The sequence below is a fragment of the Balaenoptera ricei genome, chromosome X, assembly GCF_028023285.1.
Source record: "Balaenoptera ricei isolate mBalRic1 chromosome X, mBalRic1.hap2, whole genome shotgun sequence".
Classification (NCBI taxonomy): Eukaryota; Metazoa; Chordata; class Mammalia; order Artiodactyla; family Balaenopteridae; genus Balaenoptera; species Balaenoptera ricei.
Genome location: NC_082660.1, coordinates 103,295,948 through 103,368,036, shown reverse-complemented (window position 1 = coordinate 103,368,036; position 72,089 = coordinate 103,295,948). Strand labels below are relative to the sequence as shown.

Genomic DNA, 72,089 nt, shown 5'->3' with positions numbered 1-72,089 from the left:
CAAATTTATAAGTGCCCCATATTTTTCCTCCATACTGAATATGAATTTTTAACGAAAAATCATGATTACGACTTGGAAGAGAAAGTCTGATTCCCAAAGTTCTCAGGAAATATATGAGCAGACTTCTATGAAGTCACTGTATTGATTACTTATTTTTATTTTTATATTTATTTATTTATTTATGTATTTTTGGCTGCATTGGGTCTTCGTTGCTGTGCACGGGCTTTCTCTAGTTGCGGCGAGCGGGGGCTACGTTTTGTTGTGGTGCGTGCGCTTCTCATTGAGTGGCTTCTCTTGTTGCGGAGCACGGGCTCTAGGCACGTGGGCTTCAGTAGTTGTAGCACGTGGGCTCAGTAGTTGTGGCGCATGGGCTTTGTCGCTCCGGGGCATGTGGGATCTTACCGGACCAGGGATCGAACCCATGTCCCCTGCATTGACAGGCGGATTCTTAACCACTGTGCCACCAGGGAAGTCCTTGATTACTTATTTTTAATCTACCGTATTGATTTAAGAATGAGGAGTCCAAATATGAATAAAAAATTAGTTTGGGAAGCTGCATTTTTCTTATCTGGAATTATTGATTATCTTACTAGTACAAATCACCCTGATAAATCACCTTAAATTAACTGGTGACATTAAGTAATCTGAAGCACATGTGCAAGTATTTTGACTGCATCCTTATTCAAATACATAATTTAACAAAAAATATGTTTGGTGAAGAATACTGACATTGAACTGTAATGCCAGCTTTAGGTAGACTAGAGAAACTATTTAAGCTTGTTCTAACATTACTTTACTAGATATATAAAATAATACTCTCAAAAGCACACAGATAACAATGTCTGATACTTTCTGCTCATCTTTTCCAGGAACACTTTTCAAAGGCTTGTTTTCAAAAATCATAATGTTATGAGGGGAAGTTTAAAAGGCTACTTAGAGAATACCATGTTAGCATTCAACACAATGAAGCACTGGCTGACAACAGATGATCTTATCATTCCTCATTGTATCCTCTGTCAAGTGCCTTGATTTGCCCAATATATGAAACATAGATAATACCTATTTTGTCCAAAGATTAAAAGCTGGAAAAACAATTTCAAGAAGCCATTTTTAACATTACAAATACCAATTCTTAATATTGCAGAAAATAATTAATATAATTTTGTAAAGGAAACAAATTATTCACAAAAATGTTCATACCAACAAGGTCACTCAATTCATTGTTTGCTATGTGCCAGGCACATGATGGCAGACTTCTGGGGACCAACAAATAAACAAAACACGGTCCTTATCAACAAAGGGTTCATAATCTTGTATGAAATATTCATAGCAAAGATCGCTTATCTTTGCTGATACTGCTCAGCTGAATTATTTTCTCCACAAATTTAAGACCTTTTGAGTGTCCTCAGAAAACACAGAGCTTAGAAAAGTGAATGTTGAATATACTCAGGGCAAATAACCTGAGGGGAGGAAGTCACTGGATTGCTGCCTAGAAGATGCGCTGAGTTCAGAATATGTTATTCATCATGGCTAAGCAAGTTAGAATGGGGATGAGAAAGTAAAGAAATGAAGTAATAGACAAAGCACCTGGCAGAGTCCATAGCAGAGATATGATTCTCAAAATATTCAGCATAAAGTGACAATTGTAGAAGACTACATTGTTAGTTAAACCAGGGGGTCAAGAACAACCTAAGATTATTCCTCAACTAGAACTTTGCGACTCATTAAGGCTTTGCAAATAATCTAAGGACTCAACATTCAGAGATATAAAACTATTTCTTACAAACGAAACAGTTAAAATGGTAACTGTATTTTTTTTCATTTGTTCCTACAAAAAGTCGTCCATAAAGAAAATTCTCTTAATAGCTTAAAATTAAGCCTGCAGTCGACTGAATGCACCAATTTTCAGAAAATATGTAATGATATACATAAATCACAGATGCTATCATTTTGAATGCATTACTTCCCAGGAAGCTGCTCAAGGAAAAGTAATAAATGTGACTATTACTGAATATTAGTCTCATAAAAACACATAAAATTATAAAAAATAATTTTTTGTATTAAGAAAGAAATGTTCTGCTCTGATAATGTTCATTTATTTGTATGCTTACAAAAAAAATCTCCCATTAGTTAATGCTGACATCAGAGCTTATATGATACATGTGTTTGAATTATTCTGCAAAGCACACACATTTTTCTCCTTCAAATGAGAGTCTACTATCTTTGTTTTGGAAACATGTTAGAGGTCAGCACTATCTTAATAGGGGGAGAGTTCCTTAACTACATCCTGGAGGAAAATCCAAAATCTAGATCCTGAGTTGAAACATTGACCATTTTATTAATATCAAATATGCTCCTGATTTCATCATAAAACTGCACAGCATTCCTTCCAGGATCAATCAGAAGTCCACTTATACAAGGAAAGACATTATCATTTGTACAAGGGACATTTTGGAAATGATTACGATTTCATAAGTATTGAGATAATGCAAAAATCTGAGCATATACATTAGATACATATATCTAAAGATATATTTGGATAATTGAAATAAATTTTGTTTATTCAGTGTGCCAAATAAATACTCCACCTACATAGAAAGCAACTCATAATAAGAAGAAAAATCTCCCAAAGTAGCATGAATAATCCAAATAATTGTGATTTTATTTCATGATGGAAAAATTTAGATCCTTGGTAAACATAGCAAGAGAGATATGTTGAATTGGATCAAAAGTGACAGAGAAAGAAAACTACATTTGTTGAGAAAATGAATTATTTCAAGAAGTAGCAAATTATTACATCCAAAAATTAATCACCTTGCCAACTACACGATTCCCTATCTGTGTATTTCTCATAAATCATCTTGAGTTGGCTATGATTTCTAAAGTGACTAATTTGGAAGATGGCCTAAAAAGAATGAAAAAGGGATGGAAGTAAATTAAAAATGACTGGGCTAGACTAGGTTTATGAAAAAACAGAATAGATGGGGTAGTTAAGCATGCAAAATTGTGTTCAGTAGGCAATAATATGTTCCTCTGATCTGTCCATATATTTTTTGTTGGACATTTCTACCCTAAAACTGTCCAGTGAATATTTAGTCATGGAACAAAATGAACAGAGCTTGGAACACATGTAATCCATGGTTTTATAAAACCCAAGCAGATGGAATTTATTTTTGGTGTCCACAATAATAAAGAAATTCTATGTAAAACACCTGGATTTCACCATGTGGAAATTGCTAACAAATGGAAGCCAAGAAAAAATTATAGAATAAAATAAATTCTTCCTCAAGCTTTCAAGAGTGAAGGAAAATAAATAATTTCATGAATTATCTTATTATTTTTTTCTTTAGATGAGCAACATGAGGTTGCCAAGGAAAATGTAGGTGGAGTAATTCCAAAATCTGAGACAGAGAGAACCAAAGATATTCCTTGTTAAAACTTTCAGAAAAAAAAATGCAGTAAATTTTGATTGCTAATTACAACCATGTTTTGACACAAAATAACATTTTCTTTTTTTTCTAGCATTTTGCTTGGTCATACTATTATTTGCCTACTTTTTCATAGGTAGAAAACAATGACTAAGCTTCAGACATAAGGCATTTCAAACTGTACCAAAGAATAATATGTTCTCATTATGAGTCTCTTTTCTCCCTGTTTTTATTTTTAATAAAGGGTAACACTGTCTACCCTTATTGCCAACCTCAAACATTCATCTTAATATCTCATGGTGGGGGAAAAATGGCTAATTGATAACAGTGAATAACTAAAGCATGAAAAATGTTTACATTTGTCAAATTATAACTAAATATTTTGATGAATTCATCCCAATTTCTTCTGGCACTTTCATCCGCATTAGTCAGGATGGCACTAACAAAAGACTTCACTTGGGGCTAGAATGAATGGAAAGTTGCTGGCCTTGATGGCTTCTGTTTTTATTACTCATAGACACAAAAAGTAGCTCTTTTCTTCAAAAAGAAGGAGGCCCAAGCAAGTCCATCAGAGATGCTTTTAAATAATCCATGGATGTCATTTTAAATAAGGGAGAGTTGCATATCTCTAGATTAGGTAATAATTTCTGTTCTTCCATAATATTTATTTTGTGGCTATCTTTGGGGTAGTGGTTATTCTTCCTTTTCTAAACTTCTCCTTCACTCCAGTGGAAATAGTTAGGGTCTAAGTCAGTAGTTTTTGACTGAGAGTGATTTTGCACCTCAGGAGACTTCTGGCAATGTCTAGTCATTTTTGATTGTCATAATTGGAAGAATGTTGCCACTGGCATCTAGTGGAGAAAGGCTGGGGATACTGCAAAACTACCTGCAATGCATAGGACAGCTCCCACAACAAAGAATTATTTGGTCCAAAATGTCAATAATGCCGAGGTTGGGGAACTCTGGTCTAGCTGTACCTTGCCAGGGATTTAGTCCTTTTTTAGTTATAGTAATTCTTTAGCAAGAGACTTCAGGCTTCTGTATTCAGTGATATATATTTCACATATATCAGCTCTTTATAATCTATTTGCCATTATCATCTTTTAAGAAGCAGGAAGTCCTGAGACATTGTACATAGAAGTCTCATACTAGCCATCTAAAGCTAATTTATATTTCTCAATATGGATGTGCTTCTCTTTCGTGACTCATATATGCCTCTAATTATTCTTCAAATGATGCCATTTTATTCCCAACATTCATCATGAACACTAGATTAAATACAACGTTCTGTTAGCCCACTAGCATTTCAAAATATGGTGGCCAATGCACTCATCTCTTGATTATCTTTAACAACATAGAGCAATCTAGCAGACAATCATCTACCGAAGCCTCCTCACCCAGGCAAAATCATTTATTTTTTAAAAAATCCATTATCACATTTTTTAATTCAATTTTTATTCTTCATTTTATTTAAGACATAGAACAAAATATAGCCTTTAAAGCACGTTGTTTCTTCAAATGAATTTTTCGAATTATAACGTCAGTGCTGCATTAAACAATTTAAAAGCAAATTACAGTGGATAGTAACTAAAGTTTCAATTAAGGTACTATTCTCCAAATTAAACACTATTAGGTATATTTTAATCTGAATTCTAATATGCTAAGTTGAGCAATTATGACAGTGATATGAGTGAGGTAGGACCCCATCCCTTGTTAATCTTATCTTGGATAGCAGTGCCTTAGCTGCCATTAGGACAGATTCTGTCTTTAATACAGATGCAAAAGCTGAAAGGGGTTGATACTTTGCTATCGTGATAGTACATTCAGTAAATCTTTCTTTACCATTTAGTCTTTAGTGGAGAGAATAAAGTCCCCTTAGGTATAATGGGCTCCAGGGATCTTAAACCACAGTTTAGCTTTAGCAATTGTGATTCATGATTCAACCATATTTTAAAAAATGACTATTTTCTTCATGTGTTTTTTTCTTGTAGTCAGGTTAATTCACTGATCTTAAGTGAACCTTAAGTGGATTATATCAAATTAGGTTTTTCACAGCCAGTAGCATTGGAAAACTTCAACTTCAATATTCTGTATACAATTATAGAAACTGAGAATTTTGAAACGTAAGAGAGTTCCTTGGATATAGAGGCAGTCTCAAGAAATATTTGTTGAATAAGTTTTCTGTAAACCACTGGCTTTCAAAAAAAGCAAGTTATGTATTTTAAGATTGAAATGGACTAACATTGGTGTGCTAATTAAGTTTTCAAGTTTATCTTCTAGGCAGCATTTCTGCTGATGATCTTCTTTTGTCGCAACACTTGTAATACCTATATTATTTAGCACTTCGAAAGCTATTTTAAATTTGAAAGAAAAGTTTCACTGAAGGTTTATAGCATATGCAAAACATGCCATATAGTAGTTGGGTGACAAAAGCGGAGGCAGGAAGTTTAAAGAATATACCAACTCAGTTTATGATGCCCAAGCCACACACCTCTAGTTAATAAATGCATACAGACAAAAGATCTTGCACTAAATTCTTAAATCTTTTAACCATATGTGATAACAAAAACTACTTAATTTTTGAAGAGAAAAAGTTAAGCATGCTTATCCCCTCTGGAAAAGTCCATAAGAACTGACATTTTCTGTCTAGCTGGCTATAAGAACGCACTAATTGTTTTATAACGGACAGTGACTTGCTTGAAGTCTTGCTATGAAATAAGTACATAGAAATAAATACTTCTAAAATGTTCTACTTTCTTTTTGGCTGAAAAATGATAGTCTTCAGGAATGGTGCCTGATGAATATTAACATTATATTCTTTTTTTTTTAAAATTAATTAATTAATTTATTTTTGGGTATGTTGGGTCTTCGTTTCTGTGCGAGGGCTTTCTCTAGTTGCGGCAAGTGGGGGCCACTCTTCATCGCGGTGCACGGGCCTCTCACCATCGCGGCCTCTCTTGTTGCGGAGCACAGGCTCCAGAGGCGCAGGCTCAGTAGTTGTGGCTCACGGGCCTAGTTGCTCCGCGGCATGTGGGATCTTCCCAGACCAGGGCTCGAACCTGTGTCCCCTGAATTAGCAGGCAGATTCTCAACCACTGCGCCACCAGGGAAGCCCAACATTATATTCTTGAAATAAAATGTATAACCTATAATTTACCAAACTTTTAGATCTGAGTGAAATGCTTTTCCTGGGATTACCTAATATTGGAAGCAAAAACTATATTATTGGAAACAATTATTGCCAATCAATTCTTCCTCCAAGAACAAATGTTTCAGTACAGTAATATGGAAATATAGGTCAATATTTTCTTTGGCTTTATGCTGTAATAAAGGAGACGCTAAAGTGAGGCAAAACACCTAGCCAAACTATAAATTAAAAAAAAAAATCACAGTTCAGTTACCTGAGTTCATTCTTCTGTTTTAAAATGAGAATTATTCAATTCTTTAACACTTTCTGGTTAACCTAAACATCCTGAACTCAAAGAACTTTTTTCACCAAAAGAGACCTAAACATTTTTAACTCATTGTTGCAATCATGCCCATGAGATAATTAAACAGACAGGCTTGGGAATTCAATGAAGAGATTTGAAAAATGACAGTACGAAGATCCTCCATACATGAGTGGATCCTTCCTGTACCATATCCCCAAACTCCTAGCACCCCTAGAGTCGCATTAGTGTACACCTGCAGTCCTCCAGTTCCTTCTCTCTAGCTAATTCCTTCCTACTTCATCTGTGTACCTGCAGCACTAGGGATCCCTACGCTAAGCAGGAAAAGGAATCAGAAAGCAAACTATCAGGCTCAGAATCCTGTTTTCTTTTCTAAACTGACATTCTGGGATTCTGGACCCTTACTTCCGCTGAATACTGTGGTCAGGTTTCTCCCATCCAATTCTACTTCTATTATCAAATGGCCCCAAACCTGATTTGCTCCTGACAATGGATGCCTCCGATTCTTTAACTCCACCTGCATTTCCCAGTTTTAAGACTTTTGTACAGATTGGGACTACAGATGCATTAGCTCCCTAGGCACAACTTTGATTTCTTGGCTCTCAAGTGCTTGATAAGCTTTTGATCTTTGGCATTATATGGGAAAGAAAGTTCTTATTTGCCGCTTGTGTCCAACTCTTTCCCTTCCTACTTGTCTAACTAGAACATATTACTGCCTGTAGAGCCAACAGTAGGAACCCCAATTTCTTAACTCCTGTTTCATTTCTTCTTACGTGAAAGGCACAAATACTGAAAAATTGATAGTCACTTCTCCTGAACGAGTTCTTTCTGTAAAAGATAGTAATTTACGAAAAATGTAGTGCTTCTCTTTTAGTGAAGATTGAGTCTTCCCTTAGCAGATAAAGCCTCAACATTTTTCTGTTGTTGCATTTTTTTTACTCCTAATGTTTCAAGAATTCCAAGCTAGCAGTGATGATATCAACAAGATATATAGATGCTATTTTTTGCTAACAAGTAGTAGCCATCTGGGACAAACACATTTTATGAAACAACCTATTTATTTGTACCAATACATTTGGAAGTAATTTGGTTTTTTTTTTTTTTTTAAATTAATTAATTAATTAATTTATTTATGGCTGTGTTGGGTCTTCGTTTCTGTGCTAGGGCTTTCTCCAGTTGTGGCAAGCGGGGGCCCCTCTTCATCGCGGTGCACGGGCCTCTCACTATCGCGGCCTCTCTTGTTGCGGAGCACAGGCTCCAGACGCGCAGGCTCAGTAATTGTGGCTCACGGGCCTAGTTGCTCCGCGGCATGTGGGATCTTCCCAGGCCAGGGCTCGAACCCGTGTGCCCTGCATTGGCAGGCAGACTCTCAACCACTGCGCCGCCAGGGAAGCCCAAGTAATTTGTTTTTAACGCACAAAACTGCCAAAGTGAATCCAAACCATGTCTCAGATTATCAATGTAGATATTTGACATTTGACATTAAATTCCTTAAGACAGAACCTGGCATAGAGTAGGAGTTTAGTAAATATCTGTTCAATGAAGAAACTATTGAAATTTCTCAGACTAGTTGAGATTTTCTCAAGAATGTATACAGAATTAAGGAGGCATGCAAGATAGAGAAAATACTTTAAAAAGAAAGAAATTTCAAATAATTGCTCAAAAATATGCCTTGTCAAAGATACAGAGCTAACAAAAAAGCAAAGGGTTATATGATATATGTGTAAGTTTTGGTTTTATACAGAAATGCTTTCTAACTCACATTTCTCATCAGTCTGTGTTGAAGCAAAATAAACTTAGTTTCAATGTTAAGTAGGCTATGTCACCACTATTGTTTTGTCACTTCTAACGTTCAGCATGGGGCATTTGCTGGTGTGATTTCTATGTTACCACAGTCCTGTGTATAAGACTGAAGAGCATATGCCTATTTCTAGTTCACACACACTGGTTTGCCATTGATTTCCATGTAATTATAATTGATTTTCATATAATAATTACCAAGGAGAACAAAGAAGGAAGTGTTCTAATATTTCTTTTAAAGAAAATTCCTTTCTTTCTCACTGTGTGGCCTTGTTCTACAAGGTACTTAATCACTTGTAGCCTCAATTTCCTCTTCTATAATATGGAGGTAATAATAGCATCAATCTCATTGGGTTGTTATGAGGATTGAGAATGATAGAAATTAAGATGATTATTGTTGTTAATATGATTGTGATGATAAAACATAAATAGTGATACCCATTCAAGGGATACCTGTTTAATGAGACAACTCATGTCTATAAATAGGATGCAGTGTAGTGTCAAAAGGGGTCTCAGTCTAGGGTTCAGGCTATATGTTTTTCATAACACGGTAAACTTGCTAAATAATTTTAGACATTTTTTTCCAGTATTGTATTAAAGTATTAATGTTTTCATCACAGAGGATAAGTAAAACATTGCATGCTTATTGTTTTTAATCTCTATTAACTGAGTTTTATTTTTATAATGCTCATCTCAAGCTAACCATCAAATAATATACAAAAGAGCACTTGCTCTATTATCCCAGAATCAATGACTGCCTTTTTAGTTACTAATTTACTCAGTATGGCATAAAGGAATCCTCTATGGTTCATCTATTTTTGTTTGTGAGTTGTTTCCTATAATGTAGTCTTTTAATTAAAGTTCTTTCATTGTATTCCATTTTTTATATAGAATTCTTTTGTTAGATCAGAAGAAAATGATACAGAAAAAAAGAAAAACATCTTACAGATATTGAAGCAGATGGAAAAAAGTCAAGCAATCAAAATCATGTAGTGCTAGTTTTCATTTCTTTTAGGTATATTCTGGAGGGGAAAAGAAAAATGGAAAGGAAAACTGTCATGTACTACTGAATACCAGGCACTATGCTAGGAATGTCCACATGTCAAGATATTTAATTCTTGCCTTCAATTTGTAGAGGAAGAAATGGCTGAGTTGCAAATTGGAAATTCTTAACCAGATCTACATCTGTATCTCATAGAGTCAAGAAGTGTCATGATCATCTTTAGTGCTCTGAGGAAAAAAGGCTGCCTTTCTAGGGTGCTGCTAAGATATGCTGACCAAAATAATTCTTCACCCAGGAAACAGACTTTTCAAAATAGTGATAGACACAACAGATGCTTTAGTTGGAAATTACGCAGAGAGTTGCAGCATTGCTGTTCTTATTATTTGAATAAAAAAATATGAAGTGCTGTCAAATTGATAACTTTTATAAATAGTGATTTTTTAAAAAAATGAGAGCTGAGTTATCTTACAAGTGACAGGAAATGTTCCCAGTAATAACTGTAAACTTAATTTCACTTTAAAATGTTACTGCATCACAAACCAAACCATATTGTACTTCACTTGAACTATTAAGTTACTAGTATCAGGACTAGTGTTGTACTGAAATTCCAGTGAAATCTAGTTTATAGTCTAATGTCTTTGCATTGTTTTGGTTATAATGAATCATCTGATGTGTTACAAATCCTGAGGTCTCTTCCATTTTGGAGAAAATGTCTTTGCAGTCACATTTTTTGGAGAAAATGTCTTTGCAGTTGGGAACACCACAGTTACACAAGTGTTTCCAGTTTTCCATTTATTAATAAGCCTCTGGCCAGCGAAATTGTACTGACAAATGCAACTGAGTCAGAATTGTCCAACAAAAAGCCTATTTTACTAAATTAAAGTAAGGAAATATACTCATATCTCCTTATTTCAAGGAACTGAGACATTTTGGAAGCCAAGTTGATGTGACATTAACGAAAATAGAACCAGAATGACACTGCGTTAGCCTCAAAATGAACTTTCTATCCAGATTAAGTCGACCTTCTTGGATCACAGTCACACCCTAGAGGATAAATTTGTATGGCAAGGTACTATTGGGGAATATGAGACATTTGCTACCAAAAATCTTGCTTTTTAAAAATTGAACTCTCTCTCTTTCTCAGTGGCCAGACGTTTTTAAAAGTGCAGTTGTCTGAATTTTCCAAGCTTTTTAGAAAGGAAGCATTTGTAGAGATTTTCTCCTTTTAAATCCATTATTAAAAAATAATTGTCAGAAATACCATTTGCCTCTGGTCTAGACTGAACCATTCTAATGCAAAGTAGACCTGGTTCAAACAAAATGCTACTAGGTTTGCTCTGATTCTACAAGGCTGTGGTCCTTTCCCTCTTCAGTATCTAGCTTTCTTGTGAATTTTTATCAGGACAGAAAACAAAGGTATCATTTTTTTTCTATTTTCAATCACTTGAATAAAAAAATCCATTGCTTCAGAAGAAGAGCTGATTAACGCTCTAATGACTGATGTAATCTTTATCCAAGCTGTAGTTTCCTCAAAGACTCCGCATTACCTTATGAAGAAGCACCATCCCCTTAAGATACTAATAGAAACTGGGCAAGTTCAGCAAACGTGGTTTGTGAGGACAGTATGGTGCCCACAACACATTAATAAAAGCTATCATTTAAGCCCTTTATGGCTGTTTTATAGATTTTGTACAATAAAATCTGGTTATTGGAAATTAATAGTTATGTACCATTTTTTATAAGTGCTTACTTTAACTTCTGAAGATACAAGATTAAATCATCCTGTTTGAGAGAAATGTCTAGTAGGAGAAACAGAAAAATAAGTGGGCCATTGCAGGTCAGTGACTTACATACTATGATGGAGGTACCTACAAGGTGTTATGAGAGCCAAGAAGAAACACATCTCATCAAGACAGGAATTTTTAAAACTTCCTTATAGTAAGTGAGTTTTGAAACATAAACAAGAGTTGGCTAGAAAAAGGGACTTAGGATATGGGTGAAGAGTGTTATCTGAAAATTTGGTTCTTCCCTTTTTCTCTTCTGCTCTTTCAGTATTGTATCTTCCCACATAATAAGTACGTAGATCTGAAGATGAAATTCTCATCTGCGCTTCTATGACCAGGAATAAAAATCTGCTCAAATTAGAATTCTCCTCATCTGTCTATTATTCAATTTCCTTATTTCAGTGAGGCTTTCATCAAAGAATGAATGATAAAATAGCTTTCTATTCCCAGGTAGCAACAGCTAAATTAAGTGTACTACTTATTAAACTTGACTGTTAAATTATAAGACAGCTTTTTTTACTATGTCACAGTACATTATGTATATTTATCATTAATTGGTAATCATAATTCATTTTCTAGCCAGCTGTGTGCACTGTAAGCCAATTACTATGGTGTTGATATAGTACTTTCCCCAAATGCTAATGTGAATTTCATTTCCAGATTTTTAAAACAGATCTGTGCTTCATAAAACAATTGGAACTGAGCTTAGTATTTATGACTAGTTTAACATTTATTACAATCTAACAGATGACTTTAGTGAAGATCAGAAGCATAGTACAAAAGGAAGGGCCTGAGACATTAAAAACTGACAAAGAATGGAATTGTAATTTATAAAGGAAATCTAATAAAATAAATTTTGCATTAAAAGACCATAAGGTTAAGAATCTCCAATGCACTTTACATTTATAAATATGAATCATCTATACCAGTATTTTGTTGACTAAAAAATAATACTTTTCAAAACTTAAAATAAATTACTCTGAAATTATGCTACTAAACTTCATAGATCATACCAGGTTTGTCTTGAGGTTAGATAAACCTAATCTTAATTGTTAGCTATACAAAATTCATAATAAAGTAAAAACAGATTTTAAGCATTTGTTTACTCTCTGCTAAAGGAATTATAAATGCTTTTATAGAAAATATACAACACACATGACATTTTATAAGCAATGCACTGCTAATTGCTAGGGTTTAGGATACCTTGAGATGATGTTGAAAGACACTCAAATTCCCAAATCAGTGCAAGTACACAAAACATATAAAACATGGATACATTATTAAATGATGAAAAGTGCACAAAATAATGTATTGTGAAAGTACAAATATAATTGTGTCTATCAGCTAGCAGAAACCTAATTACTTTCTGAACAATGTAAGTTTTCAGAATATTGTTTTTCATATGTATTTTCCACTTTATCTCATAATATATACCAAGTAACTGTTCTGCATACCATTTTCCAAAACAAGTTTTAAATGCTTATTGGAAGAAAATATAACTGGTGTAAATGATAGAAATAATCTTTTTAATTCACAAAAATCTCTTCTGAACCTCAGCATAATTAAGTCAGTGCCATGAATTCCACTGTGGCTGTATTTTCAAAATGATATTTCAGGCACTGACTTTACATATAAATTTTATTTCTCCTAAGAAAAACTTCAGCTATATAAGATATATCAAATATTAAAATAAAGTAATTTTAAAAATTTCTCACTCTTCTTTCAAAAAGAAAATAAAATGCAATTCATAAGGTTTTAAATTTATTTTGTTCTTATCTGAAATATTATATTATGAAGGTATTGTTATTTTTATTTATGGTAAGTTTGTATCTATAACGTATTCGCACAATGGCTATTTAATATATTTATTTTAGTTATGTTCCTTTATATGTATCATAAATCTGCTTTTATAATCTTCTTTAAATGTTATTTTGTTTTAATAAAAATATAATTATTCTGGATAGAAGTAATGCAGGTAAATTTTTCCTTCCTTTCTACCTTTGCCTACTTTCCAAATTAAACATTTTAAATTGTGAACACTTTAACAAACTTATATTTTAAAATAATTCACAAGATGTTAAATTAGAAATAACAACCTCGCTCTTCCCCCAATAGACCTATTGCCCTCTCAGAAATAAGTTCTTAACACATTCTTACATTGAAACTTCAGCCTCAACTGAAGAGGAATATTCTAGCAATAAATCATCAAGAGTTACCACTGGAAATGCCTTTTCAAAGTACTTTTCAAAGTTAGTACTTTCTGACTGGAGAAAAATAGTTCCAAAATTTGTACGCGCTCAGTAGCATCTAAGTGCTGACATTCCTTGTTTCTCTTTTTATTTGCCCATGGAGGAAGGGCTCTGAGGAATGTGGAACCACTGGAGAATTGTTTCTGAAACATGCTGTAAAGTAGAGTAGCTAAAAATTCTTCCTTCTGCTAGAGGATTCTCATATCCTAATCTGGTCAAAAGTTTTAGATAACAAAGTTATTTTTTTAAATGAAAGATGCATTTTAATCATGTCCGAGGACAGTAAAATATTTAGAGTAAATGGTAAATACTAACAGGGAAAGGCTGTCAGAGAATTACCAAAATGACCTTAATTTATATTGTTGATTTTAAAAGGATTTGCTTTATATCAACTGTCCCTTATTGAAGGCTAAATATTGTTACACTTCATTGACTTGCATAGCAACATTTTTAATGGGGAAAAGGTAGGGGCTAGGTAGAAACACTTAACTGAATCCTCATTTGTAAAATAAAACAATTGGGCTACATTCCTTCTTATTATAAAGTCCTAGGAATCTATGCTAATCTACTGTTATAACCTGTCTCAGATAAATGTGTGGCTCTGACAGACCATCCAGGGACTGACAACTCCCTGGTAATGGGTTCCTCTAATTTCAGTTTTGTTTTAGGCAAAGAAATCAACTCCTGAAAGCTGTATCAGCACATATAATCACACATAGTACTAATAAAAATTATGTCAGTTCCAGTAATAGATTACTACTTCATTGATGAATTCAGAATTCATGAGATCGGTTCAATGAAGTGGCACCAATGCAAAGTGATAGTTTTATTGACAGGGTCTCCATGATTAAAGGATATAAAGAACTATGCTGCATTCATCTTATGGCTTTTGAAGGTACTAAAGTGCCAAAGTACCACTGAATATGTGAAACAAGAATACTCTATTAATATCTTGCTGATAAGCTGTATAGTCAGGATAATTAAACATTGTTCTGGTGGGATGTGAAGATTTAATTAGTCCAGGGCATTTAGAAACCATTAATAAAAGTTTAAGTATTCATCAGTCTTACAGCTATTGTTAACTGGTTCACTAATACATTATCATGCTGTTTATTAATGACACAACTTAATGGCATTTATAATATAAATGGTGGAATTAATAAAACAATAATTACAAAAAACATGAATATCGCCTTTAGAAAAAAAATACCCACCAAATTTTAGTTTACTAAAGTGTTTTGACTGCGGTACACAGTCTATTATTGCTCTTCTAGTTTTCTTTCCAGTGCATCAAATTACACCTCATTATTGTTGAAAGATTTTACTCTTTTGACCTATTGTGTCTAAAATATTTGTATAAACCTATCACCTGCCTGGACTTAGAGATAAAAGTTTTACAGTAGAGGTTTTTGATTTTTTTTTTTTTTTTTTTTTTTTTAAGGAATCATTTATTTATTTATTTATTTTTGGCTGTGTTGGGTCTTCGTTTCTGTGCAAGGGCTTTCTCTAGTTGTGGCAAGCGGGGGCCACTCTTCATCGCGGTGCGCGGGCCTCTCACTATCGCGGCCTCTCTTGTTGCGGAGCACAGGCTCCAGACGCGCAGGCTCAGTAGTTGTGGTTCATGGGCGTAGTTGCTCCGCGGCATGTGGGATCTTCCCAGACCAGGGCTCGAACCCGTGTCCCCTGCATTGGCAGGCAGATTCTCAACCACTGCGCCACCAGGGAAGCCCCGAGGTTTTTGATTTTAAAAGGAGCTATTTTTGATTAAACTTTTAAAATAGCAAATTCATTTATATCATGGTGATTTTTTAAAAGGTATCTTGTGTTAGTCCTTTTCTATAAAAGTATATTTTTAAAGTATATGAGGAGAAATAAAATCCTCCCACTTTCATTCCCATTTTCATAAATTTGATATTTTGCAAAAAAACTGCAATACTTTATATGCCAAAAAAGCTTTTGTACTTAGTGTGTTTTTAAATAGTATCAGGAAAGTGGAAATTGTCTGTCTTTCTTTAGAAAAATATCTCCCCCTTCCACGAAATAAGCAAGGGAACCAGGGTAACTACTAAACAAAACTAGATTTTACAAATTTCAAGACTGTGAAATAAGAGAGGTATTTTCTGTTATTAAACACCTGGCTTGGAAGAAGAAAATGAAAACACTTTCCAAAGCATAATTTTTCTTGATAAAGAATATTTAATTTTAGTATAATCAATGCTTCTAAGTGTAATCTTTGGATTCTTGTCCAGCTACATTTATGCTTGGCCACAAGTTCTTAGAGCAATATCTTTACTTAAGGTCAGTGAATAATGTCCTCTTATTGCATTCTTCAGTCTTGGTAAGCAAATCATTTTGCAAAATGTGAGAAGCAGTCATGATACAAAGTATGTTAGAATACTTCAGTGGAATTCTAAGGTAAAACTGATGCAAAAATATAAAAATACTAAATTGGTAAGTAGTTAATAATAACCAAGTGGGTTATCAATATAACTTGGTATCTTAAAGGGTTCTCAATATAAAGCTGCTTTCTTATGTCATAAAAATATATTTATATTAATTAAATATATTCACTGCTGCCAAGGGTTATTATTTTTTTCAGGGAAAGAGATGTACCTTAGCAGTTGGATGAACTTGTAAAGAGAATATTGTTATTTTAAAAGGTAATTCTCATAACAAAAATTTTGAGTGCAAAAAATACAGTTCTCAGAAGTCAAGCATTTTGAATATAGAGTATCTGGGATTCCTAAAGGCTTATTCTTCTTTGCCAGTGTACAAATTTTATGAATGATGAATGCCCCCCCCAACCCATACTTCAGTGAAACTTCAGCTTACATTTACTAGGAATGCAAAATTTGGAAGTGCAAATATGACATTCAGGGACATTTTGTGTATGAAAGTGTTTTGTATGGCTAAGTGATATACTAGCGTAGATGAACAGCAGTATAAAGATAAGTTATCTCTTTCTTCAGCTCGATGCTTTGTGACGACCTAGAGGGGTGGAATAAGGAGGGTGGGAGGGAGGCTCAAGAGGGAGGGGATATGGGTATATATGTATACATATAGCTGATTCACTTTGATGTACAGCAGAAACTAACAACATTGTAAAGCAATTATACTCCAATAAAGATGTAAAAAAAAAAAAGTTATCTCTTTCTATCCTCAATCTATTATATTCATTATTTGTATTTCAACGTGTGTTACAAAGAAAATCACCAAGAGAACATTTATCTTTGTATATGTAGCAACCGCTGGTGAGTTAAAAATAGGTAAAAAGTCAACCTGTGTTTCAAATACTGAAGTGTTTCATCAAACTTCCAAGACTGACACAAAGTTGTAACATCTCTGGCACGTTTGGTCTATTTATCTTATGGCCATAATTACAGCCTCATATTATGCTTCCATCAGTAAGACAGGGAACCAGCTCTGCTTACCTAGTGGCATCAGTATGAGTACGTGTTTTCCAATTTGGCAGAAAGAGGAGCTTCTATTTACATACGAATAATGTTAAATTAATGGAAACCTTTGAATGAAGTGACTAAGGGCATACTGCTCCTTTTCAAATAGTTACATGCAATAGACTGTTCCGCTTCTTAAAAAAAAAAACAAAAAAGCTTACGGAGAAGTCTGGCTGAAGCCTATTATACGCGGGTAGGGTTTCAGAGCCATTGGGTGGGTACGAAGGAGGGGGGAGGGAGACAGGGAGACAGATCTTATCTCTAAATGAATTGTAGATTTCTATTTTTTTTCTGGGTAGGCAAAAAAAGAAAACGTTTATTTCAATGAAGATGTTAGTCTAAAACTTAATAAGCAGCAGAAAGCTAATGAAATATTCTTTTAAGAGAATGACAAATCTCATTTCTAAGGCAACCTCATTCCCTGAACTTTGAAATTCTGAAAAGAGCAGCATATTAAATGATATAAAAAGCACATTTACATATGAAAATGTCATCTAGAAATTTCAATATAAATGTGTTACCACCCACTAATTATGGATACTAAGTAGTCCAGTTTTATAAAAGATTCAGTTTCTATTTAAAATAGTATTACTCACTTAAAAAATATATCTAAAAGGTTATTGTTGAGAGAAAAATGACAAACTTTAATCTACACCAATTAAATCTCAATCATAGCATTTTAAAGGTATTCATTTTATCTTTCTTCCATTAATGCTTTTAACATATGCTTCTTTATGGTTCTAGGTATTCATTACTTGTTTTATTGAAAAAATAAGTGTGACCTTGTGGAATGAGTTTCCTAATCTTTAAATTCTTTCTCTGAATGCAAGGTAATTATATATCAATGGCATGTATACATTGTAAACAATTGATTTTTGTTGTTGTTGTAGTATAGTTGATTTACAATGTTGTGTTAGTTTCTGGTGTACAGCAAAGTGATTCAGTTCTACATATATATGTATATGTATATATTCTTTTTCAGATTTTTTCTATTATAGTTTATTACAATATATGGAATATAGTTCCCTGTGCTATACAGTAGGACCTTATTGTTTATCTATTTTATATACAGTGGTTTGTATATGCTAAACCCAAACTTTTAATTTATCCCCCCCCGCCATTTGGTAACCATAAGTTTGTTTTCTATGTCTGTGGATCTATTTCTGTTTTGTAAAATAATTTCATTTGTATCTTTTTTTTTTTAGATTCCCAATATGTGATGTCATATGATATTCATCTTTCTCTGTCTGACTTACTTCACTTAAAATGATAATCTCTAGGTCTATCCACGTTGCTGCAAATGGCCTTATTTCATTCTCTTTTACAGCTGAGTAATATTCTGTTGTATATATACATATATATATATATATATATATATATATGTATATATACACCACATCTTCTTTATCCATTCCTCTATTGATGGACACTTAGGTTGCTTCTAGGTCTTGGCTATTGTGAATAGTGCTGCTATGAACAGTGGGGTGTATGTATCTTTTCAAATTATAGTTTTTTCCGGATATATGCCCAGGAGTGGGATTGCTGGATCATATGGTAACTCTAACAATTGAATTTTTAGAGGTGGCAAAACTTGACTAAAAATAAGTCTTAATTTAAATTGTTCAGATAGTAAAGATAGAAAAATTCCTTCTAAAAATTAAAATAAGGAATCCATGTGTCCCGTATCCCACTTTATTGATTGCATTTTCCTCATGTCTTTTGTGACATTGCTAGCCATACAAATGTGTATTTGAAGGGAAGGGGAATGTGGTTAATAGAAAGCAGACTGGCAGAGAGGAGCAAGTTTTGACAGTAGAGAGCTCTACTATCTTCTAACAGGTTACAGAAACATTAGGGGTAGTCCCTTCAGCACAGGTTTCCACTATAGAAAGAAGAGAGCTGACAATCATGATTATCTCCTGGGATTAGATCACTAAAATACCTGAGACTTTTCATTAATCTGAGAGGTAAAAGACAAACCAGGAAAAGTATGATCAAAGGTGAGCACTTCATTCAAAAGTTTGAATGAAACTTACTGATGACACCATTGCCTTTTTTTTTTTAAATTAATTTTTATTGGAGTACAGTTGCTTTACAATGGTGTGCCAGCTTCTGCTGTACAGCAAAGTGAATCAGCCATACGTACACACATATCCCCTCTTCTTTTTGGATTTCCTTCCCATTTAGGTCACCACGGAGCACTGAGTAGAGTTCCCTGAGCTATACAGCAGGTCCTCATCAGTCATCTATTTTATACATAGTATCAGTAGTGTATATATGTCAATCCCAATCTCCCAATTCATCCCACTGCCCCAACACCACCGCCTCTTCTTATTTCCTTTTCCTCACTTTGGAGGTAGAGGTTAGAAAACCCAACTGCAAATCATAACTTGAGCCCCCTTTATCCTTTTGTTTCTTGCAGTGTTACCCAATGTTAAGGCTTGATCAACCACTCGTTGATTTAGGACAAGTCATTTTCTCAAAGCATCAGTTTCCTCCATTTTAAAATAGAGGTAATATCTACTTCAAAGAGTTGTGGGAACCATGGAATCCTGCAAGTACATAGCACCTAGTAAGCATTCAATGGATGTATATAATAATAATTATTATTAAGGCTGGCAATGACCAAGGGAGTGATTTCATAATGATATCTAAATATAAATAGTAATCTCACTTAGAGTAAGATGACCAACTGTCCTCAATCTCCTCAGGGGATAGAAAGTGAAAGAGGATAACTTTTTGGAACAACATATTTAACTATAATATAAGAAAGAAGGATACTGAAGAAATTCAGTATTGACATAGGTTTCTGGATGGAGTGCAAAACGGATAGTCAGATGAAATGAGGTTTCCATATGGCTGTCACCAATGTTAACCAGTATAGTACAGTACTTTCTCTTCTAAGGTCTAAATTAATTAAACGTAGAATATGGGCACCATGATCTGCGTGGCAATATTTTTATCAGTAGAAGGCAATGGCAGGCTTTTTCTGTGAAACGTGTAAAGCTTGAAATTGCAAAACTTTGGGACATATAGGATACAGGGAGATAACAATACTTTTGTTACCACCAAAGGTTGCTTTAAACAAAGAGTCTCTGTACGAGTCTTTTGGTGTATATTATTCACTGAAACACTTTTAATCCTCACAGAATATAACCTATCAACTAATCTTATGCATAATTTTCTTCTGGAGATTTTTTTTTTTAGCTTTCATTCTTGGCAAGATAATTAATAAACTTCTTGGATATTAGAAGTGGTTTCAGATCTAGTAATTAATTACTGCTTGTTTAAAGGGGACAACAATACCTTTTTTGTTATTTTGGTCACTTAATTCTGTTGTCTTTTCCATGGTTCCAAATTTAAGTCGAGAAATTGTAATCAAATATTGTCCAATTATAAACCAAGTGAAGTAGGTATCGTTTATAATTTACCAAGTATATATCAACATAATCAGATTCAAGAGTTACGAATTTAGTGTGAGTTATACATTAATAACCAAGAAAATATTATTCTCCTACCTAAATTTTACTCATTTGAAGATGATATCGGATCCTTAAAGAAACTCTGTGGCATGTCAGGCAAAGCATTATGCTAGGAGTGAAGATCTGGATTCTAGTTTTGTGAACTCGGACAAGTTACAATCTTTTTAGAACTGAATTTCCTCTTCCATAAATATCAGTTATGCATTATATATAAGCTATTAAGTTTAGGAATACAGCTATACTGTAAATATAATATGGCCTCTACTTTGACGGAGCTCACCTTCCAGATGGGTGTGATTTTCTTACTGGATAATCTCTAAATTCACATTCATTTAAAAAATTCTGTGATAGTAATGTTCTTTCAGATTGCCAAGGATTGGCCAGCATTATATGTAGGAAAAGAAAGGACACAGGACACGTAACAATTGTACATTAAGTATGGAATGAGAAAAAGAGAGAAATAAACAAGCCCATGCCCACAGAAGGCGCTCAATTCAGAATTGTTTACATAATCATTTTACTAAGAAGTCTAACAATGTGTTTCCAATTTGTGGTTTAGCAGATTTGTTTTTCCAATATTTTATATTTCTGCCTGTTTTATTTATATTTTATTTTAATTTTTTTTTTCTTTAGGAAACTTGTGGAAGTCTAAGAGGACATCTTTTAGTGGGTGAAAATACTCCTTCTAATTGACAGATTACTTAGGCAGCAAGAACATTTTACTAGCTAAGTTCATAGCTCTTCTTAGTAGTTACATAATAAAAATGAAATGGCTTAAGGCTAACATTTTTAAAGTGACGTGTGGGTAGCTGAGAAACTAAATCTGAGTAGGAGAGGTGAAAATTACTACATCATTTGAAATGTTACCTAAACCCAAATGTGTAATGTTCCTAAAATCTATGGTATTTTACAGTTTGCAAAGCACTTTCACATTCATCATCTCATTTGAACCTCACAAGATCAAGATCACCAGAATTGGAAACAAGAGGAAAAAAGCAAAGTAAACGCTATCTTTCTTTTAAAATAGTATTGAGGCTCTATTCATTCCTCAGTATGGTCTGGCTGCTAATCTTCAACACCACTGCAACACTAGAACTTTGTTTTCTCTCTCTTGTTCCCATCCTCACTACTAAATCAACAACAGCATTTTCTGGTTATGCCTATCACTTTTTTTCCAGTTTGAGTTAGGAACATGGAAGTAAGAATACAGGTGGGAAGGTTGACAGAATTTGAGGGGGTGGTTAGTTTGATCCTTTAAATTTGGTTCTGTTTTGCATCAGTCTTTATAAATGTGTGAGTGTGTGTGTGCACTCACGCGTGGTTTGTGCATGGAACCCAAATATGCAGTTTTAAAATATCTTGTCAAGTACGTACTGTCTGATCAACCTTTAATATTTACTACCTGTTCAGAAGAAGAATCATTCTGCCCATACTCTATTCACAGGGTCTATTTACCTTGATTTATGCTGGGGTCCAAAAATAATTCAAAGAACAGGAAAAAGGAGAGGAGGATGGCCAGACCGTCTGGTTCAGAAGTAATTTAATAAATTTTTAATTGTAAAATGGCATTGTTTCGTAGCAGTACTTAATGTCCTTATATGTCATAAGAACTCAGGAAAACAAAAAGATAGAGTGCTTTAGGGTACCTATTTTTTAGCTATGGCCTAGAGGATCATTTTGATAATTTGGCAAACCATAAAAGGGAAAAAATGGTAGTATTAGAAATAGGTATAGTAATATTTTCATTTTTTCCTAATCTCAGATACATAGACTTGAGCTCGATTATATTCCGTTTAAGAAGGCAGATAATAATTGCAAAAAGTTTAGCCTGCTTGTAATTATCATACTTTTCTCCTTTATTGACAAGTACTCAAGATTATTTACAGTCCATTGTGATTTCTTATTAGCAAAGGATTATCATCTAAGCTCTTTAGTTTTTAAAATCTCCAAGTCTTTTGGTGTTTTAAAATATAAGGCCTTGGGCTTCCCTGGTGGCGCAGTGGTTGAGAATCTGCCTGCCAATGCAGGGGACACGGGTTCGAGCCCTGGTCTGGGAAGATCCCACATGCCACGGAGCAACTGGGCCCGTGAGCCACAATTACTGAGCCTGCGCGTCTGGAGCCTGTGCTCCGCAACAAGAGAGGCCGCGATGGTGAGAGGCCCGCGCACCGCGATGAAGAGTGGTCCCCACTCGCCGCAACTAGAGAAAGCCCTCGCACAGAAACGAAGACTCAACACAGTCATAAATAAATAAATAAATAAAAGAACGTGAATTTCTTTAAAAAAAAAAAAAAAAAAAAAGAATCCGCCTGCCAATGCAGGGGACACGGGTTCGAGAAAAAAAAATATATATATAAGGCCTTGTTTGTCATTAAGAAGCTGCTGGCTGAAAAACAGAATTTTTAACTCCGTCCAATATACTGTTTCATTGTGTCATGGTTAAAGTACCAGTAAGTACTTCATTATTCTCTAGGGCTGAACATTTTCTTGTAGTTAAATGAGGTTTGCCCTCCAAGGAGAAGACGAAAGCAATCAATACTTCATTGAGATATTATACACTGGTAGTTTTCCCAGATGACTTAAGCTTAAGGCGTCAGCTTATCAAAAAATATTTTCGGATCTGTTCCCTCCTTTCCTGTTGGCCCTCATCAACTTTTGTCTAGACTATTCCAAAAGTCTCCACATAGTTCTCCTTGCCTCTAGACTCTTACTTGCTCCAGTTCTTTTCAATATTGCCTTATAGCTTAATTCCTGTGTGAGATGTGATCATGTTATCCATCAGCTCAAGAAATCTATATTGACCACAGAATAAAGTCCAAACTTTTTAGCCCTTCACAAAATTCCCAAAGCCTGTTTCTCATTTCCACCGTCAGTAGTGGCCCTGCAAACATACAACAAATGCACACATGCACACACATCTAACACAAATCATAATATATTTCTTGAATGTGTCAGGCACTTTCACGAGTCTATGCCTTTATTATTACGGAGAGGAAATCAAATACAATTGCTCGGTATTTTAATTAAATTAAGGAGTTCAAACACTGAACTAGAGGAAGATTTTAAGCAAGCAAATCTCCCTCTCCTTCTAGCCCTTGAATTTCACACTCACCCACTCAGGCCACCTGTTATCTGACTAGTTTTTAGCTCAAAAGCAGATAATTCCAGAGCAGTCTTTTGATGGTTTTCTAAGGATAAAAAAACTTCGTATAGAGCATATTCATTCTGATCTAAAAGTAAAAAAGCAAGCAAGCAAGCAAACAACCGAAAAACAGAGTATCATAGGGCAATAATAACAAATTACTTGAGCCCTTTTTTGGGGAGAAGTGATTTTCCACATTTCTATTTTAAAACTCTCATGAGTAATTCTTTCAGCAATTAATAAAGCCCCATGAAAGAAAAAAATCTGTATTGCAATTTGACAGTTGTCACACCTGTAGCTCGCAATGAATTCTTTCTTTTCAAATGATTTCTTAGCAATGATTTTTCCAATGTACATAAAAATGGAAATATTTTTGCATTTTGCAGCCCAAGTGATCTTTTTATTTTCCCTGTCAAAAGTGGGTCTTGGGCTTCCCTGGTGGCGCAGTGGTTGAGAATCTGCCTGCCAATGCAGGGGACACGGGTTCGAGCCCTGGTCTGGGAAGATCCCACATGCCGCGGAGCAACTAGGCCCGTGAGCCACAATTGCTGAGCCTGCGCGTCTGGAGCCTGTGCTCCACAACAAGAGAGGCCGCGACAGTGAAAGGCTCGCGCATCGCGATGAAGAGTGGTCCCCACTTGCCGCAACTGGAGAAAGCCCTCGCACAGAAACGAAGACCTAACACAGCCATGAATAAAATAAATAAATAAATAAATAATTTAAAAAAAAAAAAAAAGTGGGTCTTTTCTCCCCTCAGAAAGCGGAAGTGGAACACATTTCTATTTTCAGCATGGAACTATGGCTATGGACAATCGAAGGTGATTATATCACAAGATTAAGGAGAATTCTGAATGTTAGAGAGCAAGCCTTTTTGCTTAGTCATTTTGGTAGATTAATCAATTTCATTTATATGTTTTTTTTTCATATATGTGTTAGGCACCTACAGACAAAACTTACGATTGCAGGCAAATGATTTTCAGAGTTAATATTTACCTACTCACTATTAGATATGGTTATCAAAACAACCCTTAAAAACTTTAAAACTCTCTCAACATTACAATAATTGTTCATATTTTTTTGCAACTTTTATTCCTTTGAATTTTTGTCCAATGAAATGATCAAGATGTCAGGGTTTAAACTATTTCTATGTCTGGCCTCTTGGGAACCTACAGCAACTATTTCAGGTCATCACATGTTATTCGATGACTCATTTTTTCACTGTACTACAACAAACTCCAGGGAATAAAAGGAATAATGTAAATACCAAAGGTCCTTAAACTGGAACTGTCAAGGAGAAAACATAAAATAACCTTTCAACAAGCATGTGTTAAACTAAGTACAACACATTAAGAGAAAATTAGACTGTGCCATTCCACGGGTCTCTTTCTACTCTTGAGCCTATAAATATAGACTGATTACCTCTTTGGTATTCCTTGGAATTCTCCCATTAATGTAAACGACAGATTAGATATTTGAATAAAAACCAGAACAGAAGACTTATGCATTTTAGAAGGATGTACAACTATAAGCGTTGAAGTTAAAAAACAAAAAGAATTTAACCAGAAATTGTGTCACCAGACTATTCCAACTTAACAAAGTCAACTTGTTTTGAGGTTAATTTATCTAATATTTATAAGAAGGAATATTTTTGTACCTATATCACATATATACAACCTTTTAAACTGGCTAACCACAGATGTATTAAATAATACAGAATATTTGCTGCTGAATATATAAGCTTTTCTCATAATTATGCCACTAGATTATTTATAATACATCTATGTTGAAGAAAATGTTAATGTAATATTTAGAAAGCCACTAGTTTGTTTGTTTTGTAGGCACAATGTAGGAGCAAAAGGCAGCAACTGGCACAGTGCCTCCTATGTTTAGCTGTAATCAGACTAAGTGTAGTTCCATATTTTTCTAAAGTTTAGATAAGTATGATTTTGCATTCAGGGTCCATTGTGAACAGAGTATGAAACTGTAAAATAGGATCTAAGATCTACCACCTTCTAAGACCTCAGTAATGAATAGAGAGTATCAAGAAGATTATCTGGTAGACAGCAGAGTTTAAAGTCAGAAAACATGGGTTCTAGAAACACCACTGCTTTTAATACACATTTGACTTTAGGCAAAATCCTCCCTCATAACTTAGTCACACATCTGTTAAGTGGGTATAATAACTGTCCCACTACTGGGGGGCTCAAATGAAATAATAGACGTAATTTTTTAAGGATAAGACACCATGTAATTAATATAAAGTATCTCATTGTGCTGTACATTTTGACTTAAGAACATTGATCAGCCTTGAGTACTTATCACAAATATATTCAAATTTTTCGATTTAGGATTTGGGAAAATATGGGCAGAAACACAGTGAGAAACTTGTTTGAAGTGAGAAAGCAGATAAGAAAAAGCGGTGTTAGAAGATACATTTTTCCTTTTTTTCCTGCCTACTGCAGACTTAGAGAAAAATAAATTCTTGAAAACGTCTCACTGTAAAAACAAAAAAAAGTCACTACGAGTTCAGCAGTTTCCCTGAAAAGTTTGTTGTTAACAGGAGAAATGGTGGCTCTTGGAGTGTTTCAAATTCTAAATGTTGCCATAGAAACACAGCTTCAGACACTGGATAGAGTGAACCATACGCCACTTTTTTTTTTTTTTTTTTTTTCTGGTAAGTATTTTCTTAGGAGTATATCTTGGAAAAACTAGACTACGAAATAGGTGGAAAGACACGTTATGAAGCCCTTTGTTGGGTCATGATTGCAGAGCCTGGACCTTGTTTAACCCACAAACACATTTGTTCATGTGTTAAAAGGTGTCTGTGCACTGCCCTGAGGAACTGCTGTCGGGAAAAACACAACTACTGAGAACAGAGCTATTCTCCCTACTGCCCATAACAAGCTGGGAGTTCAAAAACTTATCAAATATAGCCTTGAAGCAGCCAGAGGCTAATGTGTTTTCTTTTTTTTTTTTTAATGAAAGCGTCTTTATTTATTTATTTATTTATTTATGTCTGTGTTGGGTCTTCGTTTCTGTGCGAGGGCTTTCTCTAGTTGCGGCGAGCGGGGGCCACTCTTCATCGCGGTGTGCGGGCCTCTCACTGTCGCGGCCTCTCTTGTTGCGGACCGCAGGCTCAGTAGTTGTGGCTCATGGGCTTAGTTGCTCCACGGCATGTGGGATCCTCCCAGACCAGGGCTCGAACCCGTGTTCCCTGCATTGGCAGGCAGATTCTCAACCACTGCGCCACCAGGGAAGCCCTAATGTGTTTTCTTATTAGAATGTATTATGGGGCTTCCCTGGTGGCGCAGTGGTTAAGAATCCGCCTGCCAATGCAGGGGACACAGGTTCGAGCCCTGGTCCAGGAGGATCCCACGTGCCACAGAGCTGCTGGGCCCGTGCACCACAACTACTGAGCCTGCGTGCCACAAGTACTGAAGCCTGCGCACCTGGAGCCTGTGCTCCTCGTATACCGCAACGAAGAGTGACCTCTGCTCTCTGCAGCTAGAGAAAACCCGCGCACAACAAAGAAGACCCAACGCAGCCAAAAATAAATAAGTAAATAAAATAAATTTATTAAAAAAAGAATATATTATAATATAATGTATTATTAATGTAAGTATTTTGAGAGATCTGGAGACAGAAAATTTTGGTTATAGGAGTAGAAGGTTTGAGACTCCTTTTGGTCTTTGTGGCAAAAAAATTTCCAGTGTTTTAAGATATCACATTATTTCCATTGCTTATAAACAATATACATATATAGCATATACAATTTGAGAAACAGAAGATAAAGAATATAAAGATCCCAAGTGATTTTAATGCTTATATATAACGACTTTTAAACTTCTGTATATTTTCACATAGATGAAATAAAAAATGTATCATTTTATAGCCATATTTTTCTACTTAGTATTGAGATTTTTCACTGAAAATAAAACCTCACATTGCCATATGATGCCAGATAGTCTATAATAAGAATAGTAGAATTCAAGACTATCAAATGCCAAATGATTAATGTGTTTCTCCTTTTCTGAATTTATTTGCATGTCCTTCATTAAGGATGGAGATCCTGAAAAGAGGCAGTGGCCAAGAGGCTTTTTTGAGTTTATATGAAGGAAAAGTTGAGTTGTAACAACCTTAGATTTCTTAACGTTGCTTTCAAAATCTTGGTTTCTTTAGCTTAATATCACATATGTCATTTTTTTTTTTTTTTTTTTTTTGCAGTCCAAAGGTCTTGAAAACACGGATTGCTTCATGAATTTGTGTGTCATTCTTGCGCAGGGGCCATGCTAAGTGTCTCTGTATCATTTCAATTTTAGTATATGTGCTGCTGAAGCGAGTGCTCATATTTGTCAAATTTATCAATCATATATTTTCCATCAAATCCATTAAAATAGTCATAGGAATATAAAGATACAAATGAAGTTTAAAATAAAAATTTGAATAATGTAGTGAAATAATTTACCTCTTAGTGTTTTTGTTTTCTTGGAATTTACTATTTAGTATAAGGTTTACCCCAAACTGAAGTTAATTTCTAATTAATTCAGGTCACTAAAGTCAGATTCAGTGAGTTATTACCTTAGGCCCATTATAGTTCTTTGGCAACCTAAAGAGTTAATATAGCTTTCAAGTTTGTCTACTTGACAACTGGGAAAGAGCTTTTGCCCTTAGAATATCTGACTCACTAATGGAGAATCATAGAATTTTTAAAGCCCAATTATGCATGGGGAAGCAGCACTTCAAATCCTGATGATCTTAAGGATGCAATCAGATAAGTCTTCTGATCCATATTAATCTTGTTATAGCTAAATGAAGATAACCTTCCTTCATAGCTATGCTGTTCATGTTTCATTTAATAATGAAAATTTAAGGCAGGAAACACTGACCAAACAATCTAGTTAAGAATAGAAAATTGTAACACAGTCTAATAATCTCAATTTCTGCATATTAACTTTAATACATATGTGTACATATGGCTGCCATTTTTCCAAAGTCATATTTGAAAATCCACAGAATACGTGTATGCACCTCAATTTGAGGCTGTTTGTACATGTTGTGAATATTGTTAACGTCGATATTAGCTGTAGCTATTTAAAACTATGTATGTAATTATATTATTTCATTTAATCTTTGTATCAAAGCTGTTATCCCCATTTTAAAGGTGAGAAATATTCATTTTACAGGAAAGCTAAGTAAATTGCCCAAGGTCATATAGCTAGCATATTCCTTTAAAAATTATTTTGTATAAATAAATGCTTATGCGTGAAGTTACTTAATCCAAAATATAAAATGGAATTGAAATTTTTAAGTGATTTTATCCAAGTGATGTGAAATATTATTTTACAGTGTATTTCAGATAAATTTAATTCTGTAGTCCAAGTTACTCTACTTTTAAGATTTAACACTTCTCTCTTATAAAGGTAAATGCTCCCAAAGAGTTTTGTTTTCTTGTTTCTTGTTTGCCTATGTCTAACAGAATCCTGACATTTTCATTTCTGTATTTTAGAAAGGAAAAGATAAGTGTTTGGGTACTGTCATTGCTCATTTTCTATGAACAGGCTCTATGACAAGTGCATATTAGACTCATTCTCAAGTATGTTGCAAGTGAATGCAACTGTCTATACAAATCTTCCTTGACTTACAATGGTGTTATGTGCCCAAACCCATAGTAAGTTGAGAATATCGTAAGTCAAAAATGCATTTAATACACCTAACCTACTAATACACCTAACCATAGCTTAGCCTAGCCCACTTTAAACGTGCTCAGAACACTTACATTAGCCTACAGATGGGCAAAATCATCTAACACAAAGCCTATTTTATAATAAAGTGTTGAATACCTCATGTAATTTATTGACTACTGTACTGAAAGTGAAAAACAGACTGGTTGTAAGTGTATCGGTTGTTTACCTTTGTGATCACATGGCTGACTGGGAGCTGCAGCTTGCCCAGCATCACGAGAGAGTATCATACTATATTCTGCTAGCCCAGGAAAAGATTAAAAGTCAAAATTTGAAGTATGGTTTCACTGAATTTGTACCACTTTTGCACCATCAGTAAAGTTGAAAAAAATCGTTAAGTTGAACCATTGTAAGTTGAGGACTGTCTGCACTTTTAGAGAAGAGACGGTAATAGTATCTGCATATTTTTTTACTTTCCAATGAACTGTCAACTATGAATAATGGTAATGCCTGAGCGCAATACTGTGCATGCCAAATTCTTAAAAATATGGTCCCTGTCAATAATGTCAATGATTAGCATTTAATAATTCTAATGATCAAAGAAATATTCTAAAAGTTTTATGGTATTTCAAAAGATCTACACATTATGGAGTGTGACATAATTTCTAAGCCATCACAGATCAGCTTAACAACTGCAGAAATAAATACCATATTGTTGTAAGACGTCAATCACAATGGAAATGTAAAAATAACTGAATTAACAGTTAAAGTCAAATCCAAAGCAGTCTAAATGCTACAAACCCAAATCTTTTGAATTTTCAGTCTATTGATTAAAAAGTGCAAGATACCAGTAATGCAGCAAAATGCTCATTTTAATATTTGTTACTGAGATTAACAATAATTTTTATGTAATTTGGGGATTGGGCATCTGGGATCTGAAAACAAGGCATATAATTATATTTACATATAATTGCTTTTGTCATTTTAATTAGATTTTCACTTAAATTTATCTGAAATTGATGAAATTTATTTGTCAAGAACCATTCATATATTTCAGTAAAGAAAGCACTCTAGAATTTTTTCCGTCTGTGAATACCAGTGGGCATACATGAATATTTAAATGTAAATCTTCAGCTTGATTTCCCCCATGGTGTGTTAAGAACTGTATAGAAACAGTTTCACAAAGTGGAAGATTTTGGATATGTCCTAATTAAAATCATTGACCAAAAAATATCAAATAAAGGCCATAAGTCCGATGATGAGGCTAGTCCATGGTTTACATGGCATGCCACCATGCATATATATATATAACCAAGAATAGATAATTCACCGAATGCATCCAGTAAGTTTATTTATTTTTTTACATCTTTATTGGAGTATAATTGCTTTACAATATTGTGTTAGTTTCTGCTTTATAACAAAGTGAATCAGCCATACATATACATATATCCCCATATCTCCTCCCTCTTGTGTCTCCCTCCCACCCTCCCTATCCCACCCCTCAAGGCGGTCACAAAGCACCGAGCTGATCTCCCTGTGCTATGCGGCTGCTTCTTAAAGGGAGATTTCATTTTTTTTTTTTTAACATCTTTATTGGAGTATAATTGCTTTACAATATTGTTAGTTTCTGCTTTATAACAAAGTGAATCAGCCATACATATACATATATCCCCATATCTCCTCCCTCTTGTGTCTCCCTCCCACCCTCCCTATCCCACCCCTCAAGGCGGTCACAAAGCACCGAGCTGATCTCCCTGTGCTACACAGCTGCTTCCAACTATCTATTTTACATTTGGTAGTGTATATATGTCAATGCTACTCTCTCACTTCGTCCCAGCTTACCCTTCCCCATCCCCGTGTCTTCAAGTCCATTCTCTACTTCTGCGTCTTTATTCCTGTCCTGCCCCTAGGTTTATCAGAACCATAATTTTTTTAGATTCCATATATGTGTGTTAGCATACGGTATTTGTTTTTCTCTTTCTGACTGCATCCAATAACTTTAAATAGGAATACATTTTAAGTCCATTCTTTATTCAGGTCTGTTCTCCAGTTAAACTCATACATTAATTATAAAAAACAGACTACTTTTGTGTAAGAGAAGAATATTTTGGTCCTGAATACATTTTATTCAGGCAAAGTGCCTAAAAGCAAACACATGGCCAACTCATAATAACAGTCTGTGGGTTTGCTTACAGGGGTATTAATCATCGATCTGCCACAAATGTATATATTTAATGAGAAATTTAATATACTGCATAAATTTCAGTTTTGGTCAATACAGAGTCATTATACACAGTGAATCCACATTGTTAGATTAGTAAACACCATAAGATGTGTTATTTATTGCATGCTAGGCTGAGAAGAAAAATATCAATTCTCTTTTAACTGTACAACTGTTTAACTGCTTATTTCGGGGTAAGTATGCACTGCTTTGGGGCAAAGGTCAGTACGATATTTACATAATTAATAAAGACCAAACACAAAAGAATGATTTCTGAGCATAAAAATGGAAAACTTTATGCCATAAATTGCTAAAGGAGCTATCTCAGCTTTGCCGTGTACAAGCTGTATATCTTGGGCCAGTTATTTAACTTCTATGTGATTATTTCCTTATCTTTTAAATAGGGATAGTAGCAAAACTTATCATAAAAGGTTGTTGGAAGAGATAGTAAAAAATGCATGTAATACTCTTAGAATGATTCTGAGCATACAGTAAATGTTCAATGAACGTGAGCTGTTATCAGTGCACAACACTCCTAGTTTATTGCACAAAAGTATTCTTTCAACTCATTGCTTAAAGGGTAGAAATGTATGTATTCATCAATAACATAGTTAACTATATCTTTTCAAAAGTACTACTCAAAAGTAAATGCTAACTAAAAGTCTCTTTAAAAAACTGTTTGACTTGGTTCCCAGTACGCAGAGAAGAAATGAAAGTTGCATGGAAAATTTTGTAGCTCAGAGGTTCAACTAATTCATCTTTAGGTTAGGAGAGTCTGGAAATAACCAATTATTGTTATGCCAAGGTCACCATTTATTTTTTCTCTGCAAAGAAAACTTTAAAGAGAAAAGATATAATCTTGTTTGGCAAGTACTGAATGGGAAGAGTTGAAACCAGCGTTTTTTTAAAATTGCAGTATAGTTGACTTGCAATATTATATTAGTTTGAAATCGGCATTCTTAGTGAGCTTAATTTGTTCAATGGCGTGGCTCATACTGGCTTACCTGATGATGATTATGCTCAATTAAATGACTCATAATTCATCTGATCATCAAAATTCTAATTAATAGACAAAGTGGGCTTAGTAATGGTTTGGGCCCTATTACATAAATCACCAGGGAATTAGGCTTTATGTTTTTCTACTCCAATAAAAGAGCTCTAATATACCAACCTGCTCATCAAATTAAAGTAATATTTCACATGCTGAGAGAACTCTAATTTATTACCAGAAAATTATTTATGTGTAAATATAATTCTTAGCTTACTTTGAAAGATTAAAAACCACCGTATGATTGCTATCCTTTTTATCAGTTTTTACGTTGACATCTTACCTATTAAAATGCGCTTCATAAAATAAAAAAAGCTGTTGAAAGGAAATGGAGTGAAAAAAGGCTCTTTTATATATCAAAAATTGACACAAATGTAGAAAATATAGTATAACACAAGCATAACACAAGCATCTTTACTTTTGACCTCTCTAAGTCATTTGAAAGAAAATATCTCTTCATGCCCTGTACATCAGCAGTACCACTACCCTTCAAAAATTACTTGGTTTAGAAAATAGCCTGAACTATATCATATATATGTATATGTTTTATTGAAGTAGAAGTTAATTTTTGGTCTAAAGTATGTAACTTTACTTGAAATAGCTAAATGATTCCAAAGAACTATTGTGACTGTATAATCTCCCTTCCAGTTTGAATTTTAGATCCTCCCAAGCAGAACGGTTATAAGAGCATCTTTATGAAATATTATAGACAAAGAAAAATCATTCCTGGTACCCATTTTTATGATTATATTACTGTTTCAATGGTTATGAGATATGCACTTTGCACCTACACAGTAGAATGACACTGGATTTAGAGTATTTGCAAGAAAGAAGTGTATGGAGTGGAATTTACTTATTGGGGCACATGCTATAAAACCTACTTTTACTCCTTCTATCTATGCCTTTTCGGGTTCTGCACCCACCTATCTTAAATTTAAATCTAGCCATAAATACACATCTTTTAAATAATTATAGAACTTTGGTCCTTCAGGGGATGGATTCCCTCACAGAATTTCTGAGAGCTAAATAAAAATTTTAAAATTTTTAAAAAATGTGTGGGTGAGGTGAAAAAGTAAATCAGAGTACCTGACATTTTGAATTAGATGATTAGTGATTAACTTCAGGTATTCTCAAAACGTGTTCACAAAGTACCTTCAAACCTATTATGTAAGGCTCTTGCTAAGAGAATTTATTTTACTCTAAAAGGAGCATAGATCAGGCATCTATGTTAGGAGGATAAACCCATTATCAGTCTCATTCTGGAAACATAAGGCAATATCTTGTACAAAGGAAAAAGTACTGAGAAGGAAAAAAATCATAGGACTTGTCATTGAGAGTCTATTATATTGATATTAAAACCCTTCCATTTTTTACTATGTTTACTAAATCTAATGTATGTTTGTATTCTGGATATATGCATATATTGCTCTTCAGTATCAGTGAAGCAGAAGTTTTAGTATGTCCTCTCTCTTCCAAGACATGGGCAGATATAGGTGATATGTTTTACTAGAGGAAAGTAAATTTTGCCATACATAAGAAGAAAGTATGTAAATGAATTTAGCTAAAATTATTGGAATGCAAGCATTTAAAAAGTTTGTGGATTTCTAGAAATGTTTAAACACCCCATAATATGTCATTGCCTATCAGTAAAGGTCATGTGTCTGGCTCATAATCAGGACACACACTCTGACTTCTTCCATAGCTGCCTTGGGTCTGTGACACACATTTGGAAGAGAGTCTGTGTGCAATCTGTGGTCACAACACTGAGAAAAGCTAATTGGGTCCAATTTGGTTACTTGGATTCTTAGAAATTAATGCTGCATTCGACTTCAATGCCATCTAGTTCCACAGCTCCAGTTTCACCTTCAGTTGCCTCAACATATAATAAATAACATAAATATTCTCGTAAGGTTTCCAAAGTCCAAATTAGTCCTATTTTCATTTAGTTTAGACTCCTCAAAATACAAGTCAGTATATATTTTATAGTATCAATATATCTTTTATAGGACACTGGAAAGAAAGAGTAAGCTTTGAGTGTTGGATTGAGGAATAAAAAAATAAGTTAGCGTCCTAGCATAGATGCCTGATCTTTGCTCCTTTTAGATTAATTCAATAATTCAATTGTTTATGCCAGATTACAAATAGGTTCAGTAACTAATACTAAAAAAAAATGAGACACAACTAAAGAAATCCTCTTCTCCAAAATTTACTTGTCTTATTCTCAAGGTCTCAGGAAAGCAAAGACAGAAACCAAGTATCCTTTCACAGAGAGCAGAATTAAAGTCATGTGTAAATAATTGGGTTTTTTTTGCTGCAAAAAGCTTTATTGTTTCCATTTGGTCCAAGGCTTGGGCGAAGGCTCCAGGGTGGTTAAAAAGCTGCCTAGTGGCTGCAGAGAGGGGCTTCAGGCAGAAGCCCTGACACTAGGGGGGCTCCTCAAAGGCCTCTGGGCTCTGGAGGCTCCTAGTTATGCTTGAGGATGAGCTTTTCAATGAGATACTGGCCGAGCCCAGCCTGGGACCAGCAGCCTATGGAGGTTAGTTGGGTGGTCGCCATCTGCTTGATGATTTTCAGCTGCTCCTGCAGGAAGCGGCTCTCCAGGAAGTCACAGGGGTGCATGTCTGTGCCGGCAGAACCCAGGGCCTGCGGGTCCACAAGGGCCTGGCTCAGGTTCTTCTCCATGAGAATAGCGACTTCCATAGCGTCCTGGATTTTACCCCACTCATCTTGGGACGGCTTCTGCACGTCCTGGAAGAGGGTAGTGTCGCGGCACTGGTTTTGCATCTTCAAGAGGCTGTCAGTATCCTCCTGCCTCTCCTTGGACAATTCGCAGAAAAAGTGGCCCATGGCGTCCAGAGCCACATCCTCGCGGTGGAAATAGAAGCCCAGACAGAAGTAGGTGTAGGAGGACCCAGATGCAGGTTGACCAGGAGGTTGGCGGCGGCCTCCACCTCAGCGGAATAATTCTGAGGAATCTGGGAGCTCGTGGTTGATCAGTAATAAGGAGTTAAGCTCAAAAAATGGTGTTGGCTGGTCCCAAAAGCTGAGGATGGCTGAGTGGCTGTTTCCGAAAGCTGCGACTGGAAAAAAGGGTTGGAGGATGGTTGAGGCTGGAACAAGGGGCGTCCCTGGGTCTGTTCTGTCCAAACACCACTGAAGCAAAAGACAGATACGGGGGACGGCTGAATGCACTGCTGTAAGCAATACTTTATTGTTGTTCTCTAGGGATCTTTTATTGTTAAAAAGCAACAGATTCTATAAATGATAGTATTATTTTCAGATTAGCTCATAATCTACTGTTTAGAATTGTTGCATACAACCACAAATCAAAAACATACAATAGATTCACAAAACCAAAAAGAAGAGAACATAAGTGTAATAGAATTGTTGCTTACAAATTTGAATATATTAAGCTCCCCAGAATGTGACATTGTTTTCCTCTATTTAGTAGAGCCCAGAGTTCGCTTAAAACTCAAGAAACAAATGATTAATAGTTCAATGATACCATGAATTATAAAAATGTAAAACTATTAAATTATTTTCATAATTATATAGTGATAACAAGTAATGATTGAAGTAACTAGCAAAGGTCTTGCTGTAACCTATTTTAATAATAGATATCATTGAATACTATAGAATGTTTGAAATCATTGCTCAAGATCAAATTAACAGTGCCCCATCATCTCACTTGTCTGTTCTGATATAATGTGACAGTCACATTGCTAAGAAATCGTGCATGATGCAAAAAAAAATGTTTTCAGGGGAAAAAAAAAACCTGGAGTTTCTAGTGAACAACATTATTGTTTCTCAAGGAATTTAGAGTATTTCCTAAACCCCATACTTTTCTTTTGTTTTTTACTTAGTCATCCTCAATTTATGTCCATTCTGAATTAATGAAGTTTGACTAAAAAAAGAGTTCAATGATTCTGATAGTCCACAGACTATATAGAATACTATAAATCCGAGCAGAAAATGAACATATAATGCAAGGATGTTTTAAGGGAGCTCTATTATTTACATTACTGCTTCAGTTACTAAGTAACATTTTAAGTAAAAAAACAAACAAACAAAAAAACAACAACCGAAAAACCAGAAGACAGTAAAAGATTAGTCAGGAAAAGTGTAGGGAAGTAATTTAGTTACTGTACATTTTCTGAAATATAAACTGTGCTTTAAAAATAAAGCTCTATTACAAATAATTTACCCAAGGCATTTGGTATCCAATAGTATCCAATATTGCTATTCATTGAACCTAAGGTATTATCAAACTCCTTCAAAACATTTTAAGATTTGGCTGTACAATGGATTATAGTTTAAAAAAAATAATAGTTATGTGTATGTGTTAGAAAAAATAAAGCTCTAATGTAAATGACCTTAAAAATCAAGTCTACTAGAAGGAAGAAGAAACACAGTGTGTTCAATATTGATGTAAATGACCAAACACAAATCTCATATCTTGAATTGCCTCATGTTATTACAAAACCTAAAATGTAATTTTTGCTCAGAATTCAAGTTTTCTACTCATCCTACATAATATGGCACTTTGGTAACACTAATATGGTAAAACTAGATAATCGTAAAGAGAAATAAGATGACTGTTAGAAAGGTTGTTCTCTGAATAAACTTTAGAAAAACTATTTCTTAGATACTCAGTTTGCTTTTCATTTCAATTTCTCTAGAAAATTATGTTAGTGACTATTACATTTTATTATTTTTAGCAACATTCCTCACAACTATCTTTGAAGGTTGGTTAGTATGACTTACTCCATTTCTGCAGAGACAGCTGAAGCAAAGAGAGCAAGCTCAGAACAGAAGTGAGCTCAATACTCACAACTGTAGCTTGTGTTTTCAATCTGCTGCTTAGCCTCTAGGTCATTAGATCTTATTTCTAATGTTTCGCCTGCCTTAGTATATTTAATTGATAACTGAACATGTTGCTTTGCCTACTATCACTATGAACCTTTTGTCAGCGGCATGAAACAGGCAAACATATCTCCTTATAAACAGGTGTTAGTCCACGAAATAATTAGGTTGTAAATGATAGGGATGGAAAAATGACAACTGTTACATCAGATAGATAAAGAATACATTTTAAGTAGAAAAATCTCTCTTAAGGAAAGGAGAAAATAATGTGTCATGGATACTAAAAAAAGAAAGGGACCTTTAGTTTCTTACAGGGTATATGTGCCAAGAAGAAAGGCATATCAAAAACTAAGCAAATATTTGAATTATATCTCAATAAGTCTGTTTAAAAATGAAACCACAAATTTACATGAAAATCAGCAAGAGGAAACAGAACACTTTTCAGCACTGTGGAAAACTCCAACTTAAGCTACGAATCAGCTTGAAGTACTTGGGTAAATTGAGATGACTTTCACAGCCAGTGGCAGCCATACAGGTGTATGTCAGATGGGAAGAGATATACCTGTCTAGTCTCTACCGATCTCATGATTTGCCTAATTTCTGGGATGTCTACCTGCTGCATAGGTTTGGTCTTTTGACATAAACCTCCTGTATGCCTGGAACTTAAATGCTGTCAGTATTCATAATGTGCCTAATCAGAGATTCTCCTGGTTGGTTACTAATTAGGACCTTAGTAAATTGCCTGCCTTGTCCCCTCCTGATCTCATGTGATTCTTCTTCCTAGAGAGTCCTACCTGCTGAGACAAAGATTCAACCCATCCTTCTGGCTCAATTGATAAAAATACATTCAAGGTAAGTTGACTTATTGTCTTCCTGTTTATCTTCTGGAGAAAGGCCAACCTAGTAAATAAATAATTAAAAGCAAACACAGGTTTGTTAGAAACACTTTTCCCTCACTCGGTGGTGGTTAAATTTGGAAGATAGCCTTGCTGTTTCAGAGATCTTAGCATCATATAAAACCAATTCACCAAAAGCACAAGGAAAACAAAAACTACAAGGAGATGGAAATGATTTTTTTAAAATGTGTGTTTGGTTTTTGTTGACTCGTCTGAGAGATTTGGATGAAAATTGCAAGCATAGATGTCAGTTGTTTTTGATCCTCTTCTCGTCATATTTTCACTCTAAGCTTCACACGGAATGCAACTACGTATCTGCTATGGTCCGAATGTGTCCTGCGAAAATTCATAGTACTTTTTCATGTGAGTAGCCCCTCTTATACTTGGGACATTTACATTAAGTATCATGATTTTCCTGTTACTTATGCAAGTACTTTACAATAAAAGGCAATACTATTGTACACATTTTATTTTAGGTTGATTTTTCTCCCTAAATCCATGTGATTCCTCACTTATTCCCAAAACAAAATATAGTGTCTGATTTGTTGACAATTTTTTTGAAAATTTCAAAAAGAATAAGAGGTGATCTCCTTCTGGCAAGATTAGCATTATTTAATAGACTATGGGAGTTACTACTACTCACAGTTACTCCACTCAGCGACCAGCAAGCTACAGTGGAGGACACCCTATGCCAAACAACTAGCAAGACAGGAACACAACCCCACCCATTAGCAGAGTGGCTGCCTAAAATCATAATAAGGTCACAGACACCCCAAAACGCACCACCAGATGCGGTCCTGCCCACCAGAAAGACAAGATCCAGCCTCATCCACCTGAACACAGGCACTAGTCCCCTCCACCAGGAAGCCTACACAACCCACTGAAACAACCTTAGCCACTGGGGGCAGACACCAAAAACAACGGGAACTACGAACCTGCAGCCTGCGAAAAGGAGACCCCAAACACAGTAAGTGAAGCAAAATGAGAAGACAGAGAAACACACAGCAGATGAAGGAGCAAGGTAAAAACCCACCAGACCAAACAAATGAAGAGGAAATAGGCAGTCTACCTGAAAAAGAATTCAGAGTAATGATAGTAAAGATGATCCAAATTCTTGGAAATAGAATGGAGAAAATACAAGAAATGTTTAACAAGGACCTAGAAGAACTAAAGAGCAAACAAACAATGATGAACAGCACAAAAAATGAAATTAAAAATTCTCTAGAAGGAATCAATAGCAGAATAACTGAGGCAGAAGAACGGATAAGTGACTTGGAAGATAAAAGAGTGGAAATAACTACTGCCAAGCAGAATAAAGAAAAAAAAATGAAACGAATTGAGGACAGCCTTAGAGACCTCTGGGACAACATTAAATGCACCAACATTCGAATTATAGGGGTCTCGGAAGAAGAGAAAAAGAAAGCATCTGAGAAAATATTTAAGAGATTATAGTTGAAAAGTTCCCTAATATGGGAAAGGAAATAGTTAATCAAGTCCAGGAAGTGCAGAGAGTCCCATTCAGGATAAATCCAAGGAGAAACACACCAAGACACATATTAATCAAACTATCAAAAATTAAATACAAGAAAAAGTATTAAAAGCAGCAAGGGAAAACAACAAATAACATGCAAGGGATTCCCCATAAGGTTAAGAGCTGATCTTTCAGCAGAAACTCTGCAAGCCAGAAGGGAGTGGCAGGACATATTTAAAGTGATGAAAGGATGAAACCTACAACCAGGATTATGCAATCCAGCAAGGATCTCATTCAGATTCGATGGAGAAATTAAAACCTTTACAGACAAGCAATAGCTAAGAGAATTCAGCACCACCAAACCAGCTTTACAACAAATGCTAAAGGAACTTCTCTAGGCAGGAAACACAAGAGGAGGAAAAGACCTACAATAACAAACCCAAAACAATTAAGAAAATGATAATAGGAACATACATATTGATAATTACCTTAAATGTAAATGGATTAAATGCTCCAACCAAAAGACACAGACTGGCTGAATGGATACAAAAACAAGACCCGTATATATGCTGTCTACAAGAGACCCACTTCACACCTAGGGAAACATACAGACTGAAAGTGAGGGGATGGAAAAAGATATTCCATGCAAATGGAAATCAAAAGAAAGCTGGAGTAGCAATTCTCACATCAGACAAAATAGACTTTAAAATAAAGACAAAGAGACAAGAGACAAAGAAGGACAATACATAATGATCAAAGGATCAATCCAAGAAGAAGATACAACAATTGTAAATATTTATGCACTCAACATAGGAGCACCTAAATACATAAGGCAAATGCTAACAGCCATAAACGGGGAAATTGAGAGTAACACAATCATAGTAGGGGACTTTAACACCCCACTTTCACCAATGGACAGATCATCCAAATTTAAAATAAATAAGGAAACACAAGCTTTAAATGATACAGTAAACAAGATGGACTTAATTGATATTTATAGTACATTACATCTAAAACAACAGAATACACTTTCATCTCAAGTGCTCATGGAACATTCTGCAAGATAGATCATATCTTGGGTCACAAGTCAAGCCTTGGTAAATTTAAGAAAATTGAAATCGTATCAAGCATCTTTTCTGACCACAATGCTATGAGACTATATATCAATTACAGGAAAAAAAAACTGTAAAAAATACGAACACATGGAGGCTAAACAATATGCTACTAAATAACCAAGAGATCACCGAAGAAATCAAAGAGGAAATTAAAAAATACCTAGAAACAAATGACAATGAAAACACGATGACCCAAAACCTAGGCGATGCAGCAAAAGCAGTTCTAAGAGGGATGTTTATAGCAATACAATCCTACCTCAAGAAACAAGAAACATCTCAAATAAACAACCTAACCTTACACCTAAAGCAATTAGAGAAAGAAGAACAAAAAAACTCCAACGTTAGCAGAAGGAAAGAAATCATAAAGGTCAGACCAGAAATTAATGAAAAAGAAATGAAGGAAACAGTAGCAAAGAGCAATAAACTAAAAGCTGGTTCTTTGAGAAGATAAACAAAATTGATAAACCATTAGCCAGACTCATCAAGAAAAAAAGGGGGAAAACTCAAATCAATAGAATTAGAAATGAAAAAGGAGAAGTAACAACTGACACTGCAGAAACACAAAGGATCATGAGAGATTACTACAAGCAACTCTATGCCAATAAAATGGACAACCTGGAAGAAATGGACAAATTCTTAGAACAGCACAACCTTCCGAGACTGAACCAGGAAGAAATAGAAAATATAAACAGACCAATCACAAGCACTGAAGTTGAGACTGTGATTAAAAATCTTCCAACAAACAAAAGCCCAGGACCAGATGGCTTCACAGGCAAATTCTATCAAACATTGAGAGAAGAGCTAACACCTATCCTTCTCAAACTCTTCCAAAATATAGCAGAGGGAAGAACACTCCCAAACTCATTCTACGAGGCCACCATCACCCTGATACCAAAACCAGACAAAGATGTCACAAGGAAAGAAAACTACAGGCCAATATCACTGATGAATATAGATGCAAAAATCCTCAACAAAATACTAGCAGATTGAATCCAACAGCACATTAAAAGGATCATACACCGGCCTTTCTCACTTTCTGAGGTGGCCTACACTCTGTCTGTGGAGTGTGTTTCTCTAAATAAATACACTTCTTACCTATCACTTTGTCTCTCACTGAATTCTTTCTGTGATGTGACATCAAGAACCTGAGCTTCATTAAGTTCTGAAACCAGGTGTGTGATCTCAGTTGGAAGACTGTGGGTTTTGGCCAGGTTCAAGTCCCAGCCTTGTGGGTTCAAGTCCCAATCCAGGTTTTGGCCAGGTTCAAGTCCCGGCCACGTGGGTTCAAGTCCCAATCTGAGTTTTGGCTGGGTTTGAGTCCCAATGTGAGGTGCATGGTTTCAACTGGGTTATCTCCACCTTTGTCCTTTTTTTTTTTTTTTTGCGGGGGGCCGAGCTGCACGGCATGTGAGATCTTAGTTCCCCCGACCAGGGATGGAACCCATGCACCCTGTGGCGGAAGCGAGAAGTCTTTAACCACTGGATCGCCAGGGAAGTCCTTCCACCTTTGTCCTTGACAAGACTATCGCACAATTCTGTAGAAGTTGCAGAAAACTGATAATAATGCAAACAATTTCTGTCCATAGAAATACAAATTGTATCTAGTAAAATGCAAGTAATTGTAACCCTATGAATATTGCCCAGTTTTGCATCCATTTCCAAATTTATTTCAGCATCCCTATCTGACTGTAAAGGTGATATGTTGAGTTCTTGTCTGAACTAGTTGTAATATCTTACTGGGTCCATGAAAAAAAAAAAAAAAGGATCATACACCATGATCAAGTGGGGTTTATCCCAGGCATGCAAGGATTCTTCAATATACGCCAATCAATTGATGTGATAAACCATATTAACAAATTGAAGGAGAAAAACTATATGATCATCTCAATAGATGCAGAAAAAGCTTTCAACAAAATTCAACACCCATTTATGATAAAAATCCTCCAGAAAGTAGGCATAGAGGGCACTTACCTCAACATAATAAAGGCCATATATGACAAACCCACAGCTAACATTGTTCTCAATGGTGAAAAACTGAAACCATTTCCACTAAGATCAGGGACAAGACAAGGTTGTCCACTCACCACTATTATTCAACATAGTTTTGGAAGTTTTAGCCACAGCAATCAGAGAAGAAAAAGAAATAAAAGGAATCCAAATTGTAAAAGAAGAAGTAAAGCTGTCACTGTTTGCAGATGACATGATACTATACATAGCGAATCCTAAAGATGCTACCAGAAAACTGCTAGAGCTAATCAATGAATTTGGTAAAGTAGCAGGATACAAAATTAATGCACAGAAATCTCTTGCATTCCTCTACACTAACGATGAAAAATCTGAAAGAGAAATTCTGGAAACACTTCCATTTACCATTGCAACAAAAAGAATAAAATACCTAGGAATAAACCTACCCAAGGAGACAAAAGACCTGTATGCAGAAAGCTATAAGACACTGAGGAAAGAAATTAAAGATGATACAAACAGATGGAGAGATATACCATGTTCCTGGATTGGAAGAATCAACATTGTGAAAATGACTCTACTACCCAAAGCAATCTACAGATTTAATGCAGTCCCTATCAAACTACCAATGGCATTTTTCACAGAACTAGAAAAAAAAATTTCACTGCTTGTATGGAAACATAAAAGGCCCCAAACAGCCAAAGCAATCTTGAGAAAGAAAAGCAGAGCTGGAGGAATCAGGCTCCCTGACTTCAGACTATACTACAAAGCTACAGTAATCAAGACAGAATGATACTGGCACAAAAACAGAAATATAGATCAATGGAACAGGATAGAAAGCCCAGAGACAGACTCATGCACATATGGTCACCTTATTTTTCATAAAGGAGGCAAGAATATACAATGGGGCTTCCCTGGTGGTGCAGTGGTTGAGAATCTGCCTGCTAATGCAGGGGACACAGGTTCGAGCCCTGGTCTGGGAAGATCCCACATGCTGCGGAGCAACTAGGCCCGTGAGCCACAACTACTGAGCCTGCGCGTCTGGAGCCTGTGCTCTGCAACAAGAGAGGCCGCGATAGTGAAGAGGCCTGCGCACCGCGATGAAGAGTGGCCCCCACTTGCCACAACTAGAGAAAGCCCTCACACAGAAACGAAGACCCAACACAGCCAAAAATAAATATAAAAATAAATAAATAAATAAATAAATAAATAAATAAGACCCGGCACAACCAAATAAATAAATAAATATTTACAAAAAAGAATATACAATGGAGAAAAGACAGCCTCTTCAATAAGTGGTGCTGGGAAAACTGGACAGCTACATGTAAAAGAATGAAATTTGTACACTCCCTAACACCATACACAAAAATAAACTCAAAATGGATTAAAGCCCAAAATGTAAGGCCAGACACTATAAAACTCTTTGAAGAAAACCTAGAACACTCTATGACATAAATCACAGCAAGATCCTTTTTGACCCACCTCCCAGAGAAATGGAAATAAAAACAAAAATAAACAAATGGGACCTAATGAAACTTAAAAGCTTTTGCACAACAAAGGAAACCATAAACAAGATGAAAAGACAACCCTCAGAATGGGAGAAAATATTTGCAAATGAAGCAACTGACAAAGCATTAATCTCCACAATTTACAAGCAGCTCGTGCAGCTCAATATCAAAAAAACAAACAACCCAATCCAAAAATGGGCAGAAGACCTAAACAGATATTTCTCCAAAGAAGATATACAGATTGCCAACAAACACATGAAAGAATGCTCAACATCACTAATCATTAGAGAAATGCAAATCAGAACTACAAGGAGGTATCACCTCACATCAGTCAGAATGGCCATCATCAAAAACTCTACAAACAATAAATGCTGGAGCGGGTGTGGAGAAAAGGGAACTCTCTTGCACTGTTGGTGGGAATGTAAATTGATACAGCCACTACAGAGGACAGCAGGGATGTTCCTTAAAAAGCTAAAAATAGAACTACCATATGACCCAGCAATCCCACTACTGGGCATATACTCTGAGAAAACCATAATTCAATAAGAGTCATGTACCACAATGTTCATTGCAGCTCTATTTACAATAGGCAGGACATGGAAGCAACCTAAGTGTCCATCAACAGATGAATGGATAAAGAAGATGTGGCACATATATACAATGGCATATTACTCAGCCATAAAAAGAAACGAAATTGAGTTATTTGTAGTGAGGTGGATGGACCTAGAGTCTGTCATACAGAGTGAAGTGAGCCAGAAAGAGAAAAACAAATGCCGTATGGTAACATATATGAAATCTAAAAAAAAAAAAAAAAAAGGTTCTGAAGCACCTAGGGGCACGACAGGAATAAAGACGCAGAGGTAGAGAATGGACTTGACGACACGGGGAGGGGGAAGGGTAAGCTGGGACGAAGTGAGAGAGTGGCGTGGACTTATATATACTACCAAATGTAAAGTAGATAGCTAGTGGGAAGCAGCTGCATAGCACAGGGAGATCAGCTCGGTGCTTTGTGACCACCTAGAGGGGTGGGATAGGGAGGGTGGGAGGGAGACGCAGGAAGGAGGAGATATGGGGATATATGTATATGTATAACTGATTCACTGTGCTATAAAACAGAAACTAATACACCGTTGTAAAGCAATTATACTCCAATAAAGATGTTAAAAAAAAGAAAGATGTAACTTTATAATATTCACACCTATGTAAAGAAAATTAAGCAAAATATTCAATAATTCTCTATACTTGTCAACATTCTCTATCATGAGTGTGATAAATATGAAATTAAGAAGTACTAAGTGAGGTATTAAAATGCCTTGCTATTTCAAAGAGCCAATCTCTTCATCTTGTATTCCCAGATAATATTGAAAAATTCTGCCACTCTTTTATTTCAGCATTTATTTTAGCCCCAAAGAGGAAGATAATTGCTGATAAAGAAAAATCAATATAGAGTGAAACAACATATTGGCTGTACAATACATAAAAATTCATTACATATGTTTAAACACTTTGAAATGGCTAGTTTGCAGTAAGATTCTATCTGAAAGGGCTGACAAGCTGACTACTATAGCATTGTAGATTAACTGGCAAATTGAACGTTAAAAAAGAATGAGACCTAGGGAAAGTAAGACTTGATCGATGTGTGTGTTTGCTTGGGAGATTTAAGTAAAAGTTAAGAAAAAACCCACAGTTGGGCATTACAATAGTGGTCCCTAAACAGCTTAGGGATTTGAGAGTACTGGAAGCCAAAAGGAGGGCAGAATATGGATAGATATGTGAGATATAGTTTTTTATAGATAGATTCCTTGATAAGTGTTGAATACTGATTGATTTGAGAAGAATGAAAAAATTAAGTATATCTTATCTGCTGTTGTTACTGAGTCTCATGCTAGGTATCCTAGGAGATTATAGATGCTATGAAGTCATACTCATAAACCTACTAGGTTTAAATGTACAAAACCTATTCTTTGAATCTCTAGTCTTGGCATTGGGTAATTAAGATATGCACAGAAAAACTCTGTATACTGAATACATTATTTTCACATTATTTAAACCTCTTTGGTAAACAAAGGAAACATTAGATCATAAAAATAAAACAATGACGTGCACACACATTGCAGTCTAGTCTTAATATTAGTTGGAAAGTAAATAGGCACAGAGGACCAAGATATTATCCATGAAATAAGAAATTAGGCAATAAATATAATTTATAACTCAATTTCAAATAAAAACCTAACTCAAAATTTAAGAAACAAGTATATTCTGCAAGATAAAAAAATAGAAGACTTCCCCCAGCATTGATTTGTTCTTTTAAACAAATTATTTTATGCAAGTTTGGTTTTCAGCATTCCTAGCTGACATTCTGGAGTAAAAATTATTTTTACTTTATGACACATATATACTCTCATTTCCCTTAAAATACGTGTTACTTTGTGTAATAGTTTGTTGAGTGGTATAAGGGAATATGGCAGCATTTTTTCCATGTTTTCTCATACTGTTCAAATTAACCAGCAAAATATTTATTGTGTATTTACGTGTTGGCTTTATGAAAGAGTCAAATGAAATGAGTGACCTGATTCCTGCCTACAAGGAGCATGTAATTTAATTCTGTTGATAAACTACATATGAATAAAATAAAGTCCTAAACTATCTAGGGAAACAATCATAAGACAGGGTATGTATTAAAACAGTACTGATAAAACAGTACAAACAAGAAGTATAGTAGGAGTTTGGAGACAGAAGACAGAATAACAGGTGCCCTATAAATGCCTGCTGAAAGGAACTAATTAATTCAGTCAGTAACATTTAATGAGAAACTACTGTATACTGATCTACATACTAGAAATTCAAAGATGAATAAATCAAGGGCTTTGCCAGTAGTAACCAAGAGATTTTAAGCCGAGGTACCTTGGTTTTTAGCCTAGATGCATTAGATCTTCAGAGCATGATTGACTGCTTCCCAAATCATCAATTAATTGACAAGGGTCAATAGTTTTAAAGAAGGCATCAAAAGAAAAGAACAAGGGCTTCCCTGGTGGCGCAGTGGTTAAGAATCTGCCTGCCAATGCAGGGGACATGGGTTCGAGCCCTGGTCTGGGAAGTTCCCACATGCCACGGAGCAACTAAGCCCGTGAGCCACAACTACTGAGCCTGCGCATCTGGAGCCTGTGCTCCGCAACGGGAGAGGCCGAGACAGTGAGAGGCCCGCGCACCGCGATGAAGAGTGGCCCCCACTCGCCGAAACTGGAGAAAGCCCTCGCACAGAAACGAAGACCCAACACAGCCAAAAATAAATAAATAAATTTAAAAATTAAAAAAAAAAAAAAAAAAAAAAAAAAGAAAAGAACAAGCTGTTAGCTTATTCTTCAGGAGTTCTAAGCTATAGTTATCAATAATCAGTTTTTTTTCATGGAAATTATGAACTCTAAAAATATGAAAATGAAATAAAATAATTACCTCCCCTGAAGAATTTGATTAGGTGGATCATGATGTATAAAAACATATTCATGCCTGCTCTAGACAAACTGTATCCTAAGGGAAGTAGACTTATCACATTAAAACAGATTTCTTCTATTCATTAAAATTGGTTACTTGTTAGTATCACTAAATACTTTCCATATTACATGTAGGTTATAAAAATGCATTTTCAGGCTGCATTGCTGAATTTGCATGAGTTATTTATAAAGCAGAAAAGTTTTGCCCATATTCTTATTATCACAGGTTTTGTGCATGTAACCTGTTATTGATTGCCAGCAAATAAAGATTTAAACAATTAAAAATGAAAGGTAATTTAGGTAAATACCCTAAAACATCAATGGTCTTTAAAAACATAAAATATCACATGAATGAATATTTTTTAGATGATTTTTTTTCTGGTTCCATTCCATCCTTATTTTGAAATGAAAGAGCAATCAAGTTATGGGAAATGTATGAAAATATTTCTATTTTAAACTAATTTATTAAAAATAAGGAAGTGTGACAAAAGACATAGCAACTAATTGAATTATGCTGAAGATACATGCCTCTCAATTTCATTGAGCTGCAGCTATTTATTTATAAGATTGTTTCATAATCACAACTTGAAAATTCATTTTTGGAGTTAAGACTATCTCACTGTAAACATTATTTATTTATTATTTTATTATTATGTAATATTCATTTCTTGAGATAACTTAGGCCTTTTCCTTACCAAGTTAAACATGATATAAGTATATTTAATTTTTTGTTTGTTTTTCCCAGATGCCCTTTTCTAGATCAAGATGTCTTTTGACCAAATTGAAATTAAATGAAATTATCAGTGTGTTAACTTTTCAAACTATATGACCTGATACAATTTGACTATATCTAAAAGTGACTTCAGAAAAAATATTCATTTCCAGGAGAAGGTTTTGTGTAAGGTCTGTGATAATGGACGGCTATTTCAAACAGAATATTTTCATATTAGATAATTTTTGCTCAATTTAAAATCTATTCCAGAAAAAAAAAAATTACCTGATATTACCTGACACTTGACTCAACTTTAGCAAACCCTTTCTAAGCAATGCTTGAGATATATGTGTGTATATATATATATATATATATATACACACACACACATATATATATATATTCTCTCTCTCTCTCTCTCTGTCTTCTTTTTTAGACTACAGGGAGTTAAAAGTAAAGCAAAAGAGAACTTGACTCAGTGGAAATAGGAATTTATTGCATTAAGAAGCTAATGGATATATCCATTCCTTTGTAACCAACTGTGTTAATGATAGTTACAAAATAAATGAATAAATGGATCAATGGGTGATTAAATGAGAATTCTTTTTTTTTCATGTTGAAGCAATACCTTAGGAAAAACACTGTGTAAAAGCAGAGAGGACAGGAATAAATTCGGAGATTAAACTAAACTAATTATTTTTCTCTCTATCTTTAATTTCTCCAGTTAAACAATAAGCAGGGAGACAAAGTATCCAAGAGCAACAAAGTGAGCATATAAAACAATGATAGGTGATTCTGAGATAAAAAGTTCAGAAAAGATAATAGAGAAGCTCAGAGAAGATCTGGGACAGTTCAAAAGTATATACAGTAGCAGAAATCAATCAAATGGATGAAACAATGAGATAATTCATTTTCTTGTACAAAGTGAGCTAAATGAAGGTAAGTTGGCTGAAATTACCATGCAAACAAAAAGTAAATGCATATTTGAAATAATAATGAAAATACGAAGAAAGCCAGGATGGAAAAATCAAAATAAATGTGCTATGATTCAGCAAGTTATTTTTGTAACCTTAATTAGCAGGTCAATTCAAATGAGTAGAGTTTTACACAGTTAAAACTTGGGAAGGTACAATATCTTCCAAAAGAATCCAGTCAAACCAGTGAAAGGAATTTAAGAGGCAGAAAAGATTTCTACAATGTGTAGCCTCATCAGTCTCCTAAAATGGCAGATCTAGATATAGCTCCTCTAGGATTTTTAGTAAACCAATTCATTTACTAACATTTTTTGGCTTGGTACATGAGGTAGTTGTAAAATTATTTGTAAAAATATAGTAAAGGAACACTTAGTCTATGATATGTGCCGAAATTACATAAGAACTTGAGAAACAATGAAAAAAGTAATAACCATGAGGTGAGCATATACAGCAAAAGAATATTAACATAATTCATTAGCAATACACTAATATGGGTTGAGAACACATTGAAGGAGTGTAATTAAGAATAGATATTAAAGTAGCCATTATAACACATTAACACATTTTGGCTAACAGATTGGACAGGTGGTTTGCCAGACCATTTAACACATCTAAAGAAGTAGTGTAATGGCAAATTGCCCTCCTAGCAATGTTCAGTTCTACAACCTAATGTACACAACTCAAAATGTGTGTCTTGTTTGGTACTTAAAAAATCTAAGTACATTACCCTCTAAGGAAAATCCTTAGCATTGTCACCTATCAGATTGCATTCAACCTCATAATTCACAATATCCATGAATTGTACCCGTGACCATCTGATTCCTCATCACACCTTATTTACTTACTAGGTTCGTGAAAACTGCCTTTGTTTCTTAGTTTTTCTTTTCTTTTCTTTTCATCTCCACCGCTAGTCCCAGAAACGTGTTTTGTAGTTCCTTGTAGTACAAAACTCAAAGTAATCAAACAATAAATTCTTGCTATATCTCTCAGTTAGACATTAAATAGTTAAATAATTTGCATTTCAACCTCTGTGGGAAGGACATGAATAGGCAGGAGACATGCAACGCTGATACCACCTTCTCTAGGAGCGCTTCCCTGACTGACTCCCCCACCTGGAGGCTGGATTCGGAGAGCTTTCATGTGCTCTCAAAGCATCCTGGGCTACTCCTGCTGTAGCACTTCCAACACGGTATTTTAATTGTATGCTTACTTGCTCACTTCTCCCAATAAAATTTGATCTCTTTGAGGAGAGGGATTGAGTCTTATTTATCGTTGCATCTGCAGCTCCTAGCACAATACCAGACATTAGATACAACTTTATTAAATGAATAAAAGAACAATATGGATAAATTTGCAGTGCAAGTTAAAAAAAAAAGGAGCTCACCAATAAAAAGTATTCTACAATTACTTCAATTGAAGGGCCATTATCAATGGTTCTTTAACTTTTAATCCTTCAAAATATAGGATTATTAAACATCTAGGGATACAATCGTGTATGACAAAGCTTTTGATCTTAAAAATTTGTGTTTAGAAATGTCACGGATTACATACTTCGAAATGATAGTATTAATCAGCATTACTAAGTAGGTGTCATGAGTTCTGTTATTAAAAGATATATATATATTTATGTTTTATTTTTAATTTAGGGGGTTTTAGAATCTCATGTGGAATTAGTTACAGTAACTAATTAGTTTTAATTAATAAGCAAAGAGCAAAATACTCCACATGCATTTTTCCACATAAATTTTAAAAAATTGTATTCACATTTTCATCCATAATAAGTTGGAGCAATAGATTTTCTCATTCAATCCACTGCCTTCAGATCGGCAAGATATTATTAGTCAGATTTTATATTGAGAAAACCTGAAGTTCAGGAATATGAATTCACTGACTTCAGGTTACACAGCTAAAAAGTGTTGAAGGGGTGTGAGGCAGGCAGGCCCTAAGTCTTCTGTGCTCTTAGGCAGAGTTGGGTAGAGAAGCAGTAGTAGAAATATTTTAAAAGAGTTAATAAAATAAAAAGCATTTGCATTTTATTTTAGTATGCACTATGTATACTCAGGAGTCAGATTGATTCCTATATTGTGTTTCTTGATTAGATTGCTATATTTAATTGGGTTTTCTTTTCCAGACCAAGTGGTTATTAATTTATTCAACAAATATTTATATGGATGCTCATTCAAGCCCATGGGCTGTGTTAGTAGTTGGTAAAGAATGGTGAACAAAACCTGCATGATCTCTGTACACTTAATAAATAAAGAAGAAAGAACAACAAGAAGAAACAGGAGATAGAGAAGGAAAAAGAGGAAAAAGAAAATGGGCGTAGCTAAATTCTATCTGATAAATGGGAAAGTGGGTTAGGAGCAATATGCATGAAAGGGGTGAGAAAACTAGTTTAGAATCCAAGTGATTTTCATATCATTCATACGATAGGCATAAATGTCTTGGGTGGGGCGATCAGCTTGCTTTACCCCTAGCACCGCTCCCTACCCTGATGAAATCAACATTTCCTAATACTGGGTACTTCGCACAAAGGTGACCAAAGAGGAAATAAAGAGAAAAAAAATTAAACTCTTTGATCTTCCCAGGAAGGAAAACAGTTACAAGTTTTTATACTAGAAACAACTAATGCTGTTTTCATGATTTAAATTAATTTCTAATAACTTAGTCTAGAAGTTTAACCTGAAGAATAAAATGATTGACAGAGTAATTACTGAAATGTTTTGCATACGCTCTACTAGAATTGATATATGTGACATATTAAGGAAAAAAAAAGCCAAGAGACAAAGAGGCTTCCAGGAACCTAGACTATTTCATATTATAAGAAGGTAAAAGGCAAATGGAATTTTAAAGAATGGATGATTATAAAAAAATTTCTTGATGATCTGATGTTTTTGATTCATTAAGTGTCTTATAGTAATATTGATTTAGTAATCTTTATATATTTGCTTAAACTTCTACAATAAATAATTTTGCTCACTTAATTTTTACTAATTCTGAGGCTCAAGTCACCTTTTCTCTCTAAAGCCTTCCCAGATGGGAAATGATCTGGCTTTCCTCGACCTTTCAAGATACGTTTATTCTTATCACACACTTTCTTATGTGGTAGTTATTTGTGCATCAGCCTTATATTTCTTCTCTCCCATATTAGATCATAAGCTCTGTTTGGCTCGTAGGTTTTTATCCTCCACATAACAGGTGCTCAAATAAGACTTGTTGGTTCTCTTATTCTTGCAACAAATACTTATTGAGGACCTGCTATATGCCAGGCATGAAGAAACACAATGTGTTGAACATATTCTGACATTTTCTTTAAAACTATTACACCATAATTTTGTTTGATAATATTATAGAAAATATCCCAATATTTCAAATGAGCATTTATTAAAATTCCTCTTTCCCTATAAGCCCATTTTCTATCTCTATTCCGTTTATAGGTTCACTCAAATGTACTTTTGTTATTTTTCTTTTCTATAATATCTTTTTATTCATCTTTTGAACCAAGTCCAGGTCTCTTAATAAGAACTTCTAAATATATATTTTGCTATTAGATGTCTAAAAGTCCAGCTTTTGGTTCTTAATATAAGCAAGGAGATACCAAAATAAGAATAACAAAACAATTTTCTAATTATGAGGACTATAGTCATGATTGGAGCAAGTATATTTTATATTTGGAATTTTATGCAAAGATCACACAGCTGTCAAATCAAACTAATTCCTCCTAATACTCTAGGAAATATTTTTTCTGTTTCAACTTAAGGATATAAAATCAATTTATAATTATTGAAGTAATAGATTCTCATTGTAAAAATATTGGAAATTATAGAAAATTTTTAACAAGGTGGTTAAAGAAACATCCATTTAGCTGATCACAAGATGATATGTTCACCAATATTATCATGGGGTAAAATGCTATGGAGATTTTAATTATCAACTGTAAATAGAGAGCATCTAATGTGTCAGCAAAGAAATATCAATAAAATGATTAAAAAAATCATAATAATTATGTTCTTCCAAATGTGCTTTTTATAGTTCTATTAAAAGAATTCTTCTGTTACTGAAAGCTAACTTTGACTACCCATGTGAAATTTTAACAAACTTTTAATCTAAATAAAAGAGGAGTAAAAAATGTATTATAAAAATAGAAGTACGCAGATTCCAGTTATGAGTTTGGAATCTAGATTGTGGAATTGAAAGTTCGAAGGCAGGTTTAGTACAAAGCTTGAAATGAAGAGTTAATAAATCTACATGAAACACAAAATTACTTTTTAAGAATTTGTGTTTTACCCTCTGGCTGTCTTTCAATCTCTATTATGTTCACACTGCACGCTCTGGGTATTGAATAAAAATATACACAGCCCATGCAATGAGCACATCCTAGAGCCAAGTCCAGCTGTGATATAAAGCTCAAAAGGTAGTATCATTTGGTCAAATTTTAAATGTTAAATAAATTTGAAATGATTTATTCTGAAAGTCGAAAATTTGGCCAAAAGATTATACTAAAATCTTAGCACTTGAAGAGACCATATTGAAGTAATCTCTTACCCTCTAGCCATATCCTTTACCCTTTCCCAAACCATACCAGACAGATGACTATCTATTCCAAGTGCATTTCAAAGATATTTGGGAACAACCTGGGATAACTCTTATCAGAATTTACAAACTGTAATAAGAAATGTCTTTGTTTATTACATCCAAATTAAATTCCTTGTTCTGCAGACTAAACCAAAAGTGGTGTCATGGAAAAAAATATTGGACATTAGACTAAGAAAACATGAATTATACCTTATAACTATGTGACAAGTCAGTTAAATTCTCTGTGCCGCAGTTTCTATGCCTGTAAAACAGGGATAATAATAACAAATTTACATATTTATTATGTGAAAGGTTAAGGGACTTTACACATGCAAAAGTAGTCTGTAAACTATAAAAAACAAGCAATTATAACGGATTCTTTCTCTGGAGTAGTAATACTCCAATTCATATCACCATTTTCTCCTCTTCATAGGTCTTATTTTCTAATCCTTTCATCATCTCTGTATCTCTTCTCTGAAATCTTTTCAATCTTTTCTCTTACATCATTATGCAATTCCACCACCCTGAACTAGACCTAAGATTTAATCAATTAGTTGGCTGAGGTCTATTTTTATTACTTATCATTCTTACTTCAATAAACATGAAAACTGGTTGCTTGAGATATAGCTGTGAACAAGACAGATAAGGTCCTGGCTACCATGGAATTTACAATATAGGGACAGGGAGAGAGTCAATAAGGGAGTGAACAAATAAGATAATTTTATATAGTATTAGTGCTGTGAAAAATAAAACAGATAAACATGAGAGTTGAGGGTGAGTAGTTTGGATGGGGTCATCAGGGTAGAATTTTTGAGACAGTGATGTATGACCTGAGACTTGAAGAAGGAGGGGGATTAGTCAGTTGAGGATGTGGGAGAATAGTGTTCCAGAAAGAGCATCAAATGGCTTAAGGTGGGTGTGAGCCACTGAGGCTGGGGGATAGTGAATGAGTTGTTTAAGAAAAAGCTAGAGAGAAAAGCCTGGGACCCTATCATTAAGGTGTTTGAAGTCATGGTATGATGATAAGAAGGCATTGAATGGTTTTAAAGATGGAATGATGTGTTACAACGAACTAAAAAACCAACCTTCAGAGTTACCCAGTGATTTCTGAATCCTCTCAATACATTCAACTGAGTATCAGATGGGTTTCTTTTACTTTGTAAATGATCTGCAAATTGGACTTTAGGATTTTCCTTTCATCTGTGTTTAGTAAGCATTAATTAGTTGTTTATGTGATACTTTGCAATAGAGTAACGACTGACATTAAATTTAGTCAACTTAGAGATCTATGCCATCCGTTTTGTCCTCATTCTCCAGATATGCCAAAAAAGACTGACAAATCAGCCTTGTGCTATTTCCATTTCATAGGAAGTCATGCAGAATGACAGAACCACTCTGTATGTGGATAAAACCATGTTTTATCCTACTTCTCACCTGTCATTCAATGACGAAATGATTGAATGATGATATACGGATATTTTAAAAAACGAAAGAGGAAAGCCTAAAAGACTACCTTGTTTTTCTCAGGCTGCTACAGCTACAGCTAAAAGCCCTGCTGACATCCTCTCCCTTCCCTGACCCGTGCCCCACCTGTGAAAAAACAAAGCCTTCTTTCAGAGAAAAATGCAATTTACAGTGCAATAAGTACTGGGTTTCTCTATTCTAAAAGAAAGACTGCTGTATCATATTGTATTGGGAATAATCAAAATAAATTAATCATCAAGAAAAAAACCCACAAGAATAAAAATTACTATTTGCATTGTTCGCCAGTAGACAAAAATGACAAAATGTGCTCCCAACTGTTAATAGTTTCTGCATAATATTTAGATAGTGTTGAAAGAAAACCTGAATTTGATAAGTGAAAATAGAATATCCTCCCAAATGCTTGAAAAGTGTTATTAGGCACTATGGATTTAGTACTGTAATTGTCATGATCATATGTGGAAAACACTTACATGAAATAATTGGGGAGAAAATGGAGAATATAATGCCTGCATCTGAACTGACGTACTACTAGTCCCTTGGAGCCAAGGACTGTGGATATTTTAGGGGAACAAAATGTCTCTTTGGCATGCAGATTATTTCAAGCTGAAAACAATCAAGGCCCAAAAGACTCAGGAAGAAACTTTGACCTTCCCCCTAACTGCCTAAAAGAATTTAGATAGAGGGCCTGTTCCCAGAATAGAGCTATGACCAGAGATAGCTGCAAAGAATATGGGCTCAGTGTGATGGTGGTGGGGGGCAAAGAGGGCCTAGAGTTCAGAATCCACTCTGTGTCTCATTGTTTCTGCCTGGCCCAGTAAATATTTATTTACCAAACGTTTTGCTTTTCCATCTCCATGTGAATTGCCTTCCTCCCCTTTGAAGTCCCAAACCACTACCCTCAACATCCTCTTTTGTCTTTGGCTGAAGACAGCATTTAAGTTGGTCTCTGGGGCCATCTCAGGGAGTTAGTTTCCTGAGTATCTCTCATGTATTCAGGAGGTACACATGTTAATAAACTTCTTAACCTGTCTTTTATTATAGGGGGTCTCAGCCAAGAACTCAGAATGGTAGAGGGAAAATTATTTTTCCTTCCTTACACAGACTACACTGTTTTAAGACATCCCTGTCTTGGCACATGCTATTTCTTCTGTCTGGAATGACCTTTGACCCTTTCCATGCTTGGCCATCTCAGAGTCATGACATAGAGCACTGCTAGATATTATGTCCTCTGTGAAGCCTGCTCTGACAGTGCCAACCATTCCCTTCTCTACAGTACTTGTGGATCTCATACTTATTCCATCATTGCCTTCATGCCATTTTATTTTCATTATTTGTCTGCATATCTCTCTCCTCTGTGAGACTGGGAGCAATTAACAACAAATATAACTGAATCTTTTTTGGGTCCCCAACACCTGGCATAGTGCCTGCATACACTAGGCATTTAGTAAACTATTACTGAACTGAGCAGTGTTAAGCAAACTACCTGCAGATACCTGAAGTTGAGGAAAATAGACATGCTGATTTTAAAACAGAACATAAAAACCTTTGTTCATACTGGAAAATGAGAATCAAAGCATGTTGCCAAAATACTGTTTCTCATCCACAATCACATTTTTAATGACTCTTCTATGTTTGTTTTGTAAAAAAAAAATCTAGTGACTGATATAGGTCATTCAGAAATAATCTATATTCACCCCTTTTCATAAAAGTGGTTTTTTCATTATTAAATCTGATTTATTGACCTGAAATTGCATAAACCACCACAACCTTCTGCATTTTTATAATCCTGCCTTTTGCATTCTTATACTACACATTGCATGCACATGCTTTCAACTGTGTTACACTTGGTTGTCTGATTTTAAATAATTCTTCAAGATTCCCTTTAAACTTTCTTAAATTCTCCTGACTTTGCCCTTTATACTTTCAAAGTCAGCTTCCAACTAGGGCAGCTTGTTTCCCTAATTCTTTGTCATTCATTCCTGGTTTTGTTTTTTTTCTCTCTCCTTCCTTCTTCTATCTCTCTTGATCCCCCAGTGGCTCCCCGGGGAAGCTGCTGACTGTTTTTCAGGCTTTCCACTGTATTTTCTCATATCCATTATTTTCTCCTCTATGGAGCTATCACCTTCATGCTGTTTTCTTAAGGCACTTTTTTCTTTACATGAGCCCTAATGTATCTATTTTCTTCCATAGTTTCCATTCCTGTCACCACCTGATATTTATATATATTTTTTCCTCTGTTACTTCCTGAGCTTCCTCATACTTCCTTCCTCTCTTTTGTAACTGTCAAGTGGCTTTTTGGCATTCAATAGAACAGGGACTATTGTCACCAGCTCAGAAATTCTTTTGTCCCCCAAAACAATAGAGGTATTAAGTGCTGCCTTTTCTTTGGCTTTTCTATGGGCTGTTTTCATATGTCTTTCCTCTCCAATTACTCACGGTCCCTTCCTGAAAAATGCTGTATTCTGGTTCTCTCTGCCTGAAATGTTTTTCATAGAGAATCTACTTTGGGGATTATTTGAGCTACCATTCTCTGTTGACTCACCTTCTTCTCAATGTCTGGCCCATACCCGAGGCCCGAGGCCGCTTACATCACGACTATGGACTAAGCACAATTAAGAAACTCAGTATTGAGGACTAAAACTTTATTTAGTATGCTCTCACTTTTCATTTATTTCTATAACATGTTGCCACCAATTTTTAATACTTTCAATTCTGAGAAAAGAATTACTTCAAAGCCTCTAGCAGTACTTATTTTATTAGCAGGGGCGTGTAACTCTTATCTACAGAGGCTCAAATACCAAAACCTTCAGATCCTATAAGCAGGTGATATGCCAAATTAATAAACCATTAAATAGGAACGACATATCTAATTTTCAAGGATACGATGCTAATCTGATTAAAGTGTGAGGGGAAAAAAATTAAACGGGAACAATTCAGTGTGTTTAAAAAGAAACAATAGGCCCCAAATGGAGTTACTTGTGCTAAGCTCTATGTCAGCAAACCAAGACTTAATACCTGACCTAACCACAGTTGCAACCACCCCCAGGAATGTAGTCTTAACTGGTCAGTTTGGAATTTTCTAGTCAGAACCAATAAAATAATCTGCCACATAGTCTCCTTCCGTCCCCATAGGTAGGTTACCTAAGACTGGAATAATCCACTCTTTCCCCCGCTTCTGCCTATAAAGGGCTTCCATTTTGTACAACTCCTTGGAGCTCCTTTCTATCTGCTAGATGGGATGTGCTGCCCTACAAATGAGTCATTCAATAAAGCCAATTAGATCTTTAAAATTTACTCAGTTGAATTTTGTTTTCTAGCAAGTAGTTCTAGTCATCCTCTTATGTGAATCCAGGAGACTCGTGAGGTGCTATAGATAGTTTCCATGCACTTAAAATATGACTTAATGAAAGTTCAGTTACATATAACTTCTCAGAAATGTATCTATTGCCTAAAACAAGGCAAACTCACACTTATCTCCCACTAGCTACATCGATTTTTGAACAATTTCAGCTATTCACTTAGGTAAGCACACGAGCTCCCAAACTGTTCCACTAACTACTGATAGAATTGTGTTATATAGCGAAGAGAATAAGCCTCCAAAAACACTGGCTCAAAAATTTAAATCTAGAATCTGCTTTCTTTGCACCTTATAGAGCAGTTATTTCTTGGTTGGTGCTTTGAAGGGATTTTTTTCTCTGCAAGACTGAAAACAGAAATTGTTTAGTTTAGCAGCAAATTGCCTGAAATTGAGCCAGCCCAAGAACATGTAGTTAATAACTGTCAGTCCTTGCAAGTAGCTCTGTATTCTAATTAACTTGCACTTTTATAATTTCTTAGCAAAGTTCCTTTACACTGCAAGGTTTTTCCTGTTAAAACTGATTCATTTTGGTTCTGCAAAGAGGACAGAAGCTCAAAGCTCAAAAGCTCTCCCCTACCCTGATCCTACCCTGTACTATCTAGGTTAAATCATTCAATTTGTCTGTGGTTCATATTTTCATCTTTAAAAACCAAGATGTTAATAAATAATATGTGAAGGCTGACAAAGCATTATGGCAGTGAGAAGTCTGCATTAAAAAACACCAGCACATACATTAAAGAAGACAAAATAGAGAGTCAAAGTAATCAATATTGCTTCATCCTTTTTTTTTTTTTTTTTGCTTCATCCTTTTCTAAGACACAAATAAGTAACCTAGCTTCTAGGGCTCTTGTGAACACTAAAAGAGATCTGTTTTTCAGATGCTCTGTAAACGGCAGCAACTGATTTATCCAGAAACATCATTTATATAGAACAAAATTGCACACAGAAAGGAAGCAAAAGTAATATGTTATCACAAAGGTCACATCCACTTCATTAATAATAGCATTGTTTCTCCTTTTAAAAAAATCATGTCTCCTAGTTTCTAAATATTTTCTTAGGAAATGGGTTCTGTTTTACAAAATTCATTGTTAAATTTCTTTTTCCTGATTTACTCATCAGTAACACCAGTATGCAAAAGTTGGGGGTTAATTATCAAATCATTGTGGTGAGCTAAAATTTATTGTTAACAAGAAAACAAATGTGTGTCAGTGGAAAACTGAAAATTCATGAACAGTCCAAGAAATCTTTCTGCAAAAAACTAATCTGTTAAAAACTAATTTGCAATTATACCACAATAAAAAAGAACAAATCAGAAATAATATTAATAGATAGTATATAGGATCTATATAAACATGACTATAAAAATCTACTGATGATCTAAAAGGAGATATACATATGTATATACATGTATGTGTAGATATAGATATACATATATTTGTATATATGTAATTTTGTTATTGGATTATGTAGTGGACATCAGTTGCTTTTGTCTTTCCAGTATTTTCTCCTCCCTTTTTTTGTTACCAGTGTCTTCCTTCTTTTGAGGAACTCTACTTTCACTAATCTGTATGGTTCTGTGGAAGCTCCCTCCCCCAACCAGAGGAGGCTACTCTCTCAGTCTGGGTCTATAATAGTACCTTAGCCTCTTGGTCACTCTAATGATCCTAGGGACCATGATTTGATCCACATAAGTCAATTATAGTCCTTCTCAATTATTCCAAGGTGGAAATTAAGGGAAAGCATTCTCAATTCTCCTGGATGATCATCTGTAAGGATGGCTCTCTAAAGATGATAATAGTCACATTTCCTGACACATAGAACAGTCTAAGAAAATGAGGATAGCACATGCACAAGAGCTGAAATAAGAAGTAAAACAATGGGGTAAAGGGGTGGTTGTGACACTTTTCAAATTCCAGGATGCCATCAATTCCAAGTCCTGTACTACTCCTTACCTTATTTTAGTTTGTATATATGAGCCACTGAATTTGCCATATTTAGTTAAGATGGTTGGAATTGTGTTTCTAAAAAAAGAAAATACTAATTTGCATAAAACTAATATGGTTCAGTACCCTAAGTTACAACATCATACACTTTTCTAAATAAACTTGGAACCTAGAAAAAAATGTTATCATTTTGGTATAGTAACCCCACAAACAAAGCAAAAACCAAGAAACAACCATTAAAACATAAGTAAATACATTAAAAAAATGAAAAAAAAATATGTCCCATTTATTACTCTGAATGGCATCTACCATATTATATATAAAATACTAACTTGTATATTCCCACGGTAGTTTCAAAGTAAGACATTTGCTCAAGTTTTGAAAAAGTTTTGATATAGATATCACATAGTATTAATTAAAAAATTCAGTTAAAATTCTCCACTTGAATTGTATCTTTTTTTTCATGTAAGGTACAGTAATAAGATCTAAGCTATGAAAATATAGACTTGATATTTCCAAAGATGTATAAATATTAATGCAGTTTATTTTATCACTGCCTGAATGAAGTCTACATCCTGATGGAATGGGATAATATTCTTTTTTAATGACCTGTTTAAATTATCATCTACTGGGAAATAGTTATACTTTGTTCTTGAGAGCAATTTGAACTTTATTGAAAGTTGAAAGTAATTATTGAAAGAAAATTAACTTTTCCCTTGTTGATCTTATATGGATAGCCACTTGCATCTAACCAAGTTTGGAATAACAAGAATTTTTTTTTTTTTAATTTCAAAAGCTAATCAATTAGAAAAAAAAACCTTCAATATAAGAGCTAGTCAGAAAATCACTCTCAATATTTCACTCTCAAATATTCACCAATTCTCAATATTTCAGAATTGGTTCTTCACCTTTATTTATTTAAAAATCTTTATGTGAAACCAGATTTATTTATTTGGCCACACCTCGAGGGATCTCAGTTCCCTGACCAGGAATTGAACCTGGGCCACGGCAGTGAAAACCCGGAATCCTAACCACTAGGCAAACCAGGGAACTCCCCCATTCTTCATCTTTGAATGAGACTATACTAACCAAAGTCTCCATATCAGAAGAGGTTCCAGCAGAGTATAAGGGCCCTGATTTCATGTTCTTAAATATAAGGACTCAGCAAAAGCAGAAAACAGTTTTATGTTAGGAAAAAATATCTGAGTCTATTTGTGAATTTTATATGCCAATGTAGTCAGGTAGCACTTAAGCAGAAAATCTACTACCAGCGAACACTTAATCCTTTGAGTTTAAGAAAGAAGGAGAAACAGAAAGCACAATATAATAATAGGTGATGTAACTCAAACGCATAACATAGAAGCGTTCTACTTTTTTTTTTTTTTTTGAAGAGTCCTACTTTTGAAAGGGGTTGAGAGCTCTCTACCTCCAGGCTGTAAACTACTTGAATGCACAGAATATGCTTTTGTTTTCATTGTATTTAGCATAGAGTCTGGTATCTATTAAGTCTTCAAAAGATGTTTGTGTGACTGCACTGAATATCAAATTCAAATAAGTTTCAATAATTTTTAAAATGTGCATAATTTGTTACCAAAACTGCAGCTGTTAAACATTTGCTCTCAAACTTCACTGCGACATGGCATAGCCTGGGAACACTCTGTGACACTCACCTTCTGTGAAGAATGAGATTGGAGTCTCATAAGATCAAAATGTGGATACAATTCTACCTGTGGTCTTGCAAAAGATAAGATGTTATTGACAAAGTCTTTAATGTTCCACTTGCTAATGGCCCATCTGTGTACTTCCCTCTAGCCAGAGGTCCATGCCAGGTAGGAAGCCTCCCTTGATTGTTCCTACTCAATAATCACTCCTAATGATATTTAGGTTTCACCTTTTCATTCAAAGTGAGAGTAAGATATATTTCAGCAGAAACGTAGAGAGTTATGACATCCAATCCTACATTCCATGGTTCAGGGATGCATTATCAACAGTCAATTGAAGATAATACTACCTGCATTACTAGGTTGCTAAGATGGTTACCATTAAGAATAGAGTATGCATGGAAAATACCTTGCACATATTAAGGGTTATATAAGTATTTGTTGAATAAAAAATGAATGATTAATTTATATTTTAATTGCACTATTATGATATACCACATTCACTTCAAATTTCAGTTTTGAGAATCATGGAGTTCTATAAAACAATCTAACTTCCTGGCTTGAGCTTAACCTGTAATACACTTCAAACTTAAGGACAGGAAGGTTGTAAAATATTTTGATCATATATGAATCTTCTTACATTTACTAATAATTCTACAAAAACTTTTCCAGGTAGCATTATACAAAGTTCAATATAAAATTAAAATAAAGAATCTCAGTCATTTATCACTATTTTTGTCATTGGGTGTACATTTTACCATTACAACATTATAATCTGTGAACAACATATGGCTTAAACACTGTGTTGTTTAGAAGAATAGATGATATGAGAAAAGTATCTTGCATTTCAAAATACTTAAATTTTGAAACATTACTGCTTTGTTCTACCTTGAGGAGTTTTAACAGTTTCACTGTTCTGAGAGAATTCGCAATCCATTGATTACAATCAGCTGGTCAATCTTCTATCCCAACGAAATCAATCATGGTGACAGTTGCCACTCTGGCCTCCTCCCTGTATTTTCGAAGCATGGAGGAGGACAAGTGAGCACCTGCCTCCAAGATTTTAGATTGGAAATATTTCTTGAACAAATCAGGATTCTTTATACTATGGCAGAATACAACCTTCTGAAAAAGGCTGGGTGGGACTGCCCTAACAGATGTGTCAATGCTCTGATCATGTTTTCCTTAAAAAACAAATTCCTCACATAATTTGTAAATGGAATTTAACAATATCTACAATTTAATCATCAGGAAATGGCTTTTAGATGTTTATGTCACATTGTTTATCACAATAGAAATCAATAAAAGTTTGATCAGAATATTCATAGAGCTATTTTTTGTAACAAGAGAAGCCATTTATTTTTCTTTTCACAATAAAAATAATGTACAAAATGAATATTCATTTATGGAGCTGCTCAAGCAAAAGCAAAACCCAAAATATTAAAGATCAGTAAGGATATTAATTCTTCTCTTAGAATATTATTGAAACAGTTGACATATTATTATATAATGAAATGACATAGTATTACATAATGGCCCAAAACATATCACAAATGATCACTTTTAAAGTTGTACAAGAATTCCATTTACAACATATTTGATCTATGTATTTACTAACCTACAGGCCCAGGGAATATAACATCTCATGCCTCTGCATTTCAATAATGGATAGCGACAGATGCCATTAAATCCCTATTTGAAGGTATTAAAACTGATAGACTTTGTCCTTAAATTATGAATTTGTTTATTGTATTGAACTGTCAGGCTATTTTGCTGCTGCCTCTCAACTTGTTCTCAATACATGGTCAGGAAATGAGTAGGTTCACGTGAGCTCATCTGAGAAGGCACTCCCCATTTCTGAAATTCTGTAAGTAGGCTTGTTTGGAAAAATCAGTGAAACATTCCATTTAATCAGTTATTTCCTTCTACATTAAAAAGACAAAATAATCTATAACTTTGTTATAGAGCCCAGTCAGTTGCTCTAAAACACCATGGGTGCAGATCTATCTTCTTATGATGCTTTCTATCCTAGAAATGTTTCGTATGGCATCAGGAAGAAAGTACCCATCATCCTGTTGGTCTCAAGTCAAATTCCTTTCTTTTTGTTCTTACACTCGCTCTCCCTTAGCCAGTCCTAGCTTTCTTCAATTGCAATTACAGTGTCTTTTTAAAAACAAGTTTGTCTTGCTCAGGTTCTCGGCTTTTTGGGTTGTCTACGGCTGGTTACCCCTCCAGATCTCAGTGTGAGTTAACATCTTCATTTTCCTTCTCTTGTCTTACACCTTCCAACAGTTCTGTAAGGTGTCACCAATCTCCAGAAGTTTGGGAATGAGGCATAGAATTTGGATTATGCTCTTATTTTGCCAGAACAATGATTAAACACACACACACACACACACACACACACACACACACACAGAAAATGAGTAGAGGTTTAAATTGTTTTTACTTCTACACCCTGAAATAATTGAGGCCATTTTCAAAAGAAATAATCCACTTTTGAATTTGGCCTTAATTTTAAAATACACTTAGAGATGCCTGTGGATTAATATTTCAGCACATTGTCAAGTGATTCCATATGTCTTATTTTTCCTCTTCCCATTTCCCCCCCTTTTAGTCAGAAGTATTTGAAGTTTAAGTGTTTTGTAAATCAAGGGGTAGAATAGTCTACTATGAGTGGCAGAATAAAACAGATTGATTTAAAATTCACGAGCAGTATATTTGAAAAGACAGATTCTCAGTGATTTACTTACAACTCTATTTTCAGCTCCTATCAGTTTTCAGCTGTTCATATCTCTGATTTAATGCTTTATGTAGTTGCTTTAGTACATTTACAGATTTAAATGTACAGGAATATGTATTTCTGAAAAAAATGCACTGAAAGTTTAAAATTTTCAGTGGGACTACCTGTAAGGTTAGTAGAAATTTCTTAGCACTTGGAATTCACTTGGAATATTTTCCTAAAAGGACTTCAATTTTCCGTTTCATGCCTAACCATGCAAAAAGTAAGGGGAAACCCCTTACAGCAATGTTTACACCATCCTAAGCAAAGTTACAATACGGAGAAAATTAATACCCTCAGTTCTAAATTTCATAATTTGCTTTCATTGCAGCAATCATTTATGATAAAACATCTATTATAGCTCCTATTTCTTCTGTTACTTCTGTTTTTCATTCAACTATTCTTTATAAAATCTTGACTTCTCTCCCTCTCATCCCCTCCCACTATGACCATGACCACCACTAACAACACTGACAGCAGACAGGTGAACTTGCAGCTGGGTTTAAATACATCCTGGCACTTCTACCAAAAAAAAAATCTGTCTCTGTTTAATGATGCACCAAACGTAAATGAACTAAGTAGCAACTTAAAAGTTGTTAATATTTGATCTTGTATTTTATATCTACTATATTAAGAAGGCTCAGAATTATTTGTGGATATTACACCACAATTTTAAAGGACAGAATAAATATTAGACCAGTAAAATTTTTCTCTTGTTGCTCAGATTCTTTTTAGACTAGATCTACCTCCAACTTCTCCAGTTAATGGAGTGGAGGATCCATGTGCATTATCAAAAGTGATGTATAATCCATTCTGATGGTTTGGGCCGCTTTCTCCACTCTCTGCGATAGGAAAAACTGCCAAGGCAAGTGGGCCTACAGCCTTGAACCAGCTGGATTCACATAAGACATCTCAGCTTCTTTGAGGTGGTACAGTTCCTTGTGCAGGTGCTACAACTTTACTCCAGAGAGCATGATCTCTCCTTTTAGGTGATTAGAACTGGGAACAAGAGCAAGCTTTATGATGTCAGAATGGGTAACAGGCCTCAGTTGTGAGAAGTGACAAAGGAGACCAGTGTATGGTATCCAGGCTTCCCAGCTGAGCTGTCTGAAGCCTTGGTTACCTGTAGCATAATGGCAGTTTTCACACTCTGAAAATATGCAATGCCAGCTTCTCCTGCAAGAGTCCCCCACCATTCTAGGGTTGCATCATTATCAGAGGGAATGAAAATACGGTCTTAATCCAGTTAGGAAATAAAGGACACTTGCTAGGAGAAGTTTCAAGTCAACACAACAAATATTTGCTGGTTTGGGTTAACTTACCTGCAAGAAATGTTCTTTTTTTGTGACAGAGAAGCACATGATCCCAAACCAAGTTACAACTATGTCCCTGGAAACATTGGTGATGGAAGTGACATTTCTGTAGAAGTTAGAGCAGGAAATGAACTTTAGAGATCCTTTACATAGCCCTTAGTAGAGTACCTTGCACAAAGTAATCTCACAATAAATAACTGATGAATGGATGCATCCAGTTCGCTCCCTCTTTTTACAGGTGAAGGAAATAAAGCCAAAGGGAAGAAGTAATTTACTCAATGACATAAAGTTGACCAGTGGCAGAGCCAGGATGAGAGACCAGAATTTCCAAGTCCTTAGTGATTACTCTCTCTACCATACCCTTCTTTGTATTCAGTCATTTCCACTGTTGATTGATCAGCAGTGAACTATAATCATATCCATCCCTCGAAATTTGTCCATGTGACCTCATTCCTGCAAGGCCCTTTAGCAGAGCAGTAGCTTAAACTAGGCTTAACAGCTCTAGTCTACCTCCATTTATCTCTCTGAATTCCAACACTGCTTATTGCCTGTACCACATATTTAGTATTTTAATACAAAGAATTATGGATTATTTTGCAATGATGTCACATGTATTTCTTTTGTCATTTAATAAGTTTGCATGCTCCTCTGGGTAATGGACATTTGCTTATACTTCTTTCACATATGTCAGCATGTAACTCTTAGGTTTGTATGGGTACAGAAGAGATCGAATAAGCATGTAACTTAGAATCCAAATTGGTACACTCTTGAGAGTCAAAGAAAGTATTCATATTTGCTTGATAAGTGTAAACTGTGACTATCCTGGACAAACTGGAATGTAGGATCTCCCTAACAGCAGTTGACTTGCTCATCACGTGTTCAATTAGAATCATTCACCAATGATTGCATAATCGTCCAACTATGGGATACTGTTTATAGTTTACCTTATTACACTGAGTGGAATTATTTCTAAAGTAGTAATCACTGAAAAATCATGAATATTGTGGAATTCTATTTACTGAATACGTATATGTATGTGTTATTTGTTTACAAGTTATTATGAATATTTCCACAAAATATTCATTTATTGCCTTAAAGTTGTAAGGGTAAAGTTAAGTGCAAAACTTCTGCTGGTCCAGTTTTAATCATTCCAATATTGAAAATGTGGCTAAGAGTGGGAAAAATGGCATTCTCTCTATTTTCCTGATGGTAAAATATGAAATCTCATGACTTTCATGTGGGGTAGGTCGGGCAGGGTGCTGTTAGGAGCTATGGACAAAAAGGCCTAAATTTGAAGTTTAAAAATAGATTTAAATTTAAACACTCTATTCAAAAATATCAAGACACATCATGATTTAAAATTTCTTTTGGGATAAAACATGGAGACATTAATAAAGGAAACAAAGTCCACAATAAATTTATATACAAAAAATGACTGACTAAAATTTTATAGCATTTACCCATCATACTATATACTAACTTAATGAAAAAAATCTTTACATTCATTTGTTAAGAAATAGTCAAACAAGTTTTTTGATACAGTTTTCATTTTCATACATATAAATATGTATTTTTCTCTTCAGATATGTAACAAAGGTTCAGACATCCCAGACAGAACAGTCCATAGTTTCAATTTATTAATATTGCCAAATTAGAGGTTTAATGATAAAAATTCCCTGAAGCAGAATGAGTTTTAAGCACTTGAACAATGGCAGTTACACCATCTGCTCCAGATAGAAATTTGCTGTCTTGACAGTAATAAAGGACAAATAGGCAAAACAGATACATCAAGCCAGCAAGAGGGTAAATGCAACAAGGGAAGAAGCATTTCCTAGATAAATTGCTTTTTCTTTTGAATACTACATTCTATACTAAATAATACTTCATTCAACTATAAGCAGATGTTTATCAAAGAGAATTCATATTCATAACCTTTATCAGAAAAATCGTTCTATATTATGAGAGAATCTAAACAATCATACTTTGCCATTCCTCATTCCATTCATTTCCTAAATGAAATTAAAGTACACAAACAGGAAAAAAAAAAAAAAGCAAAAATAATCACATGGGAAACAAGATAGCATGTTGCCCTTAGGAAAAATGCTGAGAACAGACATTATGTTGACAGATTCTCACCTACCCACACGGACTTCCAAGACAAGCCCCTAGACTACATTATTTTAAGAAATTGTTTTAAAAATCTGTTTAAAAGACTGTCTTCCCACATCCTGTTATCAGTGTAATATGGGTGTATATGGCTGAGGAGGAATAGGGGAGTGTTCAAATAGCATTTGTTCTACATTAAAATAATAAGGGGAAAAATAAAACTCTGTATCATTATAACACATTAATTCACAAAGTTAGATCATATAAATATCTTGCCATATGTCTAAGAAAGAAGATATTTACTTTCATTTTTAAAAAAGAGGCCAATTTTTGGAACCTCAAGACAAGGAAATTTACATAGAGGCACATGGCCCATTTTCTACTTTCATTTCATATTACTCACATACTTGATGTTCAAACTACTTTTATCTTTGGTTCAAGGGTGGCAATAAAGATGATAGTTTGAAAGATAGTTGAAAGAAATTAAAAATATATATATACTGTATAAAAAGTCTATTCCTTATCAATTGTCAGAAAAAATGTGTCATAGTTTTTATTTCATTTTGTATTTCAATCAACAAGGATTTATTTAGTGTGATATATATTTTTCACTGATATATTTCATCTCAATTGTCTGAAAATAGTAAAATTATAATAAGCTGCAAGTTGTGTATACTATATTACAATGTTGGCCTAATTGTCAGAACATAGCTATGACCTGAGGTTAGACCTATGAGCCCAACGTCCTTTCTGGCTGAAGGCCCTAAAGACATTTCCTGGGAAGGCAAGTTTACCATCCACAATGTTAACACAAAAAAAGTGTGAGGTCTTACTTCAAAATAATTATTTTCACTTAAATAACTTATCATGAATTCATCTCTCACAAACTAAGCTTTTCTTGATTTTAAATGAGTTTTCAGTCTATGTTTTATTTGCCACATAAAACAGTGCCATGTTTTGTATGGTACTAAAACTAGGGTATTCAACTTTCTAGATCTTGTCTTCAAGTCCTGGTTGTAAGAATTAATGAATGACTTCATAGGTAACTTACATGAATTTTTCCATCAGTAATTATTTATTGAGCTTCTACTTTATGCAAGGCAAGGGGCTAGGTGCTGCAGTAAGTACTAAGATGTATGAGAAGATAGGGTCTTTGTTTTCAAAGAGTTTACAACTTAGCCAATAAGTTACCGACATAAATGAGTACAAAAAATGGGAAACTAGTTATTGCCAAACTGTGTGATAGAGGGAGAGGTTCAAGAGGGACTTGAGTATTCAAAGGTATTATGAATGAAAAAAGGGGCTAGGAATGGGTCTTGAGCGTAGATCTAAATTACAAGAAATAATTGGGAAAGAAATTCTGTCAGCACTAGATTTAAATAGACTGTTAAACTATCTACAGGGAATGAAGAGGCAGTGGAAGGCTAGTTTGTCAGGAAGCTGGTAAGAATGTGGGGCAAATAAAATACACAAGAGCCAAAATCTGTAAGATAATTATCATCTATTTTTGTCACATCAAAAGGAGAAAACAACTTATCTCTCCTATCCTAACACTTAATGAGCAATATGCCAGTGAATATAAATGAATTTATCTTGTAATATAATCACTATGACAATCTTAGATCATTCCAGTAGTGTCAAGCTTATTTTATGGACTAGGGCACTGAGTCTAAAAGGGTTAATGTGAATTGCTAAGAGCTACGCAGCTAGCAATTATGATGATAATAAGCAATAACGGTGATAACATTTATTGAGCACCTGCTATTAAGCTGATTCAAACATAGTCACTTTTATCTAGTAGTAGCAGATACTGAGCTGCTTGATTTGTTTCTCCACCTCCTCATTTTTCTTAGACAGGGTCCCAGGACCCAGGAGATATGTACCCACCTGCATGCAGGAGTAGCCCACAGCATGACTCTCCCAGCTTTGTGGAGGGATTTGCTTTGGCACTGCTCGATGCCCAGTTGGTCAAGGAGGAGCCCAGTGGGTCACTTGCCAGTGCTGTTGACAGTGGAGCTAGGGTCGGGACGCTGTGTTTTGTGCCGAAGAACCAGCTTGAAGGAGGGTGTGGATGGGAGACCTGAAACATCTCAGGATCCATTGCTTCATTCCCTCGGCATGGCTACCTCACACCTGGGTCAGCTTCAGGTGAAGGAATTGTGAGTTTAGAATCAGGCAGGTCCGGGTTCAGAATCCAGGCTCTGACACTCACTAGCTATGGAAACTTGGAAACTCATTAAAGCCCTCTTGGCCTGTGTTTCCTCATATGTGACTGTTGCGAGAGTTAGAAGAAATAACTCATAGAGTCCAGTCCAGTAGGTGACATTAGCAGATGTTCAATCAATAATAGCTATTGTCACAACTAAACGCCTCCCACGTAACCAATGGCAATTCTCTTTTTCTTTTTCAAATTATATTTGTAAGGAAGTTACTTAAACATTTTTAGATTTTTTTTTGTTAATAATTCCATATTTTTCTACTTGTCTTAATAATTTTCCCTTACAAAAGCCAAGTTGCTTTATACCTAATTGTTTATGTTGGCTTAAATGTTGAATATGACTATTTAAAATTGCCTAAAGTTTCCTGATGAGAATTTGTAGATCATTACTCTGAAATTATGTAAAAGACAAAGACACATTTTTCCTGTGTATCTGGAAGGAACTCACATTCTCCCAAATGTACAAAACAGAAAACTATCCATTTGATGTGCCTCCCATTTTTTCCCCTGGTTATGACTAAAAATTTGTCACCTCAAGCAGCCATTGGCAAATAATCATTATTACTTCTTTTTCATTATTTGCTTCATGAAGTCATTGATAAAATTCTGTGAACCAAGCACTACTCTAAATGTAGAGTGTTCCTATTTAAAAAAAGCCTTTTTCTATACCCCTTCTAGTTTTGCCCTAGCCTATTATGCTGCCTTACCAAATGATGCCCCCTTGGGTGCTCAGCCATCCTGGAATTTGAAAAATGGTCTGGCCTTAAGTGCGTAGGACTGGATTAACTATAACCATTGCTATGTGAATCACCATTATCATCTCATCAACACGGCTCCATTGACAAAATCGATTAATCAATGAAAAAATAAAACAATACATTGTATACACATTGTGAATATTCACTTTTAGGAGA

The 72,089-nt window shown here is 34.8% G+C and overlaps 2 non-coding genes and 1 pseudogene across 2 annotated transcripts; all 3 read right to left on the bottom strand.

The window, feature by feature from the left end:
- Positions 1–28,028: 28,028 nt before the first annotated feature.
- Positions 28,029–28,135, bottom strand: LOC132358025 (U6 spliceosomal RNA). Its single transcript, XR_009500388.1, has one exon. It is a non-coding gene; the product is annotated as a U6 spliceosomal RNA (small nuclear RNA).
- Positions 28,136–35,205: 7,070 nt separating this feature from the next.
- On the bottom strand, positions 35,206–37,511 carry LOC132357170 (ferritin light chain-like; annotated as a pseudogene).
- Positions 37,512–70,832: 33,321 nt separating this feature from the next.
- Positions 70,833–70,961, bottom strand: LOC132358059 (small nucleolar RNA SNORA35). The gene has a single exon (XR_009500414.1). It is a non-coding gene; the product is annotated as a small nucleolar RNA SNORA35 (small nucleolar RNA).
- Between the last annotated feature and the right edge of the window lie 1,128 nt (positions 70,962–72,089).